General features: G+C 41.4%; 4 protein-coding genes across 5 annotated transcripts; 2 read left to right on the top strand and 2 right to left on the bottom strand.

Moving 5' to 3' along the window:
* Positions 1–24944: 24944 nt before the first annotated feature.
* On the bottom strand, positions 24945–55423 carry LOC311101099 (kinesin-like protein KIF20B). Its single transcript, XM_084142157.1, has 29 exons — positions 55412–55423; positions 55259–55307; positions 55054–55168; positions 54777–54866; positions 54351–54488; positions 54101–54239; positions 53706–53890; positions 53541–53595; positions 53184–53393; positions 52903–53086; positions 52672–52818; positions 52399–52561; positions 52021–52302; positions 45369–45508; positions 45148–45277; positions 44817–45021; positions 42780–42841; positions 42555–42674; positions 42247–42397; positions 40975–42132; positions 40750–40877; positions 40472–40639; positions 35086–35241; positions 34003–34191; positions 30509–30574; positions 29957–30092; positions 28244–28267; positions 26681–26814; positions 24945–25582 (listed from the first exon to the last, which is right to left on the bottom strand). The coding sequence occupies exons 3-29, from the start codon at positions 55162–55164 to the stop codon at positions 25499–25501; spliced, it is 4755 nt and encodes a 1584-aa protein (XP_083998283.1). The 5' UTR covers positions 55165–55168; positions 55259–55307; positions 55412–55423; the 3' UTR covers positions 24945–25498.
* Positions 55424–55581: 158 nt separating this feature from the next.
* On the top strand, positions 55582–58020 carry LOC311101064 (ribonuclease P protein subunit p30-like). The gene is made up of 11 exons (XM_084142106.1): positions 55582–55702; positions 55997–56052; positions 56144–56200; positions 56316–56381; positions 56472–56540; positions 56653–56742; positions 56881–56997; positions 57092–57121; positions 57248–57285; positions 57414–57493; positions 57740–58020. Exons 1-11 carry the CDS (start codon positions 55621–55623, stop codon positions 57853–57855), a joined length of 801 nt encoding a protein of 266 aa, XP_083998232.1. The 5' UTR covers positions 55582–55620; the 3' UTR covers positions 57856–58020.
* Positions 58021–58141: 121 nt separating this feature from the next.
* On the top strand, positions 58142–65033 carry LOC311101063 (ribonuclease P protein subunit p30-like). 2 transcript variants are annotated; one of them, XM_084142104.1, is made up of 11 exons: positions 58142–58257; positions 58463–58518; positions 58628–58684; positions 59958–60023; positions 60120–60188; positions 60300–60389; positions 60484–60600; positions 60695–60724; positions 60834–60871; positions 64176–64255; positions 64503–65033. In XM_084142104.1, the coding sequence occupies exons 1-11, from the start codon at positions 58176–58178 to the stop codon at positions 64622–64624; spliced, it is 807 nt and encodes a 268-aa protein (XP_083998230.1). In that variant the 5' UTR covers positions 58142–58175; the 3' UTR covers positions 64625–65033. The 2 variants fall into 2 exon arrangements, with proteins under 2 accessions (XP_083998230.1, XP_083998231.1); XM_084142105.1 differs by lacking the exon at positions 59958–60023.
* Positions 65034–65484: 451 nt separating this feature from the next.
* Positions 65485–67896, bottom strand: LOC311100639 (uncharacterized protein; the record flags this gene model as incomplete). The annotated part of the gene is made up of 9 exons (XM_084141568.1): positions 65485–65583; positions 65971–66069; positions 66199–66297; positions 66390–66488; positions 66669–66767; positions 66875–66982; positions 67137–67265; positions 67558–67707; positions 67867–67896. The coding sequence occupies 9 exons, from the start codon at positions 67894–67896 to the stop codon at positions 65485–65487; spliced, it is 912 nt and encodes a 303-aa protein (XP_083997694.1).
* Positions 67897–72089: the final 4193 nt, after the last annotated feature.

Below are 72089 nucleotides of genomic sequence, written 5' to 3'. Positions count from 1 at the left end.
CAGCTTAATTTACAGAATTTTTATTATCCCGTGGTGCACCCTTTAGATCAATAATAAAAAGCAAATCTGCTGTATGGAAGAATTTTAGATATCTCCTGTGCTAAGATGTGAACAGAGCTACCATTGATGCACATGTGACCTTTAAACAACAATGGCATCATGATGAGACAGTGGAACTAAAATACGATATTACCACAACTTGAAAACCACATGGGATAACTATTAAGCTATTTACATAGCTTTCCAAAGGAAATACAGAGAGGAAAATGCAGTGAGATTGCATGAGGACAAACAATAATACAGCAATAGAGGTTGAATGATATAGCTAGAGCCAGTACAATGAATCTGTCTCTGACAATAAGCAGGCTTTGTACTCTCTCCAGCCAAAGCAGACATCAGGGTGTGTGCCTTCTGAGTAAATTAAATGTATATTTGGCTACAGTGACAGTAGCATCACTGAGACAGTGAGGATAATGGAACCAAGGAGTGCAAAAATTGACCTTGAGTTTATTGTTCGTCTTCTTCCTAGATGCACTTGCACCATAAATCTCTTTGAATTATCCTAGAAAATTGATTGATTCGTCCTCTTAAACGACCCAATGCTAAGTTGACCAGTGCTAGAGAGAGAAGGAAAGCCACATAATTGAGCTAAGGATAGAAGTTGTTTCCTCTTGTGCCTCTTTTAGGGGTAATGCTCAGTGATAGTGGGTGGGTGGGAGTGCTGGATGGACATTGCATTCTTGAGAAATTGCTCTACCTGGTGGGTCCTTTTTTAAACTTCTGTTAATAATTATCTCAATCAAAACATTGAATTCCGGGTGGTCTACAGTCCACACTGAACTACAGCACAGATATGCACATTCAAGGTATAACTGGAGTATGATAAATAGCATAACATGAATTAGCATGTCACATTAAATCCTCTGTGGGAAAAATAACAAGATATTGCTCATTACTACTAACCAGGTTTCCATCCAATCTTTTAGTGCGAGTAAAGTGCATGTCAGATAAAAAATTTTTTAATGACAGGCCTGATGGAAACAGAACATTTGTCGGTAAACTATCAAAATGTCGACAAAACTAAATACGCTAGACAAGGTGGGATATTTTTGTGTCGTTAACTTAATTATGCGAGAAATGTCGGTGGAAACGTTTTTATGCGCAAGTAAACTTGGAGTCAGGTGATGACATATTTTGTTGTCCTCCCACTATGACTCATCGGGAAAGTGTGCAGTTTATTAGGCTACAGATTAAATACTGCACACCGCCTGGTATGGGAACTGCTCGGCATCCGACCGTAAGGCGCTACAGAGGGTAGTGCGTACGGCCCAATACATTACTGGGGACAAGCTTACTGCCATCCATGACCTATATACTAGGCGGTGTCAGAGGAAGGCCCAAAAAATTGTCAAAGACTCCAGTCACCCAAGTCATAGACTCATAGACTGTTCTCTCTGCTACCGCACGGCAAGCGGTACTGGAGCGCCAAGTCTAGGTCCAAAAGGCTCCTTAACAGCTTCTACCCCCAAGCCGTAAGACTGCTGAACAATTAACCAAACAGCCACTCAGAATATTTACATTGACTCCCCCCCCAACCTTTGTTTTTACAGTGCTGCTACTCACTGTTTATTATCTATGCATAGTCACTGTACCCCTACCTACATATACAAATTACCTCGACTAACCTGTACCCCCCGCACATTGACTTGGTACCGGTACCCCCTGTATATAGCCTCGTTATTGTTATGTAATCATATTGTGTTACTTTTTATTAGATTTTTACTTTCGTTTATTTAGCAAATATTTTTCTTAACTCTTATTTCTTCAACTGCATTGTTGGTTAAGGGCTTGTAAGTAAGCATTTCACGGTAAGGTCTACACCTGTTGTACCTGGCGCATGTGACAAATAAAATTGTATTTTATTTGAAGTTATGATGAACTTCACAGGGTGGTGGTGAAAGTGCAGGTTGATGAGCTTGATGCATCTTTCCAATAAATATTGAGGGTCTTATTCTGGTGACATGATCATCGATGATTGGCTGCTGTTTGACAAATAAAAATATTCTTGCTCTTTTGTTCATAATAATCTCATAATGTAGGCTATACATTTTACATTTTAGTCATTTAGCAGACGCTCTTTTCCAGAGCGACTTACAGTTAGTGAGTGCATACATTTTCATACTGTGAGCTGTAGGCTAAAGCACACGTACCAATACAAGAGTGGGCACACTGGCTATATAACAAATATAACAAAAGAAACCATCAGTAGAGTTGAAAATGCGATGAAACCCTATTTTTATGTTCACTACTTCATCATGCACAGCCTTTTATCCACAACAAGTCAATTTGATGGAAACACATCTCTGGTGGGAAAATGCACATATTGTTTTTAGGTGGATCTTTGAATATTTGCATCCTTTCTGGAATATCCTCCTCTCTTTTTAATTTACCTTCCACTTCATAGGGCAGAGATGGCCCCTGGAATGTCCACGGGCGGGCAGCATCACAAAATCCTGTTCTAGGGTAGACTTTTATTCTCTAATTTCTCAGTCTAATAGACATCCTAATAAATCAGACCTTATTCTAATTAGACTTAAGAATTTTATTAAAAGCTGTCAAGTAGTAGAGGGGAAGTTGGGGCTTAACTTGAGTAAAAAGCCAGCAGACACGTGGTGCATGGTGCTCCCCTGGGCCATGTCTTGAAGCAGCGTCTACTCCCCTCCACCCATGGTGAGGTAAACATGGGCAGGCCCGTGGTGCTCAGAGACAAAGGAGTCTCAGGTCCAATAAATCATACAGTCCAGTGGAATATTCCCCCATGCATTTAGAGAAGCAGGCGTGTGTATTAATAGACCACTGCTAGCGGAGTTCTGACACAAATTGGACATGAAGCTCGCTGAAGATTCTCATTAGGTGGAGAAGGAAGAAGGTGACACTGGGTGTTGGGATCGTCAGATAGAGGGTCGTCATCATTACCAGCTTGGTAGCAGCACCTTCTGTGAACAGTGGACAACATGTACAGTGGGGAGAAATAGAATTTGATACACTGCCGATTTTGCAGGTTTTCCTACTTACAAAGCATGTAGAGGTCTGTAATTTTTATCATATGTACACTTCAACTGCGAGAGGCAGAATCTAAAACAAAAATCCAGAAAATCACATTGTATGATTTTTAAGTAATTAATTTGCATTTTATTGCATGACATAAGTATTTGATCACCTACCAACCAGTAAGAATTCCGGCTCTCACAGACCTGTTAGTTTTTTCTTTAAGAAGCCCTCCTGTTCTCCACTCATTACCTGTATTAACTGCACCTGTTTGAACTCGTTACCCATATAAAAGACACCTGTCCACACACTCAATCAAACAGACTCCAACCTCTCCACAATGGCCAAGACCAGAGAGCTGTGTAAGGACATCAGGGATAAAATTGTAGACCTGCACAAGGCTGGGATGGGCTACAGGACAATAGGCAAGCAGCTTGGTGAGAAGGCAACAACTGTTGGCACAATTATTAGGAAATGGAAGAAGTTCAAGATGACGGTCAATCACCCTCGGTCTGGGGCTCCATGCAAGATCTCACCTCGTGGGGCATCAATGATCATGAGGAAGGTGAGGGATCAGCCCAGAACTACACGGCAGGACCTGGTCAATGACCTGAAGAGAGCTGGGACCACAGTCTCAAAGAAAACCATTAGTAACATACTACGCCGTCATGGATTAATATCCTGCAGCGCACGCAAGGTCCCCCTGCTCAAGCCAGCGCATGTCCAGGCCCATCTGAAGTTTGCCAATGACCATCTGGATGATCCAGAGCAGGAATGGGAGAAGGTCATGTGGTCTGATGAGACAAAAATAGAGCTTTTTGGTCTAAACTCCACTCGCCGTGTTTGGAGGAAGAAGGATGAGTACAACCCCAAGAACACCATCCCAACCGTGAAGCATGGAGGTGGAAAAATCATTCTTTGGGGATGCTTTTCTGCAAAGGGGACAGGACGACTGCACCGTATTGAGGGGAGGATGGATGGGGCCATGTATCGTGAGATCGTGGCCAACAACCTCCTTCCCTCAGTAAGAGCATTGAAGATGCGTCGTGGCTGGGTCTTCCAGCATGACAACGACCCGAAACACACAGCCAGGGCAACTAAGGAGTGGCTCCGTAAGAAGCATCTCAAGGTCCTGGAGTGGCCTAGCCAGTCTCCAGACCTGAACCCAATAGAAAATCTTTGGAGGGAGATGAAAGTCCGTATTGCCCAGCGACAGCCCCGAAACCTGAAGGATCTGGAGAAGGTCTGTATGGAGGAGTGGGCCAAAATCCCTGCTGCAGTGTGTGCAAACCTGGTCAAGACCTACAGGAAACGTATGATCTCTGTAATTGCAAACAAAGGTTTCTGTACCAAATATTAAGTTCTGCTTTTCTGATGTATCAAATACTTATGTCATGCAATAAAATGCAAATTAATTACTTAAAAATCATACAATGTGATTTTCTGGATTTTTGTTTTAGATTCCGTCTCTCACAGTTGAAGTGTACCTATGATAAAAATTACAGACCTCTACATGCTTTGTAAGTAGGAAAACCTGCAAAATCGGCAGTGTATCAAATACTTGTTCTCCCCACTGTAGGGGTTATGCATTGCCATTGAGATATTAAATTGACCATTACTCAAATGGAGGGAAATCTCTGTAAATTATATAACATGGCTGACACCTCCCAGGCCTCCCTGTGACTGTCCATCTGTCCAGTGTCTCACTGCCACCCAGACCTCTGTCCTCTGCCCTGAGGTGTCATCATTAGTGTCCCCTCCCTGCGGACTGGGAAGGACATTGAGAGAAAGTGTGACAATGTGATTAATTCCAAAGGACGGAAGTCAGGGATAAATGGCTGACAACAACTTAAAAAGAAAAGAGTAGATCCTCTCTGATTTACTTGCTCTTCTCATCTGCTGAAGGTAATGCACTCAGCAAAGCTGTAATTCATCTGCATTGAATTCATCACACTTGGAGATGAGATTGAATTAAATCTATACATTTCCATTGCTTTTTTCTTGTAGCTGCAAACAGGATCATTGGATGACTTCTTGTAATACACAAGGGACTGCTAGACTAGATTGAATAGTTCAGATTTGTGATGAGTCAAATACGACAAGTTATTTCACCCTATTCAGAGAAAGAGAGAGAATAATGACATGTACTGTTCCAAGATAATAATTTCCTCATGGCAATAGCACTTCATGCAAATTCAATGTCAAATGCTGAGCATTGGTGGGTAGTCAGGCACTAATCAATTTTAGAAAGCATGATCAACTGAGAACCAACATAAATTATAGGTCCTTCAGTGTATTTCAAGGTCCTACTATGTATGTTGGATAGCAGAGATCACAGTTCTAATTATCCCATTATGTCATCTCACCTGCCCAGCAGATGCCTGGTTGGAAGTACACTGAATAAAAATATAAACGCCCTCCTGTAGCTCAGTTGGTAGAGCATGGCGGTTGCAACGCCAGCGTTGTGGGTTCGATTCCCACGGGGTGCCAGTATGAAAAATGTATGCACTCACTAACTGTAAGTTGCTCTGGATAAGAGCGTCTGCTAAATGACGTAACTGTAAACATGCAACAAAGTGTTTTACTGAGATACAGTTCATAGAAGGAAATCAGTCAATTTAAATAAATTCATTAGCACCTAATCTATGGATTTGACATGACTGGGAATACAGATATGCATTTGTTGATCACAGATACCTTTAAAAAAAAAGGTAGGGGCGTGGATTAGAAAACCAGTCAGTATCTGTTGTGACCACCATTTGCCTCATGCAGCGCGACACATCTCCTTCGCATAGAGTTGATCAGGCTGTTGGTTGTGGCCTGTGGAATGTTGTTCCACTCCTCTTCAATGGCTGTGCGAAGTTGCTGGATATTGGCGGGAACTGGAACACGCTGTCGTACACATCGATCCAGAGCATCCCAAACATGATTAATGGGTGATACGTCTGGTGAGTATGCAAGCCATGGAAGAACTGGGACATGTTCAGTTTTCAGTAATTGTGTACAGATCCTTGCGACATAGGGCCTTGCATTATCATGCTGAAACATGAGGCGTTGGCAGCAGATGAATGGCACGACAATGGGCCTCATGATCTCGCCACGGTATCGCTGTACATTCAAATTGCCTTCAATAAAATGCAATTGTGTTCATTGTCTGTAGCTTATGCCTGCCCAAACCATAACCCCACCGCCACCATAGGGCACTCTGTTCACAACATTGACATCAGCAAACCGTTCGACCACACGATGCCATATACGCTGTCTGCCATCTGCCTGGTAAAGTTGAAAATCTGTTAAGAGCACACTTCTCCAGCGTGCCAGTGGCCATTGAAGGTGAGCATTTGCCCACTAAAGTCGTTACAATGCCGAACTGCAGTCAGGTCAAAACCCTAGTGAGGATGACGAGCACGCATATACAGTGCATTCGGAAAGTATTCAGACACCTTGACTTTTTCCACATTTTGTTACGTTACAGCCTCATTCTAAAATTGATTAAACAGTTTTTTCCCCTCATCAATCTACACACAATACCCCATAATGACAAAGCAAAAACAGGTTTTTAGACATTTTTGCTAATTTATAAATTGAAATATAACATTTACATAAGTATTCAGACCCTTTACTCAGTACTTTGTTGAAGCACCTTTGGCAGCGATTACAGCCTTGAGTCTTCTTGGGTATGACGCTACAAGCTTGGCACACCTGTATTTGGGGAGTTTCTCCCATTATTCTCTGCAGATCCGCTCAAGCTCTAGCTGGTTGGATGGGAAACGTTGCTGCACAGCTATTTTCAGGTCTCTCCAGAGATTTCCGGGCTCTGGCTGGGCCACTGAAGGACATTCAGAGACTTGTCCCGAAGCTACTCCTGCGTTGTCTTTGCTGTGTGCTTAGGGTCGTTGTCCTGTTGGAAGGTGAACCTTCTCCCAAGTCTGAGGTCCTGAGCGCTCTGGAGCAGGTTTTCATCAAGGAACTCTCTGTACTTTGCTCCATTCATCTTTGCCTTGATCCTGACTAGTCTCCCAGTCCCTGCCACTGAAAAACATCCCCACAGCATGATGCGGCCACCACCATGCTTCACCGTAGGGATGGTGCCAGGTTTCCTCCAGACGTGACGCTTGGCATTCAGGCCAAAGAGTTCAATCTTGGTTTCATCAGACCAGAGAATCTTGTTTCTCATGGTCTGAGAGTCTTTAGGTGCCTTTTGGCAAACTCCAAGCGGGCTATCATGTGCCTTTTACAGAGGAGTGCCTTCTGTCTGGCCACTCTACCATAAAGGATTGATTGGTGGATTGCTGCAGAGATGGTTGTCCTTCTGGAAGGTTCTCCCATTCCACAGAGGAACACTAGAGCTCTGTCAGAGTGTCCATTGGGTTCTTGGTCACCTCCCTGACCAAGGCCCTTCTCCCTCGATTGCTCAGTTTGGCCAGGCGGCCAGATCTAGGAAGAGTCTTGGTAGTTCCAAACTTCTTCTATTTAAGAATGATGGAGGCCACTGTGTTCTTGGGGACCTTCAATGCTGCAGAAATGTTTTGATACCCTTCCGCAGATCTGTGCCTGGACACAATCCTATCTCGGAGCTCTACGGACAATTCCTTCGACCTCATGGCTTGGTTTTTGCTCTGACATGCACTGTCAACCGTGGGACCAATCAATGTCGATGTTGGAGGCGGCTTATGGTACAGAAATGAACATTAAATTATCTGGCGACAGCTCTGGTGAACATTCCTGCAGTCAGCATGCCAATTGCATGATCCATCAAAACTTCTGTGGCATTGTGTTGTGTGACAAAACTGCACATTTTAGAGTGGTCTTTTATTGGATGGATGGATGGATTATCCTGGCTCACTAACAGGGATGTAAACAAATTTGTGCACCAAATTTGAGAGAAATAAGCTTTTTGTGCAGATGGAACATTTCTGGGATCTTTTATTTCAGCTCATGAAACATGGGACCAACACTTTACATGTTGCGTTCATATTTTTGTTCAGTGTATATTACCACACTCTTACTTCATTGAGGTCTCTGGACAGCCCCATCAACTGAGACACTGCAGGCTACTGAGCTCAAATATAGATCTTCAGTGACGAGCTCTACTACTTTTTTACCACATTGACATTGCCGATAAAAAGGTACATATCAAATCTGTACAGTAAATGAAAACAATGTAATGGAAAGTAGTACGTCTTCATCACTAGAGTATCATTTTAATGAGGCCATAGCAAACTGAGCCGATCAGAGGAGGACCTCCACACACCAGCCGGTTCTCACACACACCCTGTGGAATCCTAATCAGAACATCAAGGTTGCTGCAGACCCCGGACCAGACAGCATGACAAGGTTGTTACAGACCCCCCCCCCCCCCCCCCCCTACTTTGTAGACTTGTAACTAACCCTCATTGGTGTGGAGCTCTTGTTTACCTGCTCTCTCTCACCTCCCCAAGGACTGTGCCCAGACTGACAAGGTGACAGGGTTTATGTCCAGGATTACAGCTGGCAGGTTTATAGTGTAAATCAGACACCTCTATAAAACATCCTCTCCATACATACTTTTCAAGACAGCAGGGGGTGTGATTATTGGTTTGTTTTATTCGGATCCCCATTAGCTTTTGCCAATGCAGCAGCTATTCTTCCTGGGGTACACACAAAAACATAAAACATGACAAGTAACAAAACACTGATACACTGATAGACAAGAACAGTCACACAAATGTAAAATTCAACGATATGCAAACAATACAACTATATTTTTTAAAAATACCTTTATTTTGACAGGGAGTCAATGCTGAGACCAAGGTCTCTTTTCCAGGTGAGCCCTGTATTGCAGCACATCAAAATACAATAAACACATTAAACTACACATTCATATACACAATAAGACACGTTATTATACACAACAATACACGAAAAGCAAAACACAATCATAAAAAACAGACACATTCTTCAGTAAAAAGGTCCCCTAACAACCATCTGAAATGCCAGAGGCACCAATTCCGATCATTCCACACGTAAGGTGAAAGGAAATTAAAGGCTGATTTACCTAACTCTCTAGACACCAAAGGAGTCTCCAGAGTTAACCAACCCTGTGAACGAGTTTGATAACTTAATGTTAGGTATGTCGGAAGTTTGTGGAGCAGGGCTTTGTAAACAAAAAGAGCGTAATGATGTGATCGACGTGACTACAAAGAGGTCCAGCCAACCTTTGGTAAAGAATACAGTGATGAGTCTCCTGTGATAATGCGAAGGACGCTATGAAAAACAGCATCCAAGGGATTAAGAGTAGAGGCATCTGCACTTTGATAAATAGTGTTGTGGAATTTCTTATAATGGACACTCAAAGTCAATATTAAATGAATCACTCTTTATTGTCAGCAAGCTGGAGACGTCACAGTCAAACTTAGATGGAAAAGTACCGGTCTGAAGTGAGCTCTAAAAGGGTGTTCCTTATATACGGCTACATAAAAACTTACATAAACATGATTCATTGGATTGGTTCCTACATGTGACTGGCTCCGTCTTCTATCTTAACTTAAAGAACATATTCTGGGCGTTCTGCCAGATGGTCCTCCGGAGGGGGTCATGACGGCTCCTCCTCATATCTTTACCAGACACAGGCAGGAACCAAGGATTGTTGATGACACCAAAAATAAGATGCACAGAGTAGCATGATCAACAGTATCAAAGCTTTTGACAGGTCCACAAACAAAGCAGCACATTTCATTTTAGTGTCTAAAGCATTGACAAGATCATTAACAACTAAAAGTGGTTGATGTATTAGTGCTATACCCAGGCCTAAACCCTAATTGGTTGACATTCAAAATAAATGTCTCTGATAAAAAAAAGAGTTGTACATTTACCAAGGATTCAATCTTAGCTAAGCAAGGAAGCCTTGAAATGGGGTGATTAATTATTATCACTACTATCCCCGCCCTTATGGAGTGGCAGCACAAGAGCTGATTTCCATACTTTTGGAATATTTCCTGATAAATGTTATATAAAACATGTGGGCGCCAACAATGATGGGCGCTGCAGACTTAAGCAGACCAGATCCAATTGGTCAGCCCCTGTGGATTTCTTGTTGCTAGCAAAGCATCAAGGACTTATTTTTTCTGTAAATGGCCTAAAAGAAAAGCTTTGACTATAATTTCTCTGATCATTGAGCAAGTTTCCCTTATCAGCATCCAGCCCAATATCATTGTCAATAGGCTTAGAAGTTATTTCAAAGAGATAGAACGCTGAAATAAAATGGTGATTAAATGCATCAATGCTGTACATTTTTTCCATGTGTGTAGATTGCGTGTGTTAAAGTGTGATAGTGTGTCTGTGTGTGCGTGTCATTTCACAGTCCCTATTGCGCCATAAGATGTTGTTTTATAAAAAAAATTAAGGTAATTTTGCTGTTTGCTTGAGTAATTGGAGATGGAAGGGAGTTCCATGGGATCATGGCTCTGGATAATACTGTGCATTGCCATGAATTCGTTTTCGGACTTGGGGAATGTGAAGAGACTCCTGGTGGCATGTCTTGTGTGATATGTATGGGAGTGCTGAGCGATTTGTGCTTTTTGAGGTCGGTTCGGTTTCGGTTCGATTATAATAAAAAAAAAAACACAATTTCCGATTTTGATACTTTTTGATAATGCATAATGTGGTTTGAATGCTGTAACAAAACAGAATAAAACAATTAATAAAGTACCAGGGTGCTAGTGACTGCCCATGACTGCTTATCACTTATTAACCATCAGTAATTCACATTCCTTTACTTTATTAAAATATTTCAGTTGTGAATATTACATTTGTTTTATTTGATGACTTTATTATTTCATTCCAAGTCATCATCTCTATAGAGCTGCTGCCTATTCGGTCTGACAAAACCCCTATTTTAGTAGTTCTTCAAAGTGAATAAGGCATACTTTTATGACTACTGAATACCAATACCTCACAAAGCAACTGCTCTCTATGTATGCCCTCTTGATCTCACATTCTTCTGTCTCTTGCGTAGCAGAAATAAAAGAAACACAGACCGGACAAGTAGCCGCACAATGGATTATGGTCATTGTAGTTAATTATCACGTTTTCTGCGCTAAATTATGTATAACATTGGCCTGTTGGAAACTAGAACTCCCTACTACATCGGCCCAAGGAATAACGGCCCAAGGCAACTGCCCTGAGGAATACCGCACTGTACACATGATGTTAGAGAAGCTTCCATTGAATAATACTCTCTCAGTTCTATTGGATAAGTAACTCTCCAACCATGTGATGGCAGGTGGTGTAAAGCCATAGCAAGTCTTTTTTTTTTATAACAATTTATGATCAATAACATTAAAGGCTGCACTGAAATCTAACACAGCTCCAACTATCATCTTATTATCCATTTATTTTAACCAATCATCCGTCGTCATCTGAGTCAGTGCAGTACAAGTTAAGTTCCCTTCTCTATAAGCATGCTGAAAGTCAGTAGTTAACTTGTTCTCTGAAAAATAGCATTGTATTTGGTCAAACAATTCTCTCAATCAGTCCCATGAGCCAACTGAAAGCTTGAAATCATGCTTAGAAGACACTGTCCTAGAGATTATCGCAGTGAGTGAGCGATTCTAACAACCGATACTGGTGGGCTTGCGGCTATAGCCAAAAGTATGAATGGGGAGGCCCGCAATGTTGCTCCGAGGATAGACTAGATTTAGCAGATTTGATTCAATCGATTCACGATAAAAAACAGATCAGTTCCATAGCTGAAGCATCCTTTATAGCTACAGTACAAGGCTACTTTTATAAAGTCCTCCAAGTGACTTCATATCAATAGACCACTACTGAGGTCAATTGGGAAATGGAATTAGGGTAAGGTAATTAGGTCTCAGATGGCCATCATGTTAATGACAAGGTTAGCACATCCTTAATGCCATAAGCAATCTCAATGTTTCAATTTAGCTGTCCATAAAATAAAAATCTCCAAAGCTTCCTCAACCCACTTTCAAATGCATCAGCAAACATTTCCTCTGTATGTTCATATAACTGTCAGGGAGTTACCTGGTAACAGAATTGAGACAGATTTTCAATTACGAAATGGAATGACTGGGCAAATAAGATGAGAGAATCAAACTGCATCCCAGAACTCAGGACGAGGATATGACTCAACTCTGAATGCATTTTCCCCCGGTTGAACGTGAAAGGACAATTTAATACCTTGTTTATTTATTGGATGTAAGACAGGATATACTGTATGCAGCTATTGCAATCCAATATTCAGAGTAAACCAGGCCTTCTATATATTTACCCTGGGATGCTCATCAAGGGACTGAAATTGCAATTTTTTCACTCATGTTTGATTTTCCCTAACATTTCAGTAGGGTGGGAATAAAAAAAATACATTATCAAGTGCAAATAAAGTGCCTTGCAAAGTATTCAGACCCCTTGGATTTCTTCACATTTTATTGTGTTACAAAGTAGGATTAAAATGTGTAATTTTTATGTCAACAATCTACACAAAATACTCTGTCAAAGTGGAAGAACAATTATTTTAATATACAAAATTCATAACTAAAATAGTATTTGCATAAGTATTCAGCCTCTTTGTTTAGGCAAGCCTAAATTAGTTCAAGAGTAAAATGTGGCTGAATCAATCACATGGACTCACTGTGTGAAATAATAAGGGTTGACATGATTTTTGAATGACTAACCCTTCATCTGTCCCCCAACATATGTTAGCTCCTGCAGTCAAGTATTGCATTTCAAATCAGAACCCTTTCTTATTGGTCCATTAACTAATTTGATGCCTGGTGATGGCATCAGGCAGGCCAAAACTCCATCCCACCTAAATAGGCTGAAATTGCAGGCAGTCTTTTCAGACAGCTCTTACACTAAAAGGGCATTTTCATAATTTTCACAGTATTATTCCAACCTCAAAGTGTGGAAATATATATAAAACACAGGACAATCACGTTTTTGACTGCACTGGGTCTTTAACAAACACTCTTAACATTGAAACGCCTACATCGATTTTTCTAAGCCTGAAAAGCAGTCAGTCAAAAACAAATTCCAACCACATAGCTCATGCATTTTTAATAAGGGACCCGAGAATCAGCAACAAAAACAGCAATATTGCCTTTGATGTCTTAAAGGCCCAGTGCAGTCAAAAACTAGCTTTTATATATATTTCCACACTATGAGGTTGGAATAATACTGTGAAATAGTGAAAATTATGATAATGCCCTTTAATGTAAGAGCTGTTTGAAAAGACTGAAATTCAGCCTGTTTTGGTGGGATGGGGTTTTGGCCTGGCACTAGGCGGTTAATTAGTTAATGGACCAATAAGAAAGAGAGTTCCAAACCTCTCTCCCAATAACAGCTAATTTCCAGTTTTCCCCTCCCCATTCAGACCACTCCCAGAAAGTCATAGCAAAATTCTTGCTGGAGAAATTGCTCTTGCACCATAGTCTCCTCCAAGCTCAGGACGCTGGGACTGAGCACCTCCCTCTGCAACTGGATCCTGGACTTCCTGACGGGCCGTCCCCAGGCAGTGAGGATAGGTAACAACACATCTGCCACGCTGACCATCAACATGGGGGCCCCTCGGGGGGTGTACTTAGTCCCCTCTTGTACTCCCTGTTCACCCACGACTGCGTGGGCGCTAGTGCTGGGAATTGCCAGGGACCTCACGATACGATAACACGATACTTAAGTGCCGATACGATATGTATTGTGATTCTCATGATTCTATATGTATTGTGATTTTATACTGTGATTTTATTGCGATTCGATGTTGGGTACAAAATATAAGATGCATCATGCAACAATTTCAAATATTTTACTGAGTTACAGTTAATAGAAGGAAATCTGTCAATTGAAATAAATTAATTAGGCCCTAATACAGTGGGGAAAAAAAGTATTTAGTCAGCCACCAATTGTGCAAGTTCTCCCACTTAAAAAGATGAGAGAGGCCTGTAATTTTCATCATAGGTACACGTCAACTATGACAGACAAATTTAGAAAACAAAATCCAGAAAATCACATTGTAGGATTTTTTATGAATTTATTTGCAAATTATGGTGGAAAATAAGTATTTGGTCACCTACAAACAAGCAAGATTTCTGGCTCTCACAGACCTGTAACTTCTTCTTTAAGAGGCTCCTCTGTCCTCCACTCGTTACCTTTATTAATGGCACCTGTTTGAACTTGTTATCAGTATAAAAGACACCTGTCCACAACCTCAAACAGTCACACTCCAAACTCCACTATGGCCAAGACCAAAGAGCTGTCAAAGGACACCAGAAACAAAATTGTAGACCTGCAACAGGCTGGGAAGACTGCATCTGCAATAGGTAAGCAGCTTGGTTTGAAGAAATCAACTGTGGGTGCAATTATTAGGAAATGGAAGACATACAAGACCACTGATAATCTCCCTCGATCTGAGGCTCCACGCAAGATCTCACCCTGTGGGGTCAAAATGATCACAAGAACGGTGAGCAAAAATCCCAGAACCACACGGGGGGACCTAGTGAATGACCTGCAGAGAGCTGGGACCAAAGTAACAAAGCCTACCATCAGTAACACACTACGCCGCCAGGGACACAAATCCTGCTGCGCCAGACGTGTCCCCCTGCTTAAGCCAGTACATGTCCAGGCCTGTCTGAAGTGTGCTAGAGTGCATTTAGATGATCCAGAAGAGGATTGGGAGAATGTCATATGTTCAGATGAAACCAAAATAGAACTTTTTGGTAAAAACTCAACTCGTCGTGTTTGGAGGACAAAGAATGCTGAGTTGCATCCAAAGAACACCATACTTACTGTGAAGCATGGGGGTGGAAACATCATGCTTTGGGGCTGTTTTTCTGCAAAGGGACCAGGACGACTGATCCGTGTAAAGGAAAGAATGAATGGGGCCATGTATCGTGAATTTTTAAGTGAAAACCTCCTTCCATCAGCAAGGGCATTGAAGATGAAACGTGGCTGGGTCTTTCAGCATGACAATGATCCCAAACACACCGCCCGGGCAACGAAGGAGTGGCTTCGTAAGAAGCATTTCAAGGTCCTGGAGCGGCCTAGCCAGTCTCCAGATCTCAACCCCATAGAAAATCTTTGGAGGGAGTTGAAAGTCCGTGTTGCCCAGCGACAGCCCCAAAACATCACTGCTCTAGAGGAGATCTACATGGAGGAATGGGCCAAAATTGGGCCAGCAACAGTGTGTGAAAACCTTGTGAAGACTTACAGAAAACGTTTGACCTGTGTCATTGCCAACAAAGGGTATATAACAAAGTATTGAGAAACTTTTGTTATTGACCAAATACTTATTTTCCACCACAATTTGCAAATAAATTCTGATTTTCTGGATTTTTATTTTTTTATTTTGTCTGTCATAGTTGACGTGTACCTATGATGAAAATTACAGGCCTCTCTCATCTTTTTAAGTGGGAGAACTTGCACAATTGGTGGCTGACTAAATACTTTTTTTCCCCACTGTATATCGATTTCACATGACTGGGAATACAGATATGCATCGATTGGTCACAGGTACCTTAAATAAAAGGTAGGGGAGTGGATCAGAAAACCAGTCAGTATCTGGTGTGACCACCATTTGCCTCATGCAGCGCAACACATCTCCTTTGCATAGAGTTGATCAGGCTGTTGACAGTGGCCTGTGGAATGTTGTCCCACTCCTCTTCAATGGCTGTGTGAAGTTGCTGGATATTGTCGGGAACTGGAACACGCTGTCGTACACATCGATCCAGAGCATCCCAAACATGCTCAATAGGTGACATGTCTGAGTATGCAGGCCATGGAAAAACTGAGACATTTTCCAGGAATGATGTACTGATCCTTGGGGCGACATGGGGCCGTGCATTATCATGCTGAAACATGAGGGGATGGCAGCGGATGAATGGCACGACAATGGGCCTCAGGATCTCGTCATTGGATCTTTGTGCATTCAAATTGCCTTCTGCCCGGTACAGTTGAATCTGGGATTCATCTGTGAAGAGCATATTTTTCAAGCGAGCCAGTGACCATCGAAGGAGAGCATTTGCCCACTGAAGACTGTTACGACGCCGAACTGCAGTCAGGTGAGGACGACGAGCACGCAGATGAGCTTCCCTGAGACGGTTTCTGACAGTTTGTGCAGAAGTTCTTAGATTGTGCAAACCCACAGTTTCATCAGCTGTCCTGGTGGCTGGTCTCAGACGAGCCCAAAGGTGAAGAAGCCGGATGTGGAGGTCCTGGGCTGGCGTGGCTACACGTGGTCTGCGGTTGTGAGGCCGGTTGGACGTATTGCCAAATTCTCTAAAACAACGGCTTATGGTAGAGAAATTAACATTAAATTCTCTGCCAACATTCTCTGGTGGACATTGCTGCAGTCAGCATGCCAATTGCACGCTCCCTCAAAACTTGAGACATCTGTGGCATTGTGTTGTGTGACAAAACTGCACATTTTAGAGTGGCCTTTTATTGTCCCCAGCACAAGGTGCACCTGTGTAATGATCATGCTGTTTAATCAGCTTGTTGATATGCCACACCTGTCAGGTGGATGGATTATCTTGGCAAAGGAAAAATGCTCACTAACAGGGATATAAACAAATTTGTGCACAACATTTGAGAGAAATAACCTTTGGAACATTTCTGGGATATTTTATTTCAGCTCATGAAACATGGGACCAACACTTTACATGTTGTGTTTATATTTTTGTTCAGTGTAAATTAATTGGAATGACTGGAAATCTGACAGACTTTGGTTTTTTATGTAAAGATATTTCCTAATCATATTATTATCTGTAGTGGAAAACAATGGGTTAGAATAAACCTGCAAACCAACCCATAAAGTGAAATGCAACATCCATTTATGGCCAGCTATGTAAACTCTAACATTGATTTATCCTGTAATAGATGTTGTTCAATTGGTAATATTCATTTTTGTCTTCTAATGCCTCTTAAGGGGAAAGTAATCTAAAAATAAATTAAAGTAATCAGATTACGATACAGAGTTTGGTTAATCCAAAAGTTACGTTACTGATTACATGTAACTAACATTACATTTAGAAAGTCACCTACCCAACCGTCTACATACACTCAGTGTACAAAACATTAGGAACACTTATTGAGTTACACCCCCTTTTGCCCTCAGAACAGACTCAACTCGTCAGGGCATGGCTTCTATAATGTGTCGAAAGCGTTCCACGGGGATGTTGGCCCAGAGTTAGGGTAACACTAACCCTAACCCAGTTGTGTCAATTTGGCCAGATGTCCTTTGGGTGGTTGACCATTCTTGATACACATGGGAAACTGTTAAGCATATAAAATCCAGCAGCGTTGCAGTTTTTGACACACTCAAACTGGTGCGCCTGGCACCTATTACCATACCCCGTTCAAAGGCACTTAAATATTTTGTCTTCCCCATTCACCCTCTGAATAGCGCACATAAACAATCCGTCTTAAGGCTTAAAAATCCTTCTTTAAGGTGTCTCCTCCCCTTCATCTACACTGATTGAAGTGGATTTAATAGGTGACATCAATAAGGGATCATAGCTTTCACCTGCTCAGTCTGTCATGGAAAGAGCAGGTGTTCCTAATGTTTTGTACACTCAGTGTATATGTACACAGCTACCTCAATTACATCGTACCCCTGCACATCGACTCGGTACTGGTCCTCCCTGTACATAGCCATGTTATTTTTACTCATTGTTATTCACTGTGTATTTATTCCTCGTGTTACTGTTTCTATTTTCTTTTATTTAACTCTGCATTGTTGGAAAATAAACTGTAAGTAACCATTTCACTGTTAGTCTACACCTGTTGTTTATGAAGCATGTGACAAATAAAAATGTATAAGGTATTTGTTTTCAATCAAAATGGTACAAAATAAACGATCACAGTAAGGTACTTAATTGTTACCCAGAAATTATTCAAAAATGGCTGCATTGGGCCTTTAAAACTGGAAATAAAAGTTATCCAATAACAAATCACATCCCCTGCCAAGGGCTCCATAACAACGACACCTCTCTGTGTGTCATTTCTCACACCTATTGGCCAGAGTTGACACACAGGACTTTAATCAAAAACCAAATGCTGCTGTAGCTGGAAAATACATTGTCTGGCCACCCAAGAGGAGACTGTAATTATTAAACAATGGCATATGGGGGTGATGATTCATAATATATTTGCAATGGCTCCCCATTGAACGTCATATTGTAAGCATATGCTTGATGATAGGGCCAAAGGTGAGTTTGGCTTTTTTGATAGAGATGTTGGAATATGCCAGATCGTGGACCCTGTAAGGTTTTGCTAAATTCTCCTTTAGGGGGCGCTAGGCCACTGGGACATTGTGGTTCAACCACATGTAGTGGGCGCAGAATAAAGGCCAAGAAATTTAATTTAAATGTAGGCCTGCAGGAAACTTTTTGATCCGAGGGCGCTTTCCCCTCCATTTAAATTTGGAAATCAAAGTGTGCCATTTCTTCCAATATCCCAGCGCCGGAGAAAGGGGAATCATAGAGCTGTAAAAGTTTATCCGAGGAAGTATTGTCATCTTAAATGATGGAAATACATGTCTGAAAATAGTTTGAGTTTGTGCATTGAGACCACCTTTGTATGTCTGACACTACTTGATTATAAACACTAGCTAAATTGGTGGTGATGATCACTACTAAGGACAAATAAATGTCAATACCTAGTTATTTGAAATGGCTTACATTCCCACAAAGGTATGACGAAAACAGAAAGCTTTTAGTCCTGTCCACCCATGCACCTTAAAAAAAGACAGCGGTGGGATTGTATGTCATATTCATAATAATCATCATTGTGTCCACATACCTCAAGATGGCAAATGATGTCCTACATTTCCTGTCCTCCCCTCTCTCTGCAGAAGCTGCATTAAACCGTTTTTGCCTCAGGTCTTTGCCTCACTTCTAGGCAAGCAGCACTGAACCATGCATGAGAGCACCAGCTGTTCCAGACGACTGTGTGATCACGCTCTCTGTAGATGATGTGAGTAACACCTTAAACATGTTAACATTCACAAGGCCGCAGGGCCAGACGGATTACCAGGACGTGTACTCCGAGCATGCGTTGACCAGCTGGCAAGTGTCTTCACTGACATTTTTTTCAACCACTCCCTGACCCAGTCTGTAATACCTACGTTTCAAGCAAACCACAATAGTCCCTATGCCCAAGAAAACCTGTCTAAATGACTATCGCCTAGTAGCCCTCCCATCTGTAGCCATGAAATGCTTTGAAAAGCTGGTCATGGCTTACATCAACACCATCATCCCAGAAACCCTGGACTGACTCCAATACCCCTCAGGGGTGCGTGCTTAGTCCCCTTCTGTACTCCGTTCGCCCACGACTGCGTAGCCGCGCACGACTCCAACACAATCATTAAGTTTGCCGACAACATGACGGTGGTAAGCCTGATCACCGACGACAATGAGACAGCCTATAGGGATGAGGTCAGAGACTTGGCAGTGTGGTGCCAGGACAACAAACTGTCCCTCAACATGGGCAAGACAAAGGAGATGATCGTGGACAAACGAAGGGCCGAACACGGGTTGAGAGCATCAAGTTCCTCTGTGTCTACTTCACTAAGGGCCTATCATGGTCCAAACACCAACATAGTCGGGCACGACAACACCTCCTCCCCCTCAGTAGGCTGAAAAGATATGGCATGGACTCTCAGATCCTCAAAAAGTTATACAGCTGCACCATTGAGAGCATCTTGACTGGCTGCATCACCACTTAATATGGCAATTGCTTGGCATTCGACCGCAAGGCACTACAGAGGGTAGTGCGTACGGCCCAGTACATCACTGGGGCCAAACTCCCTGCCATCCAGGACCTATACACTAGGCAGTGTCAAATGAAGGCCCTAAAAATTGTCATAGACTCCAACCACCCCAATCATCGACTGTTCTCTCTGCTACCGCACAGCAAGCGGTACCGGAGCGCCAAGTCTGGGACCAAAAGATTCATGAACAGCTTCTACCCTCAAGCCTGCTTAACAGTTAATCAAATGACTATTTACATTGACCCCCTTTATTATTTATTTTTGCACTGTCTCTCTTGCATTGGCTCTATGCACAGTCACTAGACTCTACCCACACATACTACACTGACATACACACACAAAAATGCATATTGACGCCACAATATGCATGCATGTGTGTGTCAGTGTAGTATGTGTGGGTTGAGTCTAGTGACTGTGCATAGAGCCAATGCTACTTTGTTTATCATCTATCCTGATTGCCTAGTCACTTTTACCCCTACTTATAGTACACGTACATACTGTATTACCTCAACTACCTCGTACCCCTGCACATTGACTCGATACTGGTATTCCTTGTATATAGCCTCGTAATTGTGTTACGTCTTTTAAAAATATATATTTTTTGTCCTTTTTAACTCTGCATTGTTGGAGATGGGCTTGCAAGTAAGCATTTCACGGCAAAGTCTACACCTGTTGTATTTGGCGCATGTGGCGCATGTGTTGTATTTGGCGTATTTGGCGCATGTGACCAATACAATGAGTATTTCACACTCAGGGAGCCAAATCAGAGTTGCTTCTTGGAATCCTTTTATTTCATCCTGACAATTGGATGGGACAGGAAAGGATAGTAAAATAGGCAAACTCAACAGGGAGCAAACACTAAGATGACACTTCCTTGAGATGCTTATTCCCATGGGAAAAGACAGGCGATCACCTATAATTCATGGTGATAGATATTTCATTTACATTTTAGTCATTTAACAGACGCTCTTATGCAGAGCGACTTACAGGAGCAATTAGAGTTAAGTGCCTTGCTTAAGGGCACATCAACAGATTTTTCACCTAGTCGGCTCGGGGATTAGAACCAGCGACCTTTCGGTTACTCCACTGTTTTAATATATAGGAAGAGTCATTGGTTGGTTCTCAACAGTAGGTAAACAAATGTGAACGTATTTACACCCACATAGCAGTCAATACAAACAGACTTTTGTAATGATTATATTATTTTTTTGTGTTCATTATTCATACTTTTTAACTCTGCATTGTTGGGAAAGGGCTCCTAAGTAAGCATTTGACGGTAAAGTCTACACCTGTTGTATTTGGCGCATGAGACAAATACAATTTGATTTTGAAGTACATAGGCATGATTAGGGCTGTTGCGGTGACCGTATTACCACAACACCAGTGGTCATGAGTCATGAAGGCAGTCAAATTCCACTTGACCATTTAGTCATGGTAATTAGGCTTCTCCAAGCTCCGATGCTGCTGATGGTCATTAGCAGCCTAACAAACTTGCTAACTGCCTGGTACTCAGCACTCTATTGTCCCTCTAATCACTGACATCAATGCAAATGTATTCAAACATTTAATTAAACACTTAATGAGAGCCCATGAGCTCATGTTGAACAATATTTCTATAGGCTATGCAATTGCGAGAGAAAACAGAGTGATGGCCTCTATTAAAAAGAGGAGGATTCCATCAGCTTTCTATAGGCTAGGCCTACTATATTTATTTCTCAACTTTCCTAATATTAAACACATTGCTTATCTTTACAACAGGAGTATAGCCTACCTGGCTTGCATGAAAATGAACCACGGGAAAAGCGTCCTCCATTCGCTATTTAAGTGCATAGATGACTTGTATTTTTTCCACCTGCCCCATGATCATGGTCCATTCTAAATCAAAACAAATGTTACACATATATTATTTAGTATATGTAAAGACAAGATTACATCAAGAATAGTCTGATGGGTGACAATATTAGTCTATCACTTGTGAATGATATATTATCACTTGTGAATGACGCCCAGCGTAAGGCAAGAAACAATGCCTTTTTTGTGTGACTTCTTCAAAATCAGAGTCACACACCTCATGTAGCCTAGCCCATTGGGCTCCCGAGTGGCGCAGCGGTCTAAGGCACTGCATCTCAGTGCTCAATGCTTGAGGTGTCACTACAGACCACCTGGTTCGATTCCAGGCTGTATCATAGGGCGCCGAACAATTGGCCCAGCGTAATTGTAAATAAGAATTTGTTCTTAACTGACTTGCCTAGTTAAATAAAGGTAAAATAAAAATAAAATAGGCCTATATATGTTTTGATAAGGTTTGTTTCACAACTAAAGTGGCCAAATAACTTCTTAAAAATTCAGTACATTAATCCGCTTTACAAGAGGTGTAGACCCTAACTGGCATACATAAGCAGCGTGTGAGTTTCAAGTTTGGAGAAGATACTTTTCACCATAAAAATGCACCTTTATAATATTATAATTACATGCATAATCACATTTGCGGTCACTTTTGATAATGGTGTTTTCCGCTAATGGAACATTCGCTCTTATAGCCTACTGCCGTGTGCGCATTGCTGAGCTTATAATGTGATGAAATAGCCTAATAGTTTATCACATTTTGAGCTAAACCTTCTGATCTGTTGCGTCAGCCTCATGATAGCTGTTGTAATAATTTGGGATCTATCACATCCCACAACTGTCCCAGACTATGTTTGGAATATTTATTTCTCGCACAGAATAGGTCAACTTCTGTACTATGGGGATAGTAGATTGACATAGGCTAGTGCTTTTGCTGTTCATTAGGCCTACTCATCTTGTTGGCTGATGAAAAGTAAATGTGGACAGTTCCTCCAATATCTTCAATATGCACCTCGGATTTGGATAAGGACTTGCGCAGTTGCGTCCCCGAAGTGTCTTTCTTCACTTGTAGCCTGTGAGAGGAGGACCTTCTGAGTAAGATGGGCTTCGGAGCATGCAGCACTCAGAGAGAAGGGCACAAAGGCATGGACTTTTTTAGGGTGCATTACGGCCACACAAAGTGGATGCCGCCAGGAAATTCGAGGCATTATCAAGTGTTTGTCAAATTGTGAATGAGACTGATTAAGTGTGTACAGCCTGCGCAAAAAACAAAGCAGAGCTCATGCCTTTTAAGCGACTTTTTTCAAATCCTCATTAGTCGCACCATGCAGCCTTACAATGCATTAAAAATCTAAAACATATAGCCCAACGTTCGTAGAACGACTAAAATTACATTAATAACTCTAAATTAAGCATATAGGAGTACCTATTTATTTGTTAACCGCTCAACACAGAATAGCCGCATGTGCGCACTCCTCAAATCGTTTGGCAAAAATATCCTTTCCATTTTATTCAGCTTTGTTCAATTTTATTCTTCATACCAAAAAATAATTCCACGGAATTCTAACCAAATATTGTCTGCTAAATGAACTAGTGTAGCCCACAGCCATATGGCATAGCCAGATCAGGACAACTCAGAGTATGCTATTCTGTTCTTCTGAAATAGACTACATTTTCTTCATATCATGTTTCTTTAGACCTGTCTAAAATAAATAATGGATTTTTTGTGAACGTGTAGGCTATATTATATGGATTTATTAGACTTTTTTAAAAATGTAGATGTTCCAAAAGGTCTCCATCAGTGGTTTGTCGGCTGTGTGTGGAAGCCCGAGATGCTAAATGTGTTTATGTTAATTAAACGGTCAATTACCGTGAGAACGACAGTTATTTGCTTGACAATCACTGGCTGATGAAATTGTGACCGCCACAGCCCAAGGCATGACAACTTGGACTGGCATATTTATGGCATTATAATGTACTAGTTTCAGGAGCCCAAGTGTCTCACCTTCTATTGGAAGGATGGCCCCACAAGCCTAATAATGTACAGACAAGCAACCCATACAAACAACAATGTGCAGGACGTTATAATGCAGCCCTTCCTGCCTTGGCCCACCACAATGTTAGATGCGAAAGTGTCATGAAAAACAACCACCCTCTAATTATTTAAGAATAAGATGCCGCCCCCCCCGTCATGTTGTGTCTTTACTGTGTTGCTGTGGTCGTCACTCTGCTCTGCACTCAGATGCACAGAGAGGAGCCTGATGAACAGCCATGTCAGAGCTGAGCTGTCAATCAATCACTCAGAGACAAACAGAAAGGCCAACTAATCCCTGTATTAACCATTGCCTCAGAGTTTAGGGAGGACAATGCCAATTGATTAGGGTAGTTGTAATATACTTAGTGTCATTTGGGGAGTATTGTTGTTATCCAAATGGCCTTGCTCACGTTTACTGCTGAGCAGAGTTAGGGAACACCGAAGGAAGACTGTCTTCTTAAGGGTCACATCCTTTTCGCCTATCAGACTTAGTGGGGTCTGTTGCTTCTTTGTGGTCTGCTTTTACATTGACAACTGTAGGGGGCTGATGACATGGGACAAGATACAGTAGAAGTTTAACAAGTGCAGTTCAGATGAGATGCATCAATTTGTAGCATAGCAATATAGTTGAGTGTAGATTCCATATTCTCTGTTCACCTGCACTCTGTTCCCCCTCAACTGGATGTTCTTCTTGATCTCTCTCCACGTGGTCCTGAGACAGATTGCTATCTAACGGTTTTTAAAAAGTGCTGATGGGAGTAAACAACATAAATCAATGGTCTCTTGATACCCTGCTAAACAGATGGTCCAATCAAATCTTATTGGTCGCATACACATATTTAGCTGATATTATTGCGGGTGTAGCAGAATGCTTGTGTTCCTAGCTCCAACAGTGCAGTAATATGTGAGAAATAATACACAAAAAAACAAAATACTGCAAAGTTGCTTAAGAGACAGAAACAGAGAGGACATGTCTATCGGCACCATCTTGCCCCCCATTTTCTCTTAATGTGGCCTCTAACCCTACTTCAATTAAAAAGGTGACCACTTTCCACAGCATGCACAAGAACCATCAAATGGGAGGTACACCAGAGGTAATGCATTAACTCTGAACAACTAAATGCCATTAAATAGGCAGTTTTGCAATGCAAAAGCCAAGGTTTTCTTGAGACAAATCACATCTATGTATACTGTAGGCTCTTATGAATTCTCATTAATGCATTTTCTATTGTTTACAAAAAACAGCCAGGCATTGCAGAGAACAAAAAGCATTTAATCATCAGAGACATGTTTTCAATGACAACGCCAATGACGTAGCTAAACACTGGCGAATGTCCCATTAATTGCCCACCTGAGACTGAACCCGACTGGCTGTGAGTGGGACCTGTCAGGGGCCCACCACAGAGAGAGGGGGTGAGAGATTAGATTATTTACTCTACTCAGATGACAACCACCCCTGACAGCTGCCATTAAAATATATGACATTACACACTTTTGGCCACATTCGAGCAGGACAAAACAATACTCTATCCTCCAATGTGTCCCTTGTCTACTGCTCTCCAAACACGGGCTGCGTCTCCAATGTACATTTACAAAACTGTTTGGTACTTTCCAAGTTCTCTATAGTGTGTACACTATTTTCAATTTAAAAAAGAATCTCTGAGAAAGTTTTTCAAACATAATGGAATAGAATGAGAAACAAAATATGAAAATATTCACATATGTACATGGCTAGTTTTCTAACACAAAATAGTTTTTAAATCAAGTAAGCAATACCAACTCTCGGCCACTGTTGACTAAGTTTGGAGTCATTTCCTTGCGGTTCTTGATCTAAGCTGCCTCTTGATAATGAGATGGTCGCTTTCTTTCTCATCTTGATCAAGACCAATGATCTGCAACATAACAAAACAATGCAATATTAGCATTCACCAGTGGTTTGTTAGTACCACCTAAATAGATAAAGATTTTACACAATCTCAGTCTCTTTTTGTATTGTTATTTTCTAAAGCAAACCATCCAAGTCCCACCAAGCTCTAAGTAGAAATTACATTTCACCCCAGGAGAGGAATTTCCTTGTTTTTCCATATAGCATTATTTAGTGTGAAATTTGCAGTAACTACAAAATACAAGTAAAAACCAAGGCAAACACCTTGGCTTTGGTCCACCATGTTTTGACTGCAGTTACCAGCTCTGCCATACAAAGGCAAAGAAAAATGGCTTTAAAGTTTATTTGCTTTCCAGACAAATATGTTGTAGGTAGACAAGTGATTATACACTGATGTATTATCTTATTATGAAGTCATTTTTTATGCATATCAACCATGACCACTAAGTCAAATAAATGACCATACAAGTCAAACAGAAATACAACAAGAAAGATGGATAAACACATTTAGATTATACTTTAAAAAATATTTGACTGTGCAGTACAAACATTCTGCGTGATAAAATAGTCCTTACCTTATGGCGAAAAAATGCTTGAGGGTTACTACAACATTCAAAACATGAAGACATAACTACATAAAACCATTAAATGCAGTTGGAATGTAGTTAGAACTCTCAAACAGTTTCCATCAAACAAAAAAATAACAATAAAGTTGGATAAACACATTTAGAGATTGTTGATACTGCGCTTTGCCTTTGTTTAAGGTCATACAAAGGCACAGTGCAGCATCTGCATTTTAGGGGTCATAGGTTAAATCAGTGGTCATGGTTGATTTGCATAAAAATGACTTCATAATAAGATAAGTGATAATCCACTGATGTATTATCACTTGTCTACCTACAACATATTTGGCTGGCAGGCAAAAAAACTTTAAAGCCAATTTTCTCAGTTTCACCGTTGGCACAGTTACCGCGTTTTGCCTTTGCAGGGAAGCATACTCTACCCTTTTTAAAATCGGCTTCCTGAGGAGAACTTTCCAAGGCTTTCGAACAGAACATAAGAAGCCTGGGCTTCTGAGGCCAAGTTCCACCCAGTTGCCACTCACCGGATGAGATGGGATGTCCAGAGGAGAGGAGATGTCTGTCTTGTAGAGTTTCCTCTTGGTCCTCTTCGGTTTCACTGCTTTGGCTTTCTCTCGCTCGGTAGATCTTCCACTTACAATCCCCAGAATTGTCTTAGCTATGGACAGACATGTAGTTATATACACACACACACACACACACAGAGAGAGAGCCTTCGGAAAGTATTCAGACCCCTTGACTTTTTCCACTTTGTTACGTTACAGCCTTATTCTAAAAATTGATATATATATATTTTTTTATCCTCAGCAATCTACACACAATACCCCATAATGACAAAGCGATAACAGGTTTTTAGAAGTTTTAGCAAATAAAAAAAATTACTATAAATAAACCTTATTTACATAAGTGTTCAGACCATTTGCTATGAGAATAGAAATTGAGCTCAGGTGCATCCTGTTTCCATTGATCATCCTTGAGATGTTTCTACAACTTGATTGGAGTCCACCTGAGGTCAATTCAATTAATTGGACATGATTTGGAAAGGCACACACCTGTCTATATAAGGTCCCACAGTTGACAGTGCATGTCAGAGCAAAAACCAAGCAGAGGTCGAAGGTCCCCAAGAACACAGTGGCCTCCATCATTCTTAAATGGAAGAAGTTTGGAACCACCAAGACTCTTCCTAGAGCTGGCCGCCTGGCCAAACTGAGCAATCGGGGGAGAAGGGCCTTGGTAAGGGAGGTGAACAAGAACCCGATCACTCTGACAGAGCTCTAGAGTTCCTCTGTAGAGATGTTAGAACCTTCCAGAAAGACAACCATCTCTGCAGCACTCCACCAATCAAGCCTTTATGGTAGAGTGGCCAGACGGACGCCACTCCTCAGTAAAAGGCGCATGACAGCCCGCTTGGAGTTTGCCAAAAGGCACCTAAAGACTAAGACGATGAGAAAAAAGATTCTCTGGTCTGACGAAACCAAGATCGAACTCTTTGGCCTGAATGCTAAGCGTCACGTCTGGAGGAAACCTGGCACCATCCGGTGAAGCATGGTGGTGGCAGCATCATGCCGTGGGGATGTTTTTCAGCGGCAGGGACTGGGAGACTAGTCAGGATCAAGGAAAAGATTAACAGAGCAAAGTACAGAGAGATCCTTGATGAAAACCTGCTCCATAGCGGTCAGGACCTCAGACTGGGGTGACGGTTCACCTTCCAACAGGACAACGACCCTAAGCACACAGCCAAGACAATGCAGGAGTGGCTTCGGGACAAGTCTCTGAATGTCCTTGAGTGGCCCAGCCAGAGCCCGGACTTTAACCCAATCGAACATCTCTGGAGAGACCTGAAAATAGCTGTGCAGCAACACTCCCCGTCCAACCTGACAGAGCTTGAGAGGATCTGCAGAGAAGAATGGGAGAAAGTCCCCAAATACAGTTGTGCCAAGCTTGTAGCGTCATACCCAAGAAGACTCGAGGCTGTAATCACTGCCAATGGTGTTTCAACAAAGTACTGAGGAAAGGGTCTGAATACTTATGTAAATGTGATATTTCCGTTTTTTATTTTTAATAAATTAGCAAAAATGTCTACAAACCTGTTTTGGATTTGTCATTATGGGCTGTTGTTTGTAGATTGATGAGGGGGAAAAAACAATTTAATCAATTTTAGAATATGGCTGTAGCCCAATAGTACCAGTCAAAAAAGTTTGGACACCTACTCATTGAAGGTTTTTTTGTTATTTATACTATTTTATACATTTTAGAGTAATAGTGAAGACCTCAAAACTATGAAATAACACATATGGAATCATGTAGTAACCAAAAAAAAGTTAAACTAATCAAAATATATATTTTTTTTGAGATTCTTCAAAGTAGCCACCCTTTGCCTTGATGACAGCTTTGCACACCCTTGGCATTCTCTCAACCAGCTTCACCTGGAATGCTTTTCCAACAGTCTCGAAGGAGTTCCCACTTGTTGGCCGTTTTCCTTCACTCTGCGGTCCAACTCATCCCAAACCATCTCAATTGGGTTGAGGTCTGGTTATTGTGGAGGCCAGGTAATCTGATGCAGCACTCCATCTCTCTCTTTCTTGGTCAAATAGCCTTTACAAAGCCTGGAAGTGTGTTGGGTCATTGTCCTGTTGAAAAACAAATGATAGTCCCACTAAGCCCAAACTAGGGATGGCGTATCACTGCAGAATGCAGTGGTAGCCATGCTGGTTAAGTGTGCCTTGAATTCTAAATAAATCACTGACAGTGTCACCAGCAAAGCACCCCCACACCACCTCCTCCATGCTTCACGGTGGGAACCACACATGCAGAGATCATCCGTTCACCTACTCTGCGTCTCACAAAGAAACGGCGGTTGGAACAAAAAATCTCAAATTTGGACTCATCAGACCAAAGGACAGATTTCCACCGGTCTAATGCCCATTGCAGGTGTTTCTTGGCCCAAGCAAGTCGTCTTCTTATTGGTGTTCTTTAGTAGTGGTTTCTTTGCAGCATTTCGACCATGTAGGCCTGATTCACACAGTCTCTTCTGAACAGTTGATGTTGAGATGTGTCTGTTACTTGTACTCTGAAGCATTTATTTGGGCTGCAATTTCTGAGGCTGGTAACTCTAATGAACTTATCCTCTGCAGCAGAGGTAAATCTGGGTCTTCCTTTCCTGTGGCAGTCCTCATGAGAGCCAGTTTCATCATAGCACTTGATGGTTTTTGCGACTGCACTTGAAGAAACTTAAAAAGTTCTTGAAAATGTTCCGTATTGACTGACTTTCATGTCTTAAAGTAATGGACTGTTGTTTCTCTTTGCTTATTTGAGCGGTTCTTGCCATAATATGGACTTGGCCTTTTACCAAATAGGACTATCTTCTGTATACCCCCCGCTATCTTGTCACAACACAACTGATTGGCTCAAACGCATTAAGGAAAGAAATTCCACAAATTAACTTTTAACAAGGCACACCTGTTAATTGAAATGCATTCCAGGTGACTACCTCATGAAGCTGGTTGAGATAATGCCAAGAGTGTGCAAAGCTGTCATCAAGGCAAAGGGTGGCTACTTTGAAGAATCTCAAATATAAAATATATTTTATTTGTTTAACACTTTTTTGGTAACTAAATGATTCCATATGTGTTATTTCATAGTTTTGATGTCTTCACTATTATTCTAAAATAGTATAAATAAAGAAAAACCCTTGAATGAGTAGGTGTCAAAACTTTTGACTGATATATAGATATATGCTGAATGTCTGATGTGTGCAGAACATTGACATCAGTAAAGGAGAAAAGCAAAGTCTTGCTAACCTTTACTCCCGAGCAGAGTTGGGGAACTCTGGGTGAAGTCTCCAATCTTCTGGAGGGTTCCATCGTATTTGCCTTTCAGACTTGCTGGTGTCTGTTGCTTCTTCTGGTCTGTTTTTATACCGAGCACTGTCGGCGACTGTTGACATGACATATACACTACCGGTCAAAAGTTTTAGAACACCTAATCATTCAAGGTTTTTTCTTCATTTTGACTATTTTCTACATTGTAGAATAACTATGAAATAACACATATGGAATCATGTAGTAACCAAAAAAGTGTACAAAGCTGTCATCAAGGCTAAAGGTCGCTATTTGAAAAATCTCAAATATATTTTGATTTGTTTAACACTTTTTTTGGTTACTAAATGATTCCATATGTGTTATTTCATAGTTTTGATGTCTTCACTATTATTCTACAATGTAGAAAATAGTAAAAATAGAAAAATCCTTGAATGAGTAGGTGTTCTAAAACTTTTGACCGGTAGTGTATACACAGGATAAGCTGAACTAGTGACATTAAAATAGGTTTATAAGTCTAGATTCTCTTCTCACCTGCATGTTCACTCTGTTGTTCCCCCTCAACTTTATATTCTTTTTGTTCTCACTTTCCACAGGGTCCTGAGGCACAGAGAGAACATTTTAGGATTAGTGACACACGCACACACGTTCTGTGTTGTATTACAACAAAGGGATCAATTCTTCAGGACATCAAGTCAAAATGGTGCCCCCCTTCATCTGCTATATGTATAGCATAATTGGGATCTAATTTCAAAAGGGATCTGGTTAAATCTGTTATCACTTTTTCCAAAAAAACTAATAAAAGCAACCAGGACCTTAATACTGTTCAATCTGGCATCAGTCTGAAATGTGAAGGGACTGAAGGGATTGTGGCTGTAGTTTCAGGTTCCCACAACTGTTTATAAGCCTCTTATCTGTTGACATTGCTCTTGTTCCTTTGGCATAGGTCTGTTAGTGATAGCCATATGGTGGGTTGATTTAGCAAGATACTACAATAAGAATGTTTGGAAAGCTTCTCTTAAAAGAGTGGTGGACTGAACTTCAACTCAAAGCCACTATCTATACAATTCAGCTTCTGTAGGGGTGTTATTATTGTTCACTCTGACCATAATCCTGCTGAACAGAGAGAAGGGTTGCTTTGAGGTAGTTTGTTAGTGCAGTGCAGAGAAAGAGGACAGACGTTGTGTTTATAGTGGTCTATCTGCGGCTTGGTCTCTGGAAGGGCTGGGTAATACCCGGTCTGTTTGTTGAGATGTTTTCTCACCCCTCCAACTCTTACTCAATCTCTCACACAAGCATTAAAATCAAAATCAAATGCAAGGCAACCCAGTGTCACAGAACTGGCTCTCCATGTCTACATTTTGGAGGAAGTGTAATGAGATTGAATAGATACAGTTGAAGTCGGAAGTTTACATACACCTTAGCCAAATACATTTAAACTCAGTTTTTCACAATTCCTGACATTTAATCCTCGTAAAAATTCCCTGTCTTAGGTCAGTTGGAATCACCACTTTATTTTAAGAATGTGAAATGTCAGAATAATAGCAGAGAGAATGATTTATTTCAGCTTTTATTTATTTCATCACATTCCCAGTGGGTCAGAAGTTTACATACACTCAATTAGTATTTGGTAGCATTGCCTTTAAATTGTTTAACTTGGGTCAAACGTTTCGGGTAGTTTTCCACAAGCTTCCCACAATAAGTTGGGTGAATTTTGGCCCATTCCTCATGACAGAGCTGGTGTAACGGAGTTAGGTTTGTAGGCCTCCTTGCTCGCACATGCTTTTTCAGTTCTGCCCACAAATCTTCTATAGGATTGAGGTCAGGGCTTTGTGATGGCTACTCCAATACCTTGACTTTGTTGTCCTTAAGCCATTTTGCCACAACTTTGGAAGTATGCTTGGGGTCATTGTCCATTTGGAAGACCCATTTGCGACCAAGCTTTAACTTCCTGACTGATGTCTTGAGATGTTGCTTCAATATATCCACAATTTTCCTTCCTCATGATGCCATCTATTTTGTGAAGTGCACCAGTCCCTCCTGCAGCAAAGCACCCCCACAGCATGATGCTGCCACCCCCGTGTTTCACGGTTGGGATGGTGTTCTTCAGCTTGCAAGCGTCCCCCTTTTTCCTCCAAACATAACGATGGTCATTATGGCCAAACAGTTCTATTTTTGGACATTTCTCCAAAAACTACGATCTTTGTCCCCATGTGCAGTTGCAAACCGTAGTCTGGCTTTATGGCGGTTTTGGAGCAGTGGCTTCTTCCTTGCTGAGCGGCCTTTCAAGTTATATCGATATAGGACTCGTTTTACTGTGGATATAGATACTTTTGTACCTGTTTCCTCCAGCATCTTCACAAGGTCCTTTGCTGTTGTTCTGGGATTGATTTGCACTTTTCGCACCAAGGTACGTTCATCTCTAGGAGACAGAACGCGTCTCCTTCCTGAGCGGTATGACAGCTGCGTGGTCCCATGGTGTTTATACTTGTGTACTATTGTTTGTACAGATGAACATGGTACCTTCAGGCATTTGGAAATTGCTCCCAAGGATGAACCAGACTTGTGGAGGTCTACACATTTTTTTCTGAGGCCTTGGTTGATTTCTTTTGATTTTCCCATGATGTCAAGCAAATAGGCACTGAGTTTCAAGGTAGGCCTTGAAATACATCCACGGGTACACCTCCAATTGACTCAAATAATGTCAATTAGCCTATCAGAAGCTTCTAAAGCCATGACATCATTTTCTGGAATTTTCCAAGCTGTTTAAAAGCACAGTCAACTTAGTGTATGTAAACTTCTGACCCACTGGAATTGTGATACAGTGAATTATAAGTGAAATAATCTGTCTGTAAACAATTGTTGGAAAAAGTACTTGTGTCATGCACAAAGTAGATGTCCTAACCGACTTGCCAAAACTATAGTTTGTTAACAAGAAATGTGTGGAGTGGTTGAAAAACTAGTTTTAATGACTCCAACCTAAGTGTATGTAAACTTCCGACTTCAACTGTACTTGAATAATGCAACACGGAATGTAGAAATGTTGAAAATGTTAATTACGGTTCGCAAAACAAAATGTCCATTACAGGCTAGAACACTTCACAATGCAAGAATATACAGGTAGCTTCCAGCGTTGTAGGCTAACTTTCCTTGCTAGCTTACAGCTGAAGCTAACATCAATTCACTACCCTAGTACCTTGTTTGTGATAATATGCAAACCATAAAGCAAAATATTGCTCATTTCAAAGCTGAATGTCACTAAATCTGTATTAATTCACGTCATCTTCCCCGCCTGCTTTTCGTCTCTCCCAGTCATTATCTTCGCTCGAGCCTCAAACTGAGTGTGTGTGTGAGAGAATGAAGGCATGGGTCTTAGTGAGAGCGCACACTTTTATAAAATAAGAGATTGCTTGTTCTATGCAACTGTTGTTGATCAGTACAATAGAATACGTCGCAAGTGGAAGGGAAATATTGTTTTTCATCTGTAGGCCCATGAAAAATCAGTCAAAACAAGCTCAATAACTCAATACATGCACACACTCCTGTTGAATATGCATTCACCGCTATTGTGAACAGGCCTACGCTTCATCTTGATTTACCCAGTTCATCAATAGACTAGAGCTTTACCAGTCAAATAAATGATTACCATAATGTTGGTATGTAGTTGGGTTGGTAAAAAACAAAGTCAAATTGATTGTATAATTGATTCATTAATGCATACATTCAAAAATCAGACATTTTAAATGCAAATGTAATGATATTGAACTCAAAAGATCTGTCTGGATGAAGTGCCATTCTGTGACTTCGGCTAATACACCTTTTTCCCCCGTGGTATCGTTTTGGTATCCAGTATTGTGATACTAAACCTGGTATCGGTATCAAAGTCAAAATTCTGGTATCATGACAACAATTGCACCTATCTGGTGTATGTGACAATAAAACAATTATTATTTAAAATGTTATGGTTTTCAGTCAAATGTCTTCTGGACATATCTGTTATCCTATCACACACACACTTTGAACTGTACCTTCTCCATCTCGTTGCTCTTCCTCTTCTTGGCTGAGCGGGGGATTTTGATGGTCACAGACTTGTTCTCTCCCTGCCTCCGGACGTTCAGCTTGTTGGAGTGCAGAGGGGTGAACTGGATCTCCAGCTCCGGTTTGGGGAAGCGACGCTCTTGCCTGCCATCTGTGGACACCTCTGAGGAGTCCAGTACCTGCCCAGACAGACAGACAGACAGACAGGCCAACATTATACACACAGGCATAAACACACACACACACACACCACTATTTATTATCTGATTCATCAAATATGAATGTTTCTTTACACCCCTGTTGAAATGAATCCATCCCTGATTTTGTGGCTGAAATCACAAAAAAATGACAAGAATAGTCAAACATAAGAAGCAGCTATACAGAACAAAAATATAAACGCAACATGTTAAGTTTTGGTCCCATGTTTCATGAGCTGAAATAAAAGATCGTAAAAATTTTCCATACACCTATTTCTCTCAGATTTTGTGCACAAATGTGTTTACATCCCTGTTAGTGAGCATTTATCCTTTGCCAAGATAATTCAAGTTGAGGGAGCGTGCATTTGGCATGCTGACTGTAGGAATGTACACCAGAGCTGTTGCCAGAGAATTGAATGTTCATTTCTCTACATAAGTCGCCTCAAACGTCGTTTTAGAGAATTTGGCAGTACGACCAACCGGCCTCACAACCGCAGACCACGTGTAACCACACCAGCCCAAGACCTCCACATCTGGCTTCTTCACCTGCGGGACCATCTGAGACCAGCCACCAGGACAGCTGATGAAACTGAGGAGCATTTCTGTCTGTAATCAAGCCCTTTTGTGGAAAAAAAACCTCATTCTGATTGGCTGGGCAGGGGCACAGCCATGGGTGGGCATAGGCCCACCCACTGGGGAGCCAGACCCACCCACGGCTGCGCCCCTGCCCAGTCATGTGAAATCCATTGAGTAGGGCCTAATGAATTTATTTCAATTTACTGATTTCCTTACATGAACTGTAAAATCAGTAAAATCGTTTAAATTGCTGCGTTTATATTTTTGTTCAGTATAAATGATTATCTGATCTATACTGACCTCTTGTGTTTGGAAATTGGAGTGGTCGTGGAGCTCCCTGAGCTTGCGCTCTTTCTTTGCGTTTCTCTCCTGGAGATTCTGTATCTTTAATTTGAGGTCCTCAACAACAGAGCCACTCTCCTCTTCTTTCTCTGAGGGCTGTTTTGACAATTGCGCCTGGAAAACAGACATTAGCATAAAAGGCAGACAATCCTTACGGTGAGAAATAATGTCAATTGCTGTGTGAAGTGCACCCGCTTTCCCTGCAACTACAGTTGAAGTCGGAAGTTTACATACACCTTAGCCAAATACATTTAAACTCAGTTTTTCACAATTCCTGACATTTAATCCTAGTAAAAATTCCCTGTCTTAGGTCAGTTGGAATCACCACTTTATTTTAAGAATGTGAAATGTCAGAATAATAGCAGAGAGAATGATTTATTTAAGCTTTTATTTATTTCACCACATTCCCAGTGGGTCAGAAGTTTACATACACACAATTAATATTTGGTAGCCTTGCCTTTACATTGTTTAACTTGGGTCAAACGTTTCAGGTAGCCTTCCACAAGCTTCCCACAATAAGTTGGGTGAATTTTGGCCCATTCCTCCTGACAGAGCTGGTGTAACGGAGTCAGGTTTGTAGGCCTCCTTGCTCGCACACGCTTTTTCAGTTCTGCCCACAAATTTTCTATAGGATTGAGGTCAGGGCTTTGTGATGGCCACTCCAATACCTTGACTTTGTTGTCCTTAAGCCATTTTGCCACAACTTTGGAAGTATGCTTGGGGTCATTGTCCATTTGGAAGACCCATTTGCGACCAAGCTTTAACTTCCTGACTGATGTCTTGAGATGTTGCTTCAATATATCCACATAATTTTCCTTCCTCATGATGCCATCTATTTTGTGAAGTGCACCACTCCCTCCTGCAGCAAAGCACCCCCACAGCATGATGCTGCCACCCCCGTGCTTCACGGTTGGGATGGTTTTCTTCGGCTTGCAAGCTACCCCCTAACGATGGTCATTGTGGCCAAACAGTTCTATTTTAGTTTCATCAGACCAGAGGACATTTCTCCAAAAGGTACGATCTTTGTCCCCATGTGCAGTTGCAAACCGTAGTCTGGCTTTTTTATGGCGGTTTTGGAGCAGTGGCTTCTTCCTTGCTGAGCGGCCTTTCAGGTTATATCGATATAGGACTCGTTTTACTGTGGATATAGACACTTTTGTACCTGTTTCCTCCAGCATCTTCACAAGGTCCGTTGCTGTTGTTCTGGGATTTATTTGCACTTCTCGCACCAAAGTACGTTGATCTCTAGGAGACAGAACGCGTCTCCTTCCTGAGCGGTATGACGGCTGCGTGGTCCCATGGTGTTTATACTTGCATACTATTGTTTGTACAGATGAACGTGGTACCTATAGGCGTTTGAAAACTGCTCCCAAGCAAGAACCAGACTTGTGGAGGTCTACAATTATTTGGCTGATTTATTTGGATTTTCCCACGATGTCAAGCAAAGAGGCACAGTTTGAAGGTAGGCCTTGAAATACATCCACAGGTACACCTCCAATTGACTCAAATGATGTCAATTAGCCTATCAAAAGCTTCTAAAGCCATAACATTTTCTGGAATTTTCCAAGCTGTTTAAAGGCACAGTCAACTTAGTGTATGTAAACTTCTGACCCACTGGAATTGTGATACAGTGAATTATAAACACTTGTTGGAAAATGACTTGTGTCATGCACAAAGTAGATGTCCTAACCGACTTGCCAAAACTATAGTTTGTTAACAATACATTTGTGGAGTGGTTGAAAAACAAGTTTTAATGACTCCAACCTAAGTGTATGTAAACTTCCGACTTCAACTGTACATACATATCATTTAGTTGGAAAGAAGTGATAATATATAGGCTGGTAACTTCTCTTCAATACATCAGATATATGGATCAAGTTTTTTTTAACCTTTATTTAACCAGGTAAGCCAGTTGAGAACAAGTTCTCATTTACAACTGCGACCTGGCCAAGACAAAGCAAAGCAGTGCGATAAAAACAACAACAGAGTTACATATGGGGTAAACAAAACATAAAGTCAAAAATACAACAGAAAATATATATACAGTGTGTGCGAATGTAGTAAGTTATGGAGGTAAGGAAATGTGCATCCTGTAGCACTAACTCCAAAAAGTTTTGGGACACTGTAAATTCCATGGAGAATAAGAGCACTTCCTCCCAGCTGCCCACTGCACTGAGGCTAGGAAACACTATCACCACCGATAAATCTACAAAAATCGAGAATTTCAACAAGCATTTTGCTACGGCTGGCCATGCTTTCCACCTGCTACCACTACCCCGGCGACCAGCTCTGCACCCTCCGCTGCAACTTGCCCATGCCCCCCCCGCTTCTCCTTCACACAAATCCAGACAGCTGATGTTCTGAAAGACCCCTACAAATCATCTGGGCTAGACAATCTGGACCCTTTCTTTCTAAAACTAGCCGCCGAAATTGTCGCAACCCCTATTACTAGCCTGTTCAACCTCTCTTTCGTAACGTCTGAGATCCCCAGAGATTGGAAAGCTGCCGCGGTCATCCCCCTCTTCAAAAGGGGGTGACACTCTAGATCCAAACTGTTACAGACCTATATCCATCCTGCCCTGCCTTTCGAAAGTTTTTGAAAGCCAAGTTAACAAAACAGATCACCGACCATTTCGAATCCCACCGTACCTTCTCCGCTATGCAATCCGGTTTCCGAGCTGGTCATGGGTGCACTTCAGCCACGCTCAAGGTCCTAAACGATATTATAACCCAATCGATAATAGACAGTACTGTGCAGGTGTCTTCATCGACCTGGCCAAGGCTTTCGACTCTGTCAACCACCGCATTCTTATTGACAGACTAAATAGCCTTGGTTTCTCAAATGACTGCCTCGCCTGGTTCACCAACTACTTCTCAGATAGAGTTCAATGTGTCAAATCGGAGGGCCTGTTGTCTGGACCTATGGCAGTCTCTATGGGGGTGCCACAGGGTTCAATTCTTGGGCCGACTCTTTTCTCTGTGTATATCAATGATGTCGTTCTTGCTGCTGGTGACGCTCGGATCCACCTCTATGCGGACGACACCATTTTGTATACATCTGGCCCTTCATTGGATTGGACACTGTGTTAACAAACCTCCAAACGAGCTTCAACGCCATACAACACTCCTTCCGTAGCCTCCAACTGCTCTTAAACACTAGTAAAACTAAATGCATGCTCTTCAATCGAACGCTGCTGGCACCCGCCCACCCGACGAAGTCATTTACAAAATAGCCTCCAACACTCTACTCAGCAAATTGGATGTAGTCTATCACAGTGCCATCCGTTTTGTCTCCAAAGCCCCATATACTACACACCACTGTGACCTGTACGCTCTTGCTGGCTGGCCCTCACTACATATTCGTCGCCAAACCCACTGGCTCCAGGTCATCTATAAATCACTGCTAGGCAAATCCCCGCCTTATCTTAGCTCATTGGTCACCATAGCAACACCCACCCGTAGTATGCGCTCCAGCAGGTATATCTCACTGGTCATCCCCAAAGCCAACACCTCATTTGGCCGCCATTCCTTCCAGTTCTCTGCTGCCAATGACTGGAACAAATTGCAAAAATCTCTGAAGCTGGAGACACTTATCTCCCTCACTAACTTTAAGCATCAGTTGTCAGAGCACCTTACCGATCACTGCACCTGTACACAGCCCATCTGAAATTAGCCCGCCCAACTACCTCATCCCTATATTGTTATTTATTTTGCTCATTTGCACCCCAGTATCTCTATTTGCACATCATCTCTTGCACATCTATCATTCCAGTGTTAATACTAATTGTAATTATTTTGCACTATAGCCTATTTATTGCCTTACCTCCATAACTTGCTACATTTGCACACACTGTATATATATTTTCTGTTGTATTTTTTGACTTTGTTTTTTTACCCCATATGTAACTCTGTGTTGTTGTTTTTATCGCACTGCTTTGCTTTATCTTGGCCAGGTCGCAGTTGTAAATGAGAACTTGTTCTCAACTGGCTTACCTGGTTAAATAAAGGTTAAAAAATAAATAAATAAAAAGTAAGGCAATAAATAGGCCATAGTGCAAAATAGTTACAATTTCGTATTAACACTGGAATGATAGATGTGCAAACGATGATGTGCAAATAGAGATACTGGGGTGCAAATTAGCAAAATAAATAACAATATGGGGATGAGGTAGTTGAGTGGGCTAATTTCAGAATGGCTGTGTATAGGTGCAGTGATCAGTAAGCTGCTCTGACAACTGATGCTTAAAGTTAGTGAGGGAGATAAGTGTCTCCAGCTTCAGATATTTTTGCAGTTCGTTCCAGTCATTGGCAGCAGAGAACTGGAAGGAATGGCGGCCAAATGAGGTGTTGGCTTGGGGATGACCAGTGAGATATACCTGCTGGAGCGCAGACTACGGGTGAGTGTTGCTATGGTGACCAGTGAGCTAAGATAAGACGGGGATTTGCCTAGCAGTGATTTATAGATGGCCTGGAGCCAGTGGGTTTGGCGACGAATATGTAGTGAGGGCCAGCCAACGAGAGCGTACAGGTCACAATGGTGGGTAGTATATGGGGCTTTGGTGACAAAACGGATGGCTCTGTGATAGACTACATCCAATTTGCTGAGTAGAGTTTGAGGCTATTTTGTAAATGACATTGCCGAAGTCAAGGATCGGTAGGATAGTCAGTTTTACGAGGGCATGTTTGGCAGCATGAGTGAAGGAGACTTTGTTGCGAAATAGGAAGCCGAGTCTAGATCTAACTTTTGATTGGAGATGCTTAATGTGAGTCTGGAAGGAGAGTTTACAGTCTAACCAGACACCTAGGTATTTGTAGTTGTCCACATACTTTAGGTTAGACCCGCTGAGAGTAGTGATTCTAGTCGGGTGGGCGGGTGCAAGCAGCGTTCGATTGAAGAGCATGCATTTAGTTTTACTAGTGTTTAAGAGCAGTTGGAGGCTACGGAAGGATTGTTGTATGGCGTTGAAGCTCGTTTGGAGGTTTGTTAACACAGTGTCCAATCCAATGAAGGGCCAGATGTATACAAAATGGTGTCGTCCGCATAGAGGTGGATCCGAGCGTCACCAGCAGCAAGAACGACATCATTGATATACACAAAGTTAATGCTATTAGAAATTATGTGCTCCTCAGAGATAAAAAGAGAGGTAAAAAGTTAGCAATATCCCACTAAATTAAGCAGAAATTAGGGATTAGGTCACAGAAACCCTATTCTGAACGTCATTCATCAACTTCCTGCTGCACACTCACTACGCACCTTGAAACTCCATTAATTACTTCCTCTCATTCAGAGACACCATTAAGCCCAGCAGTTCTAATGTGTTTATTAAATCAGAGTCAGTATTACCTCTACATTCTGCAGCGTGCTACGGCAGAGCTCCTCTGAACACTCCCTCATCAACTCTGGAGCCGGGCACCGACTCTCCTCCTGCTCTGGCCCTTTGGGTCTCTCCATCAGAATGGCCCTCTCTTCAAGCCACTTCTGCTTCTCCATCTCATGCTGCTCATTAACCAGCTAGGAGGACATCAAAAGGAATGATTACTTCCCTCACCACACGTGCGTACACCGTCCCGTCTCAAACAGAAAATGAATGTGAGCATCTTTGATCAAACGGCAGCTCTTACCTTCAAGCTCTCTTCAGTCCGCTGACATTCCTGCTTCACATTCTCGCCAGGACAGTTGTTGAGGACATGAGAGAACTTTGCACTGTTCATGTTTTTTGGTAGGCAGCAGTCCTTCAAACTCGTCAGCTCTGAAATCCAAAATTGAGACAGTGCCAATTCCCCCAAAAAATCTGAATGAAGACTTGCTTAAAAAAACAAAACTGATTTAAGCGTGTGACCACTCACCTTCACTTAAAGCCTCAATCTCTTTTTCCTTAGCCTCCAGAATCTGATCTTGTTCTGTTTGTGTCCTCTCCTGCTCTGTCAGAGCAAGACGCATGTCTTCAATCACCTTCTCCTTGGACTTATTGCTATGACTTTCCTCCACCTGGGCCAGTTTCTGTTGAGCCTCCTCTAATCTTGCTTGCAGAGCTTCGCACTGGGCCTCCCTCTCAGCCAGTTGCTTCTCCAACTCCACAACCCTCTTAGAGCTGCCTCCAGAGGCCTGCACCTGAACCTCCAGGTCCACGATTTGCTCCTTCAGGTGACCTGCCATTTTTTCAAGGTCAGAGTAACTCTTCGTAATTTCATTGTAAGCCCCTTTCTCTAATTCATAGCCCTGTAGGTTGAATTGGGCCTCTGACCGCTGTGTCTCTAACTCATGTCTCAGCTGGCTGCAGAGTTCCTCCCGTCCAGAGAGCTGCTCTTTGACCTGGTTGAGCTCCTGCTCCAGGACATCTATCCACTGGCTCTTCTGGAGCAACTTCTCCACCACGCACTCACACTCCCTTTTCATTGCATCTATGGTGTCATGGAACTTGGAGTTGTTGCTCTGCACAGAAGAGACCTTCAGTTCCTCCGCTTCCTTCCGGAGTCGTTCAGTTTCCAAAGTCAAGGATTCAATGGTTTTGGATTTTTCGTTGGATTCGTCTTCGAGCCCCTTCAGGAGTACTCTGGCTGCTTCTAGCTCCTCTAAAAGCTTGGCGGACCTCTCAGTCTGTTCGATAAGTTCTGTTTGGAGAGTTTTCACAGAAGACTCCACTTTCTGTGATGTCTGCTGGAGCTGGAAGATGCCACTGACCAGTGCTTTGTTGTCTTTGGAGAGCATGGCTGTCTCCTTCCTCTCTTTTTCCAGCGAGGCCATCACAGCTTCACAGTCATCTGTCTGCTCCTCCAAATCATCGGTGAGCTTCTGTACAGTCTGTTCGAACGAAACCCTCTCGCGTTTGAGCTCGTCGGCATTTTCGTTCTTTCTTTTTATCTCTCCTTTGACCGTCTCCAACTTCTGAACCATCGCCTCGTGTTCTTCTTTTAACTGCAAAATCGTCAAGTCTTTTTGATGACATTCAGCCTGGAGTTTCTCCAACTCATCTGCTCGAATGATACGCTCATCCTCAAGACTCCCTGGAGAGAGAGGAGCTGGTCAGACAGACACAGAACTCTAAAAGTAAATGGAAACATAAGGACCAATATCCCCGATACAAGATGTAACTCCTTTCATCTTTTTTTTATGACTACCTTTCTTCAGGGCAGGCTGATCATCAAGGTCTTCCAGGACATCAGCATGGCGGTTCCTGCCCTCCTCAGCACTGGGACTGTCCCGGCTCATACACTTACAATTCTGTTTCAAGCTCAGAATCTCCTCCTTGATTGAGTCAACCAAGGCCTTCTGTTGACAAAAACAGTGAAAGGGAATGCATATTATCATAGAGGTTATGTGATGATTAATACTAAATACACTTGGACAGATTACAAAGCGCCCCCATATGCGCAATTAATGCAGGTGCAAGTATGAAATCATTAGTTCAAGCAAGTAATTTACTTACATCCCTAGTTGCAGCCTCACTATTCTGGTCCATTGCTTCCTGCAGCTTGGTTATCACATCATCTTTCTCATGGCAGATTTCCATTAAGGCCTCAAACTTCCGTGTCTGAGATTCCAAATTCTGCATAAAACCAAAATATGGAGAACCATCAACTCTAACACAAACTTTGATTCAGTGTTCACATGCAACAAAACACATCAGATATCAATATCAAGCCAGGCTTACCTCCTTCGCATCCTCTAGCTGCCCAAACAATTGTTTCAATTCCATGCTCATTACTTCCATTTCTGTAAACCGAGAGAAAACACACTTAAAGGGATGCTTGGGAATTTTGGCAATAAGGCCCTTTATCTACACTGCATTCGGAAAGTATTCAGACACCTTGACTTTTCCACATTTTGTTACGTTACAACCTCAATCTAAAATTGATTAAAATGTTTTTCTTATCAATCTACACACAATACCCCATTATGACAAAGCAAAAAGGTTTTTTAGAAATGTTAGCAAATTTATTATAAATAAAAAACGGAAATATTACATTTACATACATATTATTTTCCTCAGTACTTTGTTGAAGCACCTTTGTTACAGCATGTAAGTCTTCTTAGGTATGACGCTACAAGCTTGGCACACCTGTATTTGGAGAGTTTCTCATTCATCTCTGCAGATCCTCTCAAGCTCTGTCAGGTTGGATGGGGAGCGTTGCTGCACAGCTATTTTCAGGTCTCTCCAGAGATGTTCGATCAGGTTCAAGTCCGGGCTCTGGCTGGGCCACTCAAGGACATTCAGAGACTTGTCCCGAAGCCACTCCTGCGTTGTCTTGGCTGTGTGCTTAGGGTCGTTTTCCTGTTGGAAGGTGAACCTTCGCCCCAGTCTGAGGTCCTAAGCGCTCTGGAGCAGGTTTTCATTAAGGATCTCGCTGTACTTTGCTCTGTTCATCTTTGCATTGATCCTGACTAGTCTCCCTGTCCCTGCTGCTGAAAAACACACCCACAGCATGATGCTGCCACCACCATGCTTCACTGTAGGGATGGTGCCAGGTTTCCTCCAGACGTGACGCTTGGCATTCAGGCCAAATAGTTCAATCTTGGTTTCATCAGACTAGAGAATCTTGTTTCTCATGGTCTGAGAGTCTTTAGGTGCCTTTTGGCAAACTCCAAGCGGGCTGTCATGTGCCGTTTACTGAGGAGTGGCTTCCGTCTGGCCACTACCAATAAGGCCTGATTGGTGGAGTGCTGCAGAGATGGTTGTCCTTCTGGAAGGTTCTCCCATCTCCACAGAGGAACTCTAGAAGTCTGTCAGAGTGACCATCGGGTTCTTGGTCACCTCCCTGGCCAAAGCCCTTCTCCCCTGATTGCTCAGTTTGGCCGGGCGGCCAGCTCTAGGAAGAGTCTTGGTGGGTCCAAACTTCTTACATTTAAGAATGATGGAGGCCACTGTGTTCTTGTGGACCTTCAATGCTGCAGACATTTTTTGGTACCCTTCCCCAGATCTGTGCCTCAACACAATCCTGTCTCGGAGCTTTACGGACAATTCCTTCGACCTCATGTCTTAGTTTTTGCTCTGACATGCACTGTCAACTGTGGGACCTTATATAGACAGGTGTGTGCCTTTCCAAATCATGTCCAATCAATAGAGATTTTACCACAGGTGGACTCCAATCAAGTTGTAGAAACATCTCCAGGATGATGAATGGAAACAGGATGCACCGGAGCAAAATGTTGGGTCTCATAGCAAAGGGTCTGAATACTTATGGAAATAAGGTATTTCTGTTTTTATTTTAATAAGTGCAAAAATTTCGAACAACCTGTTTTCATATCATCATTACGGGGTATTGTGTGTAGATTGCTGAGGAAAATGTTTTATTTAATCCATTGTAGAATAAGGCTGTAACGTAACAAAATGTGGACAAAGTCAAGGGGTCTGAATACTTTCCCGAATTTACTGTACTTCTCCAGATGCAGATGAACTCGTGGATTTAAAAAAAGTATGTCTCTGTCCAGTATGAAGGAAGCATGCTAGCAGATACCCATAGACTTCCAGTCATTGCACTAACGCTAGTTAGCATTGGCTCGCAAAACTACCTAACTTCCTTCATACTGGACACAGAGACATAAAAATGGAATCCACAAGTTCATCTGACTCTGGGGAAGTAGATAAAGGGCCTCATTACTAAAATCCCGAAGTATCCCTTTAAGCTAAATCCTGAATATTTAGCAGACATGGCCAAATCACAGTAGTTCAGACATACTATACACACACCATTGGTTTTGAGTTTGAGTTGCTGCTGGGTCTTGAGGAGCTCCTCTGATAAGTCATCCACTTGCTTCCTCAGGCTGGCTACAGTGCCAGGAGACTCAGGCAGGTCCACCAGACAGGTCTGTGCAGTCTCCGCATCCCTCCTGATTCTAGCCAGGTCGTCTCGCATAGCTTCAATGATCCCATCCAAGAGCTCTACCTTATCCTCCTGTGATGGAAAACAAAGATATCAGAACTCAACTCATTAAACAAGGACAGGTAAAGATATTAGTGGTGAAGTTGTATTTTCTGCATGATCTGATATTATGACCTGTGATCTGAATAAGACTGTTACCTTTGTCATTTCCTCGTCACCGTTGACACTTGCACACTCGCTGACACTTTTGCTGACTAAATTCTTCAGGATCTCCAACCTCTTCTCCGCTCTGTCCTCGATGATCTCCCTCTCTTTGGCAAGACGCTCACTGCATGACAGAAGCATTGTTCAGTCAATGCATCTACAGACAATGGCCAAGATTGACAGATCTTTTAAAAAGAGCGAAATAGACGACTTACTTGTAATCACTTTCCATTTTGGAGAATAGCTCCATGAACTCAATGGTGACCTCTTCACGGATATGAGACTCCAAAGCCAATTTCTCAGCTTCCTCCTTCAGAAGCTTCTCCCTCAGTTCCTCCACCAGAGCAAACTGGCCCTAAAATACACAAGGCAGCAGCTACTCTTCCTGTGGTCCAGCAACATTAAGGCAGTTATATACACAATTTAAAGATATTACATGACAATTGCATTTCATAACACTTTTCACAACATATTAAGTGTGTTCCCTCAGGCCACTACTCTACTACCACATATTTACAATACAAAATCCATGTGTACATGCATGTAGTGTGTGTGTCTAATGTGTATGTACAGTGGGGAAAAAAAGTATTTAGTCAGCCACTAATTGTGCAAGTTCTCCCACTTAAAAAGATGAGAGGCCTGTAATTTTCATCATAGGTACACGTCAACTATGACAGACAAATTGAGGAAAAAATAAATAAAATAAAAATCGAGAAAATCACATTGTAGGATTTTTTATGAATTTATTTGCAAATTATGGTGGAAAATAAGTATTTGGTCACCTACAAACAAGCAAGATTTCTGGCTCTCACAGACCTCTAACTTCTTCTTTAAGAGGCTCCTCTGTCCTCCACTCGTTACCTGTATTAATGGCACCTGTTTGAACTTGTTATCAGTATAAAAGACACCTGTCCACAACCTCAAACAGTCACACTCCAAACTCCACTATGGCCAAGACCAAAGAGCTGTCAAAGGACACCAGAAACAAAATTGTAGACCTGCACCAGGCTGGGAAGACTGAATCTGCAATAGGTAAGCAGCTTGGTTTGAATAAATCAACTATGGGAGCAATTATTAGGAAATGGAAGACATACAAGACCACTGATAATCTCCCTCGATCTGGGGCTCCACCCAAGATCTCACCTCATGGGGTCAAAATGATCACAAGAACGGTGAGAAAAAATCCCAGAACCACACGGGGGGACCTAGTGAATGACCTAAAGAGAGCTGGGACCAAAGTAACAAAGCCTACCATCAGTAACACACTACGCCGCCAGGGATTCAAATCCTGCAGTGCCAGACGTGTCCCCCTGCTTAAGCCAGTACATGTCCAGGCCCGACTGAAGTTTGCTAGAGTGCATTTGGATGATCCAGAAGAGGATTGGGAGAATGTCATATGGTCAGATGAAACCAAAATATAACTTTTTTGTAAAAACTCAACTCGTCGTGTTTGGAGGACAAAGAATGCTGAGTTGCATCCAAAGAACACCATACCTATGGGGAAGCATGGGGGTGGAAACATCATGCTTTTGGGCTGTTTTTCTGCAAAGGGACCAGGACGACTGATCCGTGTAAAGGAAAGAATGAATGGGGCCATGTATCGTGAGATTTTGAGTGAAAACCTCCTTCCATCAGCAAGGGCATTGAAGATGAAACGTGGCTGGGTCTTTCAGCATGACAATGATCCCAAACACACCGCCCGGGCAACGAAGCAGTGGCTTCGTAAGAAGCATTTCAAGGTCCTGGAGTGGCCTAGCCAGTCTCCAGATCTCAACCCCATAGAAGATCTTTGGAGGGAGTTGAAAGTCCGTGTTGCCCAGCGCCAGCCCCAAAACATCACTGCTCTAGAGGAGATCTGCATGGAGGAATGGGCCAAAATACCAGCAACAGTGTGTGAAAACCTTGTGAAGACTTACAGAAAACGTTTGACCTGTGTCATTGCCAACAAAGGGTATATAACAAAGTATTGAGAAACTTTTGTTATTGACCAAATACTTATTTTCCACCATAATTTGCAAATAAATTCATAAAAAATCCTACAATGTGATTTTCTGGATATTTTTTTCTCATTTTGTCTGTCATCGTTGACGTGTACCTATGATGAAAATTACAGGCCTCTCTCATCTTTTTCAGTGGGAGAACTTGCACAATTGGTGGCTGACTAAATACTTTTTTCCCCCACTGTATATACGTGTGTCTGTGCCTGTGTGTGTCTCTTCAGTCCCCGCTGTTCCATAAGGTGTATTTGTATCTTTTATATTAATCTGATTATACTGCTTGCATCAGTTACCTGATGTGGAATAGAGTTTCATGTAGCCATGGCTCTACGTAGTACTGTCCGCCTCCCATAGTCTGTTTTTGACTTGGGGTTTGTGAAGACCACATGACTGAACAGTAGTCCAGGTGTGACAAGATTAGGTAATGTAGGACCTGCCTTGTTGATAGTGTTGTTAGAAAGGCAGTGCAGCGCTTTATTATGGACAGACTTCTCCCCATCTTAGCTACTGTTGTATCAACATGTTTTGACCACGACAGATTACAATCCAGGCAGTTTAGTCACCTCAACTTGCTCAATTTCCACATTATTTATTACAAGATTTAGTGAATGATTTGTCCCAAATACAATGCTTTTAGTTTTTGAAATATTTAGGACTAACTTATTCCTTGCCACCCATTCTGAAACTAACTGCAGCTCTTCGTTAAGTGTTGCAGTGACTCCACTCGCTGTAGTAGCTGACGTGTATAGTGTTGAGTCATCCGCATACATAGACACACTGGCTTAGTAAAGATTGAAAAAAGTAAAGGGGCCTATACAACTGCCCTGGGGAATTCCTGATTCTATCTGAATTATGTTGGAGAGGCTTCCATTAAAGAACACAGGCAACTCTTTATCAACAATATAGCAGGGGGATGTAAAGCCATAACACATACGTTTTTTTAGCAGCTGACTATGATCGATAATGTCAAAAGCAGCACTGAAGTCTAACAAAACAGCTCCCACAATATTTGTATCAATTTCTCTCAGCCAATCAGTCATTTGTGTAAGTGCTGTGCATGTTGAATGTCCTTCTCTAGGACAAGCGTGCTGAAAGTCTGTTGTCAATTTGTTTACAGTAAAATAGCATTGAATCTGGTCAAACACAATTTTCTCCAAAAGTTTATTAAGGGTTGGTAACAGGCTGATTGGTCAGCTATTTGAGCCAGTAAAGGGGGCTTTACTATTCTTAGGTAGTGCAATGACTTTTGCTTCCCTCCAGGCCTGAGGGCACACACTTTCTAGTAGGCTTAGATTGAAGATATGGCAAATAGGAGGGGCAATAATCGCCCGCTATTATCTTCAGTAATTTTCCATCCAAGTTGTCAGACCCCGGTGGCTTGTCATTGTTGACAACAATACTTTTCACCTCTTCCACACTCACTTTACGGAATTCAAAATGACAATGCTTGTCTTCCATAATTTGATCAGTTCTACTTGGATGTGTAGTGTCAGCGTTTGTTACTGGCATGTCATGCCTAAGTTTGCTAATCTTGGCAATGAAAATATCATTAAAGTAATTGGCAATATCAGTGGGTTTTGTGATGAATCAGCCATCTGATTCAATGAATGATGGCGCTGAGTTTGCCTTTTTGCCCAACATTTAATTTAAGGTGCTCCAAAGCTTTTTTTTTATATACTACACTGCTCAAAAAAATTAAATGGAACACTTAAACAACACATCCTAGATCTGAATGAATGAAATAATCTTATTAAAATACTTTTTTCTTTACATAGTTGAATGTGCTGACAACAAAATCACACAAAAATTATCAATGGAAATCAAATTGATCAACCCATGGAGGTCTGGATTTGGAGTCACCCTCAAAATTAAAGTGGAAAACCACACTACAGGCTGATCCAACTTTGATGTAATGTCCTTAAAACAAGTCAAAATTAGGCTCAGTAGTGTGTGTGGGCTCCACGTGCCTGTATGACCTCCCTACAACGCCTGGGCATGCTCCTGATGAGGTGGCGGATGGTCTCCTGAGGGATCTCCTCCCAGACCTGGACTAAAGCATCCGCCAACTCCTGGACAGTCTGTGGTGCAACGTGGCATTGGTGGATGGAGCGAGACATGATGTCCCAGATGTGCTCAATTGAATTCAGGTCTGGGGAACGGGCAGGCCAGTCCATAGCATCAATGCCTTCCTCTTGCAGGAACTGCTGACACACTCCAGCCACATGAGGTCTAGCATTGTCTTGCATTAGGAGGAACCCAGGGCCAACCGCACCAGCAAATGGTCTCACAAGGGGTCTGAGGATCTCATCTCAGTACCTAATGGCAGTCAGGCTACCTCTGGCGAGCACATAGAGGGCTGTGCGGCCCCCCAAAGAAATGCCACCCCACACCATGACTGACCCACCGCCAAACCGGTCATGCTGGAGGATGTTGCAGGCAGCAGAACGTTCTCCACGGCATCTCCAGACTGTCACATGTGCTCAGTTTGAACCTGCTTTCATCTGTGAAGAGCACAGGGCGCCAGTGGCGAATTTGCCAATCTTGGTGTTCTCTGGCAAATGCCAAACGTCCTGCACGGTGTTGGGCTGTAAACACAACCCCCACCTGTGGACGTCGGGTCCTCATACCACCCTCATGGAGTCTGTTTCTGACCGTTTGAGCAGACACATGCACATTTGTGGGCTGCTGGAGGTCATTTTGCAGGGCTCTGGCAGTGCTCATCCTGCTCCTCCTTGCACAAAGGCAGAGGTAGCGGTCCTGCTGCTGGGTTGTTGCCCTCCTACGGCCTCCTCCACGTCTCCTGATGTACTGGCCTGTCTCCTGGTAGCGCCTCCATGCTCTGGACACTACGCTGGACAGACACAGCAAACCTTCCTGCCACAGCTCGCATTGATGTGCCATCCTGGATGAGCTGCACTACCTGAGCCACTTGTGTGGGTTGTAGACTCCGTCTCATGCTACCACTAGAGTGAAAGCACCGCCAGCATTCAAAAGTGACCAAAACACCAGCCAGGAAGCATAGGAACTGAGAAGTGGTCTGTGGTCACCACCTGCAGAACCACTTCTTTATTGGGGGTGTCTTGCTAATTGCCTATAATTTCCACCTGTTGTCCATTCCATTTGCACAACAGCATGTGACATTTATTGTCAATCAGTGTTGCTTCCTAAGTAGACAGTTTGATTTCACAGAAGTGTGATTGACTTGGAGTTACATTGTGTTGTTTAAGTGTTCCCTTTATTTTTTTGAGCAGTGTATAATTCATCTTTGTTTCATAGAATCATTTGTCAAATTTTTATTCCGTTTAGTCACGATTTCTCAATTTGCAGTACATTGCCAATCAGTTGTGCAGCCAGACTTATTTGCCATTACTTTTGACTTATCCCTCTCAACCATACACATTTCACTGAGATTTAACAGTCTTTACAGTCCTTTTTTTTTTATGGGTGCATGCTTAATAGTAACTGGAATAAGCAATTTCATAAATGTATCAAGTGCAGTGTCTGGTTGCTCCTCATTACACACCACATATTCTTTATATCAACAACATATGAATCACTACAAAAACGTATTGTATGACCTCTATACACTATATTAGGCCCAGCCTTTGGATTTCCTAGATATGGCTACTATATTGAGATCACTACATCCGATGGATTTTGATACTTTAAAGCAAATTTTAGCAACATTAGTAAAGATGTGATCAATACATGTTGATGACTTCATTCCTGTGCTGTTTGTAACTTCCCTGGTAGGTTGACTGAACCTGGTTACAGTTTGAAGCTTTATCTTGGGTGGGCAGCTTGATGAAAGCCAGTCAATATTTAGGTCACCCAGAAAATACCTCTGTTGATATCACATACATTATCAAGCATTTCACACACTTTATTCAGATACTGACTGTTAGCACTTGGTGGTCTATAGCAGCTTCCCACGTGGTCCTCTGTAGCTCAGCTGGTAGAGCACGGCGCTTGTAACGCCAGGGTAGTGGGTTCGATCCCCGGGACCACCCATACACAAAAATGTATGCACACATGACTGTAAGTCGCTTTGGATAAAAGCATCTGCTAAATGGCATATTATTATTATATAAGAATGGGCTTTAGGTGAGGCAGATTAACCTGTAGCATACTACTTCAACAGTATTTAACATGAGATCCTCTCTAAGCTTTACCAGAATGTGGTTCTGAATATAAAACAGCAACACCTCCACCACTGGCATTTTTGTACTGTAGATGTTATAACCATGTACTGATACCAATGTATCAAATGTATTATCTAAGTGAGTTTCAGAGATAGTCATAATCTGTTACTAGCAAGTTATTGATTTCATGAACCCTGTTTCTTAAGCTACACATGTTAACATGGGCTATTTTTAGCACTTTTCTGGGATGTTTGTTTTCATTGCTTTACTGGGAAGCTTAGTAGAAGTAGACATGCTCATGTTATTTATGTTAGTGCAGGGTCAGCTGCACACAGTGGAATTCTTACTAGGGCACACCGCCTCAGCGCTAACAATATAACTCTGGTTCATAGGCACATGATTACTGCATATAATAGCTGTAGGATCAGCAGAGGCATTCAGGGCAGTTAGAGGGACATAAATTAGGTTACTTACATTGTGTCTACCAACGCCCCTGGGATAATGTACATTTGCTGAAGTATTATGACAACTCAGCGACACAATGGTAGGGATTAACTGAGCTGGGCCATTGATAAGTCATTGTCTCAACGCAACCTTATAATGCTGTGAAAGGATCTAGGAACCCAAATTATTCAAGTGGATCCCATCCTCCTTATAAAAGGAGGATTTCGCACAGTCAGTGAAAAAGAACCAAACATATAAACATATTGAATATGAACAAAACCTACATTATTGAAGTCCTCAAGCGTCGTCTTGTCCTCTTCTCCCGCCTCCAGAATGGTCTCCTCTGCCATGCTCTCATCGCAACTTTCCTCTTCTTCATAATCATCCTCCTCTTCGTCATCCCCATCTTCCTGCACATCTTCTAGAGTTGTTTCCCAAGCCACCATGGAGCTCTCCCTCCTACTCCACAGGTTCTTGCGGCCAGCATTGTTGATGATGAGGGACACATCTCTGGCAGATCTCTTTGGAGCAATGGCAGGAACTGGTTTGATGTTGAGGACCACCACCTGAGAGGTTATAAAGAAACTAAATAAATGAGCAATTTGGTCACCTATATTACCAACCACAAGCTTACTTTTCCTTATAAAGCTCCACTGACTGACCTTTTGGGCGACTGCGGAGAACTTGAGGACGTTGAGCGTCTCGTCGTACATGGAGGCACACTGGTTGATGTTGACGATCATGCAGGCTTTCCCTCTACCACAGAAAAACCCCTGGAGGTAGTGTGTGAGCTTGCTCTCCCTGAAGGGCACATGTTGTTGGAACCTGGACAATATTTACATAGGATAAAAGCAGCATTATATTGGTTTGTTATAAACAAACGTGCAGTCAGTGTGTGTAAAATAATAAATCTGTATACAGGTTAAAATACTCACTTGGCTTGTTGGTTGAGCCTCAGAGCATTGATGCATTTGCCCAGAATGAGCAATGAGGTGTTAATATTGCCAGCCTCTTTTAGCTGCACTCCTTTATTCTGAGTCTTTGCACATCTCTCAGATCCAGCCAGATCACACAACGACAACCTTAGACATAACACACAACCATGAATTAAAACAAGACAATATAGAGAAAAGCAGGGGGAAAAATTTAATAACTTGGTCACTTACTCGCTAATTGTGTGGACTCTGGGTATACCAACATCTTCAATCCGCAAGACACGAATGGAAAATATGCTATGGCTTCGGCTTGAGACGTTGTTGAGCTTTGTGCAGGAGAAACTCTGGTTCTTCTTTCCAATCTTCAGGACTTTGTAAGCCTCCTCGGAATTATTTACTTGAACCCACTTTAAATCTACAAGAGAAACCATGTGTATGAGAATGTTCTGTATCAACTGAAATCCCATAGCATCTAGGCTAATTCATCACATATTCAATCAAAGTGACATTACCTTTCACAAAGGTGTTTCCTTTGATGTCTTGGGACAGCCGAAGGACGGTTCTCCTATGTGAGCCATTAGGAATGGGCTCCAGTAGGTCGTGGATATTCTCATTGTAGATTTCACAGAAGGAAACCCACACAGAGTATTTAGTGTGAGAGTCCACATCCAGACAGAAACTGTCTCCTTCCCCCTGATCACTGATGTTGCTCAAGGAGGAACCTGTCAATCAAACAACAAATCTTACACTGATTAAAAAAACAGTGTAACAATAAGATGTTTATATGGTGTCAAATATAGTTTCAAGAAACTCATAAAATACATAGCTACTGTACTTTGCATACTTAAGGCCTGCAACAAGTTTCTTACCCTCCAGTATTGTTGACCTGCAAGTGGAGCTCATCGTGCTTTTCAGAAAATCACTCTGAAGAAAACAAACAGCGGGAAAGAAAGTAGGATGAGACTAATTTACATTTCAGTAAGAAAGCAAAGCAGGGGGGGAATTGTGCGAGAGGTTTTATTGTTAAACCTCACCTCCTTTGACAGTCTCATGAGGTTTCGCTTATTAGTAGACTCTTCATCCTGCTGGTCCTTTGTGAGCCTAGTGAAGTCTCTGCATCGATGTGGTTTGATGTTGTTCTGTGCGTAGACCCTGCCCTCGATGCTGTTGAAGATCACGTTCAAAGACCTTGGAAGAATTCCACCATCACTCTCAGGGCCTGGAAGTAAAAATAGACAAAGGGTTAAAAATGCATGATGCCAAAAGTGTTTAACATGAACCCGTAGCTGTCACACAGTTGTTTTTATTGTGGTGAGCATCTGATATGAAACAGAGAAAGGTCAAATTTGTCTCCATATAAAACATTGTCGAAAAAACCCAACGTTAAAAATGTCAAATGCAAATTGAAACATGCTCAAATAATTCTGACCAAGGAATGTGAATGTCTTCCCGGCGTTGGTGACTCCATATGTGAAGACAATAGAATTCCCTCCTTCTAGAACATCTCTGACCAGACGTTTCACTGTGCCATCAAACATCTGCCTCTGTGTAGTGTCAGGGCCGTATACCTGGAGGGAGGGATAAAGAGTGTAGGAAAAATGGTCACGCTCCACACAATTTTTTTTGTAAAGCCAATCTTTACAAATAGCTACTAATTAAACAGCTGGAGAAGGCCTTACCTGAGAGAAATGAAATCTTTGGGCGGTCTGACTGACTGGTTTGTCACCGTCTGAGTGACTGGTTTGTCGTCTGGTTGATAAAGAGCTTCTAGGAGCCCTGAGTAAAACGGTGTCTGGTGGCTCCATGGACACACATTCCTGGATTTAAACAGAGGAAAAGGAGCATGTCAACAAATGCACTCTGATCAGCAAAGGACCACTGACTGACCATCCTGCCCCTTGCTACTGCAGTTAGTGTCTTGACACAGGTGTAATCCTACTGAGATTTTTCTAAATCATATTCATCTAATCCAAGGTTATTTTTCACTGGTTGTAATTACTGGAAATCATACAGACTGTAGCTTTACAGTATATCAAGGTCCTTTTGTGGCAGATCAATCATCATGATCCTCATCTCAGTGTCCTGTTTGCGTCATGGGAACATACCTGAGATTCACCACCTTCATTCTCTACTGTGGTAAAGGGACGTATCCTGAGGTAGACCCGCAGATGCTCTTTCTCAAATAATACACAATCCTGTAGGGAGAGAAAATATACAGCCTTTCTTGGGGGATTTTGTGATAAAAAAAAAAAAAGTAATTACTAAATCTAGCTAGTTATATAGCTAATAACATTAAAACATCCGATAACAAAAATCCCCTAGTTAGCTAGCTTGTCACATCAAAAAACACCCCAATACAGTACAAAGTTCACAAAATCAAACCTGTGGCAGAACAGATGGAATTGCAGAAAAATCTGCAAACAAGTCCTTTCTCAAATCATCAACAACAATAGGCCCCACTCTCTCTGGTTTCTTGTCCAAACACGTATCCATCACTCTAAAAAAAGACAGACATTTCACATTGTTTATAATGATGTCCTTTACTCTTTAGCTAGCCTACAATAAATTAGCCAAGGGCAAGGCTAACCGTTATGTTAGCTAGGCTAGCTAGCCAGCTACGTTACCGTTCTGTCTCGCTGGAAAGAGAGAAGAGCAAACACGTTGGCACAGACAGAGTAAAAAAGTTATACATCCATCTTTTGTATACTGATAAAAACGTTTAACTACTATAATAACTCACGTTTTGTGTGTTTTTAATCATCGAAACATTGACGTAGCTAGCTACATTCCTCTCCATTCGTTTTTGAACAAGCTGGCCGCGGTCTTATTTTCAAACTGGACCAATCAGAGAACTTGTTATAGCCAACAACCTATGCGGACTACATGTCCCATAAGGAATTATGTTAACTCACCGTCCACATGCAAGTTTAGCATTTTACACATGGAAACATGGCTGTGTTCATGGACTTGAATATTAGCTACAAAACCGACAAGAAACGACTTCAGAGTGTTATTGAAACAGCAGCTCACCGTAACTATGTTTTATTATCTTGGTCACATTTGCTAAATTGTTTAACTAGCTTCCACTAACCTCATAAAGAATACCATGGCTCTCAACTTGGCTAGCTGGCTAGCAGCTCGCCGTAAATAGCTGTTTTATCTTGTTTACGTTTGCAAAACTGTTTAGCTAGCACTAACTTCAGATTCGCTGAATCGTCTTTGCTAACTTCTAGGCTAGGCAGCCATATATGTAGCAGGACCAGAGCTAGCTAAAATATGTCTTGATTGATTTGCTTATCAAGTAGCTAATGTTTTCATGTTTCAGTTGGATACTCCACAGTTGCCATCAATTATGTGGTTGATTTGCAACAAAAGAAACAGGTAAGCTCCTCAGTGTTCCCAGTTAATGAGTGAGGAAGTCAAAGATAACTATTCCTCACCCTTGTTAACGTTTGTTTGCTTATGTTTACAGGAAATTGGCAAACCAAAATGTGTCTCAGAGCTGTTTGATACATTTCCCATAGTGCAGGTAATGTGGCATAATAATAATGTTGACACATAATGTTATACTTTTTCATGATGCTACCTATCCCATTTCTCCGTGCATTGGGAATTGGGATAATAGGTAATTTCCTTTTGCACAGGGTAAATCCAGACCAATCAAGGTGTTAAACCGACTGACAGTTGTGGCCTCTGACCCATCACACTTTGTGAGTCCAATATGCTGTAGAAGTTTGAACATTTGCTGACAGTATTCATATTGCATAATTTCTCAAATAACTACATCTATCCCTTTCCAGAGACCAACTGCAGAGTACAAAGCCTATGACTTGGTGGCTGTCTATCCTAAAACAGAGAAGTTGTTTCATGTTAGTACTTTTGTTCAGGATCATTATCACTGTATTACCATCCACTACTAACAATGTATGTTAGGAATAGGATGACCTTCTGCTAATTTTGGCCTTCTACTTGTTTCAATAGGCAGCCTGCATGACATTTGATGTTGACATCATCTGTGTAGCAGTGACAGAAAAACAACCCTTCTTTTTCAAAAGATCTCCAGTAAATGGGGTAAGTATCTATATTTCTCAGTATTTGAATTAACAACTTACTTTGTAGTGATTTGGAGACTTGCCTACAACTTGTTTGTTTTGGTTGGACTGGATACTTCTTATGTAGTAAAAGTGATATTACTTGTGCTTGTGTAAGGCAATTGAAAGAGGTGTGTTCTTTGAGATAAGTTATACACCTGCTATTCGAGACTCCACCATGAGAAGATACACCATCGCAAATGCCATCAGTCTCATGGAGACGTGCAAAGGAAAGGTATATCAACTCATCATGGTTTATTGTTCACTTCTTAATCCACCTACTATTTTCAAACAGTACGTGTAACAGCAATGTTTTTTTATTCAAACAGAATGTAATTGTGACCAGTGGGGCAGAAAAGGTAAGATAGAAATAAGATATTGTCTTACCCTCTTAGATACCAATCATATGAAGATTGAGCATGTTAACATCTTTCTGAAATGAACCTTACCAATGTAAATGTTTTTTGTCTCTCATTCTCATTCAGCCCCTTGAGTTGAGAGGACCCTACGACATTGCCAACTTGTATCCTTTCATAAAACATTACCTACCTACTACAGTACTTGATGTAGGCTGCTAGAATATGGTACATACTATATGCAGGTGTGATGAGGCTAACCTGTGTTATTGCTATTATCCTGAATGGTGACCAGAGGCCTACTGTTTGGGCTGTCAGAAGGAGATGGCAAAGCTGCGATCTCCACCAACTGTCGAGCTGTCCACTTACATGGAGGTAAATAGGCTGCTGGTTTTTACACATTGGTCGATCAATTGAATACATTGTGTCAAATGTCATATGCCATGTATCTTCACTTGGTTACAAGGGCAAGTGAATAGCCCATCCATGGAATGTGAATGTTGTGACTATCATGTAACACAATGTGTAATTTAACTACATTTATTACTTGAGTATCAGTCTCAAGTCAATATTTGTGGGCGGCACAAGAGAACCAATTTACGTTCCGTGTTGTCATTACAGAAACAAGAAAGACTGCCTTGGGTATCGTACACACTATGAAGAAAGACCAGTTGACTGAGAGACAGGAGGAAGAGCATGTTCCAGCATCAAAGAGGGCTAAGATTGAGACTGTGTAGATTGGTAATACTGTATAAAGTGGTGGCTTGTTTTGATTTTGATACTGTTTATTTATGGAAAGAGAATATGTTTATGTAAATCGCCTTTTATGGATATATACTCCTTATTTGTAGACTATTGTTTTGTGACATTTTCTTTTATATTAAAGAGAATTTTGAAATGTATTGGATTCAAAGTCAATTTGTTCAAGTTAATTTAAACTACAATCTGATGCATAACTGAACCAATCAGAGAACTTGCCTTGTCGTATCCAACAACAGGATGCGAGAAATAAAAACGTTATGTCCCATAAGGCATTTCGGTCAACTCACATGGAAACATGGCTGTATTCATGGACTTGAATATTAGCTACACAACCGACAAAAAACGACTTCAGAGTGTTATTGAAACAGCAGCTCATCGTAATTATGTTTTATCTTGTTCCATTTGCAAAACTGTTTAGCTAGCACAAACTTAAAAGATCTTGACATCGTCTTTCGTTGCTAACTTCAAGGGCTGGGCAATGGCATTACTGGCAGCAGCTGTTGTTGTTGCGCGATGGACCAGAGCTAGCTGAACTATGTCTTGATTGATTTGTACTAATCTATTGATGTTTTCATGTCTCAGTTGGATACTCCACCGTTGCCATTAATTATGTGGTTGATTTGGAACAAAATAAACAGGTAGGCTACTGATTGTACCCAGTTATGACTCATCATGAAGTCAAGAGGTCTATCCTTGTACATATCCCAGTGAGTGACTGTCAACCTTGTTGTTTGCGTATTTTTACAGGAAATTGGCAAACCAACGTGTGTGTCTGAGCTTTTTGATACATTTCCCATAGTGCAGGTAATGTGGTGTAATAATAATGTTGCTACATTGTAATATTGTTGAAGCTAGCTATCCCATTTCTCCATACCTTGGGATAATTACAGTGCATTCAGAAAGTATTCACAACCCCTCGACTTTTTACACATTTTGTTGTCTTGCTGCCTGAATTTAAAATGGATTAAATTGAGATGTCACTGGCCTACACACAATACCCAATAATGTCAAAGTGGAATTATGTTTTTCAAAATTGTTACAAATGAAAAGATGAAATGTCTTGAGTCAATAAGTATTCAACACTTTTGTAAAGGCAAGCCTAAATAAGTTCAGGAGTAAATATTTGCTTAACAAGTCACATAATACGTTGCAATAATAATATTTAACATGATTTTTGAATGACTACCTCATCTCTGTACCCCTCATACATGTATCTGTAAAGTCCCTCAGTCGAGCATTGAATTTCGAACACAGATTCAACCACAAAGACCAGGGAAGTTTTTTAATGCCTTGCAAAGAAGGGCACCGATTGGTAGATGGTTTATTTTTATTTTTTAAAGCAGACATTGAATATCCTGTTGAGAACGGTGATGTTACTATTATATTTTGGATGGTGTATCAATCACCCAGTCACTACAAAGATACAGGCTTCCTCCCTAACTCAGTTGCAGGAGAGGAAGCAAACTGCTCAGGGATTTCATGAGGCCAATGGTGACTTTAAAACAGTAACATAGTTTAATGGCTGTGATAAGAGAAAACTGATGATGAATCAACAACATTTTAGTTACTCCACAATACTAACCTAAATGACAGAGTGAAAAGAAGGAATACAAATATTACAAAACCTGCATCCTATTTGCAACAAGGCACTAAAGTAAAACTGCAAAAAATGTGGCAAAGTAATGTACTTTATGTCCTGAATACAAAGTGTTATGTTTGGGGCAAACAACACAAGTACCACTCTTCATATTTCCAAGCATGATGGTGGCTGCATCATGGTATGGGTATGCTTGTCAACGGCAAGGACTAGGGAGTGTTTTACGATAAAAAGAAACGGAATATAGCTAAGCATGTGCAAAATCTTAGAGGATAACCTGGTTGTCTGCTTTCAAACAGGCACTGGGAGACAATAACCTAAAACACAAGGCCAAATATACACTGGAATTGCTTACCAAAACGACTTTGAATGTTCCTGAGTGGCCTAGTTACAGTTTTGACTTAAATCATCTTGAGAATCTATGGCAAGACTTGAAAATACTTTTCTGAAGGCACTGTATGTCCCCCTCATTTTGTACAGGGTAAATCCAGACCAATCAAGGTGTTAAACCGACTGACAGTTGTGGCCTCAAGGGCAGCACACTTTGTGAGTCCAATATACAGTAGAAGTTTGAACATTTGCTGACAGTATTCATATTGCATAATTTCTCAAATAGGCCTAATGTAATTTATCCTTTCCCAGAAACCATTAAGAGAGTACAAAGCCTATGACTTAGTGGCTGCCTATCCTAAAACTGAGAAGTTGTTTCATGTAAGTACATTTGTTCAGCACCGTCAACAAAATGTACTGTATTATTGTTGACTACACTGGCAATGTATGGATGACTTTCTGCTAATGTTGGTATTCTCTTTGTTTCAATAGGCAGCCTGCATGGAATTTACTATTGACATCATCTGTGTAGCAGTGACAGAAAAACTGCCCTTTTTTTTCAAAAGATCTTCAGTCAGTGGGGTAAGACCCTTGCTCTCTGTGTATTTGAATGAACAGATTGCTTGGTCATTTGTAAGTGATATACAGTAGGTAATGTATGTTGTGCTTGTATCAGGCAATTGAAAGGGGTGTGTTTTTTGAGATAAGTTACACACCTGCAATCCGAGACTCCACCATGAGAAGATACACCATTGCAAATGCTCTCAGTCTTATGGAGACGTGCAAAGGAAAGGTAAATAGACCCAACATGGTTCAACTTCACTTCACCTGTCAATCAACCTGCCATTTTCATACAGTCCGTGTAACAGCAATGTTTTTTTTAACAGAATGTAATCGTGACCAGTGGGGCAGAAAAGGTATCTTACCCACTTAGATACCAGTCATACCATGAGCATTGAACATACTGATATTAACATCTTGCTGAAATTAACCATACTACTGTAAATGTGTGTTTTGTTCAATCAGCCCCTTGAGTTGAGAGGACCCTACGACATTTCCAATTTGTATCCTTTCTTAAACATTACCTACAGTTGAAGTCGGAAGTTTACATACACCTTAGCCAAATACATTTAAACTCAGTTTTTCACAATTCCTGACATTTAATCCTTGTAAAAATTCCCTGTTTTAGGTCAGTTAGGATCACCACTTTATTTTAAGAATTTGAAATGTCAGAATAATAGTAGAGAGAGTATTTCTGCTTTTATTTCTTAAATCACATTGGTATCATTGCCTTTAAATTGTTTAACTTGGGTCAAACGTTTTCGAGTAGCCTTCCACAAACTTCCCACAATACGTTGGGTGATTTTTGGCCCATTCCTCCTGACAGAGCTGGTGTAACTGAGTCAGGTTTGTAGGCCTCGTTGCTCGCACACGCTTTTTCAGTTCTGCCCACACATTTTCTATAGGATTGAGGTCAGGGCTTTGTGATGGCCACTCCAATACCTTTACTTTGTTGTCCTTAAGCCATTTTGCCACAACTTTGGAAGTATGCTTGGGGTCATTGTCCATTTGGAAGACCCATTTGCGACCAAGCTTTAACTTCCTGACTGATGTCTTGAGATATTGCTTCAATATATCCACATAATTTTACTTCCTCATAATGCCATCTATTTTGTGAAGTGCACCAGTCCCTCCTGCAGCAAAGCACCCCCACAGCATGATGCTGCCACCCCCGTGCTTCACGGTTCGGATGGTTTTCTTCGGCTTGCAAGCCATCCCCCTTTTTCCTCCAAACATAACGATGGTCATTATGGCCAAACAGTTCTATTTCTGTTTCATCAGACCAGAGGACATTTCTCCAAAAAGTACGATCTTTGTCACCATGTGCATTTGCAAACCGTAGTCTGGCTTTTTTATGGCGGTTTTGGAGCAGTGGCTTCGTCCTTGCTGAGCGGCCTTTCAGGTTATGTCGATATAGGACTAGTTTTTACTGTGGATATACAGTGGGGAGAACAAGTATTTGATACACTGCCGATTTTGCAGGTTTTCCTACTTACAAAGCATGTAGAGGTCTGTCATTTTTATCATAAGTACACTTCAACTGTGAGAGACAGAATCTAAAACAAAAATCCAGAAAATCACATTGTATGATATTTAAGTAATTAATTTGCATTTTATTGCATGACATAAGTATTTGATCACCTACCAACCAGTAAGAATTCCGGCTCTCACAGACCTGTTAGTTTTTCTTTAAGAAGCCCTCCTGTTCTCCACTCATTACCTGTATTAACTGCACCTGTTTGAACTCGTTACCTGTATAAAAGACACCTGTCCACACACTCAATCAAACAGACTCCAACCTCTCCACAATGGCCAAGACCAGAGAGCTGTGTAAGGACATCAGGGATAAAATTGTAGACCTGCACAAGGCTGGGATGGGCTACAGGACAATAGGCAAGTAGCTTGGTGAGAAGGCAACAACTGTTTGGCGCAATTATTAGAAAATGGAAGAAGTTCAAGATGACGGTCAATCACCCTCGGTCTGGGGTTCCATGCAAGATCTCACCTCGTGGAGCATCAATGATCATGAGGAAGGTGAGGGATCAGCCCAGAACTACACGGCAGGACCTGGTCAATGACCTGAAGAGAGCTGGGACCACAGTCTCAAAGAAAACCATTAGTAACACACTACGCCATCATGGATTAAAATCCTGCAGCGCACGCAAGGTCCCCCTGCTCAAGCCAGCGCATGTCCAGGCCCATCTGAAGTTTGCCAATGACCATCTGGATGATCCAGAGCAGGAATGGGAGAAGGTCATGTGGTCTGATGAGACAAAAATAGAGCTTTTTGGTCTAAACTCCACTCGCCGTGTTTGGAGGAAGAAGAAGGATAAGTACAACCCCAAGAACACCATCCCAACCGTGAAGCATGGAGGTGGAAACATCATTCTTTGGGGATGCTTTTCTGCAAAGGGGACAGGACGACTGCACCGTATTGAGGGGAGGATGGATGGGGCCATGTATCGCGAGATCTTGGCCAACAACCTCCTTCCCTCAGTAAGAGCATTGAAGATGGGTCGTGGCTGGGTCTTCCAGCATGACAACGACCCGAAACACAGCCAGGGAGTGGCCTAGCCAGTCTCCAGACCTGAACCCAATAGAAAATCTTTGGAGGGAGCTGAAAGTCCATATTGCCCAGCGACAGCCCCGAAACCTGAAGGATCTAGAGAAGGTCTGGATGGAGGAGTGGGCCAAAATCCCTGCTGCAGTGTGTACAAACCTGGTCAAGACCTACAGGAAACGTATGATCTCTGTAATTGCAAACAAAGGTTTCTGTACCAAATATTAAGTTCTGCTTTTCTGATGTATCAAATACTTATGTCATGCAATAAAATGCAAATTAATTACTTAAAAATCATACAATGTGATTTTCTGGATTTTTGTTTTAGATTCCGTCTCTCACAGTTGAAGTGTACCTATGATAAAAAATTACAGACCTCTACATGCTTTGTAAGTAGGAAAACCTGCAAAATCGGCAGTGTATCAAATACTTGTTCTCCCCACTGTAGATACTTTTGTACCTGTTTCCTCCAGCATCTTCACAAGGTCCTTTGCTGTTGTTCTGGGATTGATTTGCACTTCTCGCACCAAAGTACGTTCATCTCTAGGAGACAGAACACGTCTCCTTCCTGAGCGGTATGACGGCTGCGTGGTCCTATGGTGTTTATACTTGCGTACTATTTTTTGTACAGATGAACGTGGTACCTTCAGGCATTTGGAAATTGCTCCCAATGATGAACCAGACTTGTGGAGGTCTACAATTTTTTTTCTGACGTCTAGGCTGATTTCTTTTGATTTTCCCATGATGTCAAGCAAATAAGCACTGAGTTTGAAGGTAGGCCTTGAAATACATCCACAGGTACACCTCCAATTGACTCAAATGATGTCAATTAGCCTATCAGAAGCTTCAAAAGCCATGACATCATTTTCTGGAATTTTCCAAGCTGTTTAAAGGCACAGTCAACTTAGTGTATGTAAACTTCTGACCCACTGGAATTGTGATATAGTGAAATTGAAGTGAAATAATCTGTCTGTAAACAATTGTTGGAAAAATGACTTGTGTCATGCGCAAAGTAGATGTCCTAACCAACTTGCCAAAACTATAGTTTGATAACAAGACATTTGTGGAGTGGTTGAAAAACGAGTTTTAATGACTCCAACCTAAGTGTATGTAAACTTCTGACTTCAACTGTAGCTAGTACAGTACTTGATCTATGCTTCTAGAATATGGTACAGTATTACAGATAGACTATATGCAGGTGTGATGAGGCCAACCTGTGTCACTGCTATTATCCTGAATGTATTCAGAGGCCTACTGTTTGGCCTGTCAGAAGGAGATGGCAAAGCTGCGATCTCCACCAACTGTCGAGCTGTCCACTTACATGGAGGTAAATAGGCTGCTGTTTTTACACATTGGTCGATCAATTGAATACATTGTGTCAAATGTCATATGCCAGGCAGGTATGTACACTTGGTTACAAGGCCAAGTAAGAGTAGGCCATCCATGGAATGTGAATGTTGTGATTATCATGTAACACAATGTGTCATTGAACAACATTTATTACTTGTCTATCATTCTCAAAGCAGTGTTTGTGCCACAAGGAAATCAATTAATATGCAGTGTTGTCATTACAGAAAAGAGAAAGACTGCCTTGGGTATAGTACACACTATGAAGAATGAGCAGCCTTTGACTGAGAGACAGGAGAAAGAGGATGTTCCAGCATCAAAGAGGGCTAAGATTGAGATGGCGAAGTAGAAAGTAATCACTTGTTTGAATTGTAATACTTTTTCTTTATGGATAGAGAATGTGTTTATGTAAATGCACTTTTATGAATATCCTTATTTGTGGAAATGTGACGGTTTTCTAATAACTGGTCAGTGGTCATGTAGTTTGTCATGGATTAGCAACTATGATGATGCTTGTTCCTTTTAGACATAGCAAACAAATTCAGATGGCAACGGCAATGCTGTTTATTTCATAACGTAATGTAAAATAACAAGCAAAATGTTAAAGGTAAACATGTAGTAGAACAATTAAAATTACTTCAGGAAGTGCATTAGAATCATACAAGCATTTTCAAATCCTGTATTCTCACTGACTACCACTAAATCAGTTTGAAGCCACCAGCTCACTGTTCTTTTATATTAAAGAGAAATTAAGAATATATTGATTCAAAGTATTTTTTTTCAACAATTAAACTACAATTTAGTACTTAACTGAATGCATAGTATAGTCATGCTGATGTCATAAGTCAAGTCCCATCTACATTTTCCAAACTTTCAACTTTCTCTTTCCCCATATAGTTATTTGTCAACCTTTTCAACCTTCTTGAGCATCTCAGACCTCCAATAAACTGCATATAAAGAAACAAACATCCTTGGAAGCAAATGCAAAGTTACTTGTTTCAGCACAAACCTCTGCTAGTTCGCAAGAAATGACTCCGGTCTTGAAGTCAGCCTAGCGTTCATTGAAACCTTGGAAGCTGTATGTCCATAATCAACAGATAGACTCACTTTGACAACCACTCTCCACAAAGGAACTGGGTTAGTCTTTGCTGTTATCTACTTATTCTGAGTTTGAGACTTGTGTAAAATGCAATTTAACTGAACTGGACTTTACTTGACTGGAGTTTTTGCATCATCCTTGAAGTTGCTGAGAATAGATTTAGCCCCACTCTGCCACTCCAGAGTGCTATCCAATGGTGACTTCCCCTCCTGTGTTGGAGAAAAACAAAGTTATATTCAATATTTCAATAGTAGTTAGTGTTATGTTACATCAATCACTTTTGACTATGTGATGTTTTCCTAAGTCGCACTGGATAAGAGCTTCTGCTAAATGACAAAAATGTAAAGTTGATATGGGCCTTATTTCTTCTGTACTCAGATTCAATCTTATGCATCACCACAGGATGGCACTGTGGTCATGTATCAATCCTGTCACCTTTGCTATCACTAGTTTGATTCTCTGAATACATGATAATGGAAGCCTTACAAGCAAATAAGTCATTTTAAAATCATTGTGTTATTCAAACAAAATACGACATTCTATACTATGATAGATTGAGGTAACAAGTTTGCTGGCCATGTTAGTCAAGTACTTACACAATTCTTGAGTTTTGGATTGGCTCCATGAAGCAGGAGTAGTTGGATGATTTTGAATCTGTTCAGTCTTACTGCATCGTGCATGGGGGTATCTCCTTCCTGTGTGAAAATAAAACCCCTCATAGTTAAAGACCCATTGGTGTTTCATATTTCTGATTAGATTCTAAGGGGTATATACTGTCTATCAGAGCAAAGGTTTAATTCCTACACTGAATGAGAATAACTCACTCGGTCTTTGGCATTGATGTCCGCTCCACAGTGGACGAGATGTTCAGCACATTCATAGTGTCCGGTTCTCACTGCAACATGAAGGGGAGTGCTGCGTAGCTTAGGGACAAAGAAACATTTCAAGATCAATCACAATTAACATAATCTCAGATCCAAGTCTGGATTGCTAGTTTAGTGTTCTGTAGGCTTACCTTATCCCTGGCAGAGAAGCTGCCGTCGTGGTTGAGCAGCAGTTTTAACACAAGCATGCTTCCTCCTCGGCAGGCACAATGGACAGCAGTGGCATCCAGCTAAAGGTAGACAACCAATGGGATTATACATTTCAAAAATCCACCTTGTTTTTATCTGTTCCTTTCTCTCATCAACACTCAAAATGATTTTACAGTAAAGGATCAAAGACAATGCAATATATTGCCAAGAGCTTGGCTCCCGTGGACCTGCAGTTATTTTGAGTTTTTCCATTAAAGTACCTTGTCTTTGTTCTCAATTAAAGATCCGGCCTCCAGTAGCCTCTTTACAACGTCCACATGTCCCTGTGTGCAAGCTCTGTGCAGGCCTGTACGTCTGAACTGTAAAGGAAGCAGGACACATTGCATTACAACACACACTACATGTGATGACACAGCTGAGGTGCATTGGCAAACTTCAGGTTGGTTGGTATCATCTAAACACTCACATTGTCACAAGCATTGACATCTCCCGATTTTTCCAGATACCTCTCGATCAATGGCAGTTTGTTCTCCTCACAGGCCTTGAAGAAGTCCACCTCATCCACATAGTAAGGCTGGAAAGAGAGATGGTTATTTAGCTGAATGTAGCACTTACTTAGTAATTATTTGTCTTCTTATGAAGGGTCAAATCTTAAAGTAAATTGCCTCTATTCCTATGTCTCAAATTAGATACTTTATCACCCTATTCAGCTGGTAGGCCTGTCTTACCACAGTCTCTGGTGCGGGTGGTGGCTTGCGAACTTGTACTCTTCTCACTCTCTTTCTCGACTTCCTCAGTTGCAGCATATTCTGGAGGTCATCAATTGTCTCTAACCGCAGATGTCCAGATTTGTCTACCTGCCAACCAAACATTTCAAGGAGAGAGATGTTATACATCTTGCACTCCTATAAAGCGGCTTCCCAATTGAGGATTTAGCCCTTGGTGCCATTATCTCTATGATTACACTTTTTGATTTCAGATTTATTTGAAGTTAGTGTCATGGCTACTGCAGCAAATTCAGAGGGTTGCCCAACCAAGATTCAAACTGCAACCTTATGTCTGTCAATTCAACACATGATCATCAGGTCTAAACCTCTTAACAGGGTTGCTGGCATTGTACTAAGGACACTAAGATAGTATTCGACTTACATTTAAATTCATTGGGACATCTGTGTCAGCCAGGTTGTCATTGTGAGATCTCAGGTAATCTTGTTTCTCCTGGTTGACTGATGTCTCGTATTCTCCCTCTGAATACTGCACATCTCCGGATTCTTTACCCTCACATTTCTTGCCGGAAACCTTGAACATGAAAGACAAGACTGTATTAGGAATATGTGAGCAACTGAGACAATCCTGTGTGTCCTATGCCCCCATGCCCATTGGCATCTGTGATAGAGGGAGTAAGTTAAAGACACCCAGCAGCATGTGTATGAAGAATTTCAGTCTTCGTGTGATTATCATTCTCAAACTGTTGCTGTAGAAATTCATATTAATCTCAAAGGGTTGTTGAGGTTGCAGCTAAGCATCATGAAAGCTGTGAACATAGTCCAACACCTGAAATCCTCATTTCAACCCTAAATTCCTTGCAACTGTGGTTATTCTGTGGATTGCAATACAAATCAAGTGGAATCCACAATGAAAGTCTCTAGATTTTGAAAAAGAGATAAAGACATAAAGATCTACCAGCTCTTGTACTCGTAGAATACCCATCATCATTTGTCAAGTATATGTGGCAGCTCAAATCTCCAGTCAATAGCCAGTGTCAACTGTCTGTGCTCTACGGTTGCAGGCCTCAGTTCAACATTTTATATGTGTTTGGAGCCGGCAAGGAATGAGATCATGTTCCAGCCTGGGTGTCTCGCCTGCCCCCACCACAGGGCAAGGTTTCCTGTCACGGCCCAGCTGGCACGATTGGGAGAAGGAAGGGGTGAGCTGAGAAATCCATGGGAGTGAGTGAGATGCCTTTGGCTGCCATCGCCTCCAGTCAGTCAGTATTAGGAATGGAGGTGAAATCTGAGTGTCACTACCTCTATGACCATGCCGCCATGCACGATGACCAAAGGCTCCAGCCATGTAATGGCCCTCCACCCCCTCTCCTACACTTCCCACCAACTGCTTGCTCCGGGCCCTGTAGCCTCATAGAACATAACTACATTCTATGACACAGACAGGACAGGAAGAGATTACTTAGTAGGCTTACAGCATCCAAATGTCTATTTATACAAATCATTGACTTGTGTTCTGTATTCTACTACCTGTGACAAATTATGTACCGTCTGATATAAGTGGTTGTTTATGGGCAATAAAACCATTACTACCTGAAACTATTTTTAATGGAGCCAGTGATAAATAATCTTTCTAACGAGTCACATGGATGGGCTACGTGTTTGACAGCTGTTGTTTTTTAAAGAGCACACACTAAGCTGTAGAGCTCAAAATGAACAAATGAAACAGCTAATTTTTTATGGTTACACAGGACAAATCCAGCCTGTCACAATCACCTTATTTCGATGTCCAATTGGTAAATAACACCATAAATGCTATCTTTAGCAATGTGGGTGGCGCAGTATTCGGGCATGTCTTGACTATACAAGGAATATTTCAATGACACAGGACATTAAGATGTAACCATTACACCTATAATGACTCTCACCCTGACATCGAAGAGAATACTTTATTAGGACCTTGACGATGTCTGGAAAGGCCATACCATTCCCCTTACATGTCACATTCATTCTAAAGGACAAACAGACCTTTTTTTATCACTTTTTCAAAAATGTTGCCTGCTCCCAAAGATACACTACATTTTATTTCCTTAAACTTGGTGAAGTAGGCCTTTAATTATTTCACTTTTCATGGAAGTGAGATTCCATGATTGAGAACATTTTTATTATAACTCATAGTGAAAATGATGCCAAAAAAGTGCCTGTTGATTCACATTGATTGGAAATTGAATAGTCTATCCTGTTGATATAATACCATTATTTAACTACATGTGTTTACAGAGCAGTGGTTGCACCTCAAATCAAACTTCACAATGCAAAAATGTAATATAATGTAGAAGACGAACCAATTGCATTACTATTATAATAATAATGATAATGGTTTCAATTAATAATTTTAAAAAATCCATTCCATAAATGTTCAGAGTGGAAATATATTTTTTTAAACTCCTGCTTGTTTCACAAAGCACATTATTTCAAAACAAATGGAACTTGAGAAATATCTGCAATATTTTGTAACATAATTGCACGCATGACGATGAAAACAAATCCAGCCTGGTGGAACCAGCCTGATTGCTGCTTTTACCATTCTATTTCACCAAGCTAGAAAAAAAGACCAACAAACACTAAAAAGCAAATATCAAAACATCCAAAAGCTTAAAGTTCAACATGCTTTCAATGAGTGCCATGGATATTATCAGTATCAATCTTTGATTACAGTTGGAATGCAGTAGATATTCTTAAGTGACCAAATACTCCATGTGTGTACCAAACCCCACACAGCTACTGTTGAGCACCTTTACATCATTTATCATTGTATCATCAACCAACATTGCACATCATTATTGTCATTATATGAGTATATATGAATACAGTATATTTACATTGTCTGCAGTGGCAGGATCCATTGCCTCTAGTCGTCCCTACCAGGGTCTCTACCTGATGGTAGTTTCTCAGTTCAGCCCAATATTGACAGGTGAGGGGGGTGTTCTTGTGCTCAGGTCAATATCTTACTCCTACAGGGAGGTTGGCCCTCTTGAAAACACTGCTTAACAACCTGTCTGCTACCACCACCTAATCACATCCCTCCCTGTCACTGTATCTCTAACGCTAGAACGATCATGATATACGTCACTCCGGTTTAACTCCATCCTTAGCTTAGTTCATACCGTGGTCCATCATAGCATAACATTTAATGAGGCAAGTTATTCTATTATTAGCATTTCTCACACTACCTTTAATCTCCACTTGGTGTTTTTATTTATTTTGTTTTATTTTATTCACTTTTTTAATACCGTGACATACTGTTTTTGTTACAGCAAAAAAGGACTTGAAGACACTTATCTTTGAGGAATTGAATCTGAAGGTAGCTGAACAAATGAACAAGGCAGGAGTGAGCTATGAACATAAACAAACGACAGGACATCTATGTACATAAGGACTGAGATACAGTTTCAGAACAACATACAAGTTGTAAAATTCATGAGCCACAGCATGAATAGAATACGAGCAAGCAGCCGAACAGAAACAATACCCCTGATCCGGCCTCTCATAATGACATAAAGGTAAGAAAGCTGTAAAAAAGGTCATTTTCTTTATTCAACCTTTATTAATCCAGGTTAGTTAGGTCTCTTGCTCTGAGACTGCAGCAAAAATATTTTCTATTAAAAACATCTTGCAGCTGTAAAAACCTTCCCCTGTTTAGGGAATTTAATAATTGTAAAGGTTTCGTTGTTTTTAAATAAAAGAAAACAGTGCTCTGTCTTCCAACTTAAACAGGTACATCCTAGTGATAACGGGATTTAAAATATACATGGCTGGTTTCCTAGACCTAGATGAAGCCTACTCGACGTGGACTAAAAAACACTTTAAATAGAGAATCTCCATTGAAAAAGGTTTTTAGTAGGATTCATCTGTGTTTTCAGAAATTAAAAGTCAGACATTGTCCAGACATACAGTACCAGTCAAAAGTTTGGACACACCTACTCATTCAAGGGTTTTTCTTTATTTTTACTATTTTCTACATTGTAGAATAATAGTGAAGACATCAAAACTATGAAATAACACATATGGAATCATGTAGTAACCAAAAAAGTGTTAAACAAATCAAAATATATTTTATATTTGAGATTCTTCAAGTAGCCACTCTTTGCCTTGATGACAGCTTTGCACACTCTTGGCAAGGTGGTGTTGCCAAGAGTGTGCAAAGCTGTCATCAAGGAAAAAGGGTGGCTACTTGAAGAATCTCAATTATAAAATATATTTTGATATGTTTAACACTTGCTCAATGTGGTGTTGCATACTGTCTAATGATCACGGACTATCTTCCTACATACAGTGGGGAGAACAAGTATTTGATACACACATTGTATGATTTTTAAGTAATTAATTTGCATTTTATTGCATGACATAAGTATTTGATCACCTACCAACCAGTAAGAATTCCGGCTCTCACAGACCTGTTAGTTTTTCTTTAAGAAGCCCTCCTGTTCTCCACTCATTACCTGTATTAACTGCACCTGTTTGAACTCGTTACCTGTATGAAAGACACCTGTCCACACACTCAATCAAACAGACTCCAACCTCTCCACAATGGCCAAGACCAGAGAGCTGTGTAAGGACATCAGGGATAAAATTGTAGACCTGCACAAGGCTGGGATGGGCTACAGGACAATAGGCAAGCAGCTTGGTGAGAAGGCAACAACTGTTGGCGCAATTATTAGAGAATGGAAGAAGTTCAAGATGACGGTCAATCACCCTTGGTCTGGGGCTCCATGCAAGATCTCACCTCGTGGGGCATCAATGATCATGAGGAAGGTGAGGGATCAGCCCAGAACTACACGGCATGACCTGGTCAATGACCTGAAGAGAGCTGGGAGCACAGTCTCAAAGAAAACCATTAGTAACACACTACGCCGTCATGGATTAAAATCCTGCAGCGCACGCAAGGTCCCCCTG

The sequence above is a fragment of the Coregonus lavaretus genome, assembly GCF_964263955.1.
Source record: "Coregonus lavaretus genome assembly, chromosome: 25".
In the NCBI taxonomy this organism is placed as follows: domain Eukaryota; kingdom Metazoa; phylum Chordata; class Actinopteri; order Salmoniformes; family Salmonidae; genus Coregonus; species Coregonus lavaretus.
Note: the sequence above shows the minus strand (reverse complement) of the source record. Positions and strands in the feature narration are given on the sequence as shown.

Excerpts from the sequence above, each read along its gene's own strand:
- LOC311101063 (XM_084142104.1), top strand. The coding sequence starts at position 58,176 with ATGGCTGTATTCATGGACTTGAATATTAGCTACACAACCGACAAAAAA. Across the intron at positions 58,519-58,627 it reads ATTTGGAACAAAATAAACAG|GAAATTGGCAAACCAACGTG; the intron begins GTAGGCTACTGA and ends GTATTTTTACAG. Across the intron at positions 60,601-60,694 it reads TGGAGACGTGCAAAGGAAAG|AATGTAATCGTGACCAGTGG; the intron begins GTAAATAGACCC and ends TTTTTTTAACAG.
- LOC311101099 (XM_084142157.1), bottom strand. The coding sequence starts at position 55,164 with ATGGATACGTGTTTGGACAAGAAACCAGAGAGAGTGGGGCCTATTGTT. Across the intron at positions 45,278-45,368 it reads AAAATGGAAAGTGATTACAA|TGAGCGTCTTGCCAAAGAGA; the intron begins GTAAGTCGTCTA and ends TCTGTCATGCAG. Across the intron at positions 42,675-42,779 it reads AGCTAGAGGATGCGAAGGAG|AATTTGGAATCTCAGACACG; the intron begins GTAAGCCTGGCT and ends GGTTTTATGCAG.
- LOC311101064 (XM_084142106.1), top strand. The coding sequence starts at position 55,621 with ATGGCTGTGTTCATGGACTTGAATATTAGCTACAAAACCGACAAGAAA. Across the intron at positions 57,122-57,247 it reads TGACCAGTGGGGCAGAAAAG|CCCCTTGAGTTGAGAGGACC; the intron begins GTAAGATAGAAA and ends ATTCTCATTCAG. Across the intron at positions 57,494-57,739 it reads AGCTGTCCACTTACATGGAG|AAACAAGAAAGACTGCCTTG; the intron begins GTAAATAGGCTG and ends TTGTCATTACAG.